The sequence below is a fragment of the Sinohyriopsis cumingii genome, chromosome 14 (assembly GCF_028554795.1).
Source record: "Sinohyriopsis cumingii isolate HCF-2022 chromosome 14, ASM2855479v2, whole genome shotgun sequence".
NCBI classification, from domain to species: Eukaryota; Metazoa; Mollusca; class Bivalvia; order Unionida; family Unionidae; genus Sinohyriopsis; species Sinohyriopsis cumingii.
In genome coordinates, this window is record NC_142974.1 from 36,822,535 (window position 1) to 36,894,623 (window position 72,089).

At 35.3% G+C, this 72,089-nt stretch overlaps 1 protein-coding gene across 1 annotated transcript; it reads left to right on the forward strand.

Annotated features, from left to right (window-relative positions):
- Positions 1–8,827: 8,827 nt before the first annotated feature.
- LOC149783590 (protein disulfide-isomerase A6 homolog) lies at positions 8,828–34,092 on the forward strand. The gene is made up of 12 exons (XM_089932869.1): positions 8,828–9,310; positions 15,107–15,273; positions 18,375–18,432; positions 19,184–19,310; positions 21,282–21,409; positions 21,866–22,084; positions 22,423–22,572; positions 23,730–23,887; positions 26,873–26,945; positions 30,673–30,758; positions 31,860–31,956; positions 34,027–34,092. The coding sequence occupies exons 1-12, from the start codon at positions 8,828–8,830 to the stop codon at positions 34,090–34,092; spliced, it is 1,812 nt and encodes a 603-aa protein (XP_089788995.1).
- Positions 34,093–72,089: the final 37,997 nt, after the last annotated feature.

A 72,089-nucleotide genomic window follows, 5' to 3' on the forward strand; every position in this document is an offset into this window, starting at 1 on the left:
TATCTGCGGCGCCTATCTTATTCAAGAATTTATTAGATGAGCTTAGATCACAATTCATTTTCCTATATAGTGTCTACATTTGTTTATCAGTACCGAACTTTCCACTGTGTGCAAATCAATATAAATCATATGTTAATCTAAACTACCGTAAAAGATGATTTCACGGTGAAGGTCTTGTCATAGGTTCACCGGCATTTCTTTGAGAGGCTGGACGGTAAACAAAGCAATGAGCAATGGAACACATATTTCACTTCCGGATCATGAACCAAGGCCTTATTACTCACTGTGCACTGTAGCCGAAGCACACAAAAACAACCATGCGCTAAGCTCATATTCTAAAGAATAAACAATTATCTTTAAATCAATACCAAGAATGCTTAAATCTAACTCTTGTATAACCACAAAGTTGTGGACAGGAAACAATGCTCTAAAAATAGACTGGGACTACATTCGTGGGGTACTAAACCGGAACTCATAATTGTGATTCGACAGAAATACGCGATCTGTCGCTCTCGGTTCCAAATTAAGAACAGTTGAACAAAGACGCTGCACGTGACAGCTAGGACTGTTTTGATTGGTTGGCAAGTGATGTATTAATATATATCATGCATATTAATGCCGACTATTTGCAGGAATGGTAGTGAGTGGGTCACCTATTGTTGTGTATGAACTATGCTTAAGTAAGCAGACAAATAAATATGGACCGAATAAGAGGGGTCGTCTTTATTTCATAATCTCAAGGATCCATTGTCTAAAAATGTGAACCCAATTTTAATTTATATCAACTATAACAAGCGTCGTAATAATTGCTGGTATTTACCAAGATGTATCATCTCTCAGAACAGTTTATAAAGGCCAGTCTTGGTTCTACAATGACTGTGTAGCCGCTAAAGACAGTTCAGAATAGAAGGCACAAATCACTTGAAGATTAGAAATCCTATAAAAATATGTATACATCTTATAAGAAGCAAGCAATATAAATTCGAACACAAACATAGTCCGTAAGCTGCAATATACTCTAGGATGACACGAATATTTTAGAGCCTTGTAAAGAATCTGAGTACTGTATTTGTTTACCATACAGTGTCACATATGCCACTTGTATGAATATTTTTCAAAATGATTGAATTTTTCCATTTATGTCGATTTGTTACAGGAAAATAAAAACATTAAAATACTTGATGATACTTTAGATCAGTTGTTCCCAAAGTTTTTGGGCCGCGACCCTAAAAAATATTTTTTTTTTGTTGCAGCCACCCAGAACGTCCTTGCGACCTTGATTTGTACCGCTACCGGAGGGGGGGAGGGGGCTGGAACCACTGTCCATTATAATATAATTACTGAAGAGGAGGTAAACCGAGCTCTGAGGAAACTGAAGCATGAAAAAACTGGGGAGTAGATGCCTTATCCAGATATTTCTTTAAATTTACGAGCAACATAATATCTCCAGTGTTTTCATTTTTATTTCATAAACTATTAAATATTGGAGATTATCCAGAATATTGATCAGTGGCTATCATTATACATACTCTGATGAAAGGTGACGCAAATAATCCTCCAATTACAGAAGCATTAGTTTACTACCTGTATTAAACAAGGCATTTACATCGATTTTAAATACATATCATACGATAAAATAATGGGTGAATGAAAATGAATTACTTGGCGATAAATGAGTGGGCTATGCAACAGTAGATAATATGTTTATATTACTGTTATGATTTGATTTGCATCATAACCTTCTTCTCATCTCTTGCTATGAGAAGGGATTACTCATAAGTTAAGAAATGTCATTGCCCATGGTGTGTGTGTGTGTGTGTGTGTGTGTGTGTGTGTGTGAGAGAGAGAGAAAGAGAGAGAGAGAGAGAGAGAGAGAGAGAGAGAGAGAATTCAGGCTCTCAAACGAGGGTGTCACCAATAACCGTGAAGATACGAATACATCTTGGGGAATGAGGTACGGAATAAATGTAAGGAAAAGACAGAGCTGTTTTGACTGGAGCAACGAATTATATATATATATATATATATATATATATATATATATATATATATATATATATATATATATATATATAATGCTAAATTATAAAGATACATTTATAAAGTCTTTATATTTAAAATACAAGAAATGCATATAAACTTGCACTTTCCCATCGTTTTTACCAACTTCATTGTATATATTGATTGGTAACTTTTAGAATGCAATATAGATAGTTAAATCTCAATTAACGTCATGATATCCAACGAGTATAAAATTCAATAGTTGCGAATAATGCAACGATGATTTTGAAGAAATCTATCGTGCTAAAATAGGATAGTAATTTGGAATAGGTTACTAAACATTACTAAATATTAATTAAGGAATCTTTTATTTGCAAATTAAATCTAAACATGAAGTTGGTAACGAATTCATCTTTTCCAATAATGCATACCACAAATACAATTAAACATTCCATTATATTATAATATTAAATATAAGAACTCACAAAAATGTTGGAAATTATGAACTTTACCGTTAAAGTCTCAAATATAAAAAAGTACACATCCTTTAAAGAACTTTGCGAACGCAGACGATTCTTACCTGTAAGGAAAAGACAGAGCTGTCCTGACTGGTGCAACAAATTAATTCTTCGTAAGCCTTATTCGCTATTTATACAGTTTTTTCGTTGGCTCAGTCTTAGTGAGAATATGCCCCATTGAACTTTTCCATGGCGATCGTGTGAACCATCTGCGCAACGCATCCAATATTGATATAATAATTTGGATGTTCTGCAGCTCCCCCCAATCTAAATTGATGACATTTAGATAGCAGCGAAATGTATTTTGTGCTGACAATTGTAGATTTTTAGTTACGAGCAAAATGTATTTTGTGCTGACAATTTGTTGATATTTAGTTACGAGTGAAATATATTGTATTATTGCATGGGTTTCTGCACCTGCTTGTAAAGTGCGATCTTTATAAAATAGCATAGTTATATTACACAGATATATAAATTTTATATCCATATATTTTAGTGGAATATTATTTTTAATATAAATTAATGAAAAATTACTTTTAATACAATTTAGAATAAATTTCAATCGTAATACTTTTACTTGAAAGTTCTGTCCTAATATTACCTACATTGGTCTGTAAATATTGAAGAAACGATATGGGTAGATTTTATACAGTATTTATTGACATTGAAATGCTTTTGATAGGGTAGAGATAAGCATACCATACAAAAGCTTGTTAGTGACAATATTAGTGGAAAAAGCTTTTACGAATTATCGAGACAAATTATAATGATGCAGTAGCGTATGTTAAGTCAAACATGTCATTACTGATGTATTTAATTGTCATGTGGGAGTACGTCAAAGTTATATATTATCGTCTTTAGCCTGTTCTTTATTTTCTGTAAGATCTAAAATCCTTCTTATCTGACGGAAACATGTGAATTGCGGTAAAACCTTAGACCGTTTTTTTCTGTTGTATGTAGACCATTTACTTGTCTTTACTGTCCATCAGTCACAAAATAATCTCAGTAGATCGGATAAATATTGCTTCTAGTGGGAATGAAAGTGAATATGAAGAAAACAAACAAACAACAGCGATTGTATTTCACAGAGGTGGCGATCTCAGAAATTATTATAGTGTTACTTTGATCATACAGAGATAAATATTGAATCATATTACAAGTAGCTGGGACGCATATTATTGAAAAAATACCTCCTAATATATGTGCCATAAAACAATATATTGACAAGCATCGAAGGCTATACATATACATCTTTCAAACTTTGGCAAAATGATTGCAATGGAATTGTTTCATCTATTTGACCAAAAATAACTCCCATTATTAATTATTAGGCTGAAATTTGAATATTTTATGATGCCAGTGACATTGAAAAGGTTCAGTAGTCATTTTGTAAATATTCTCTTGGCATATTTAAGTGTACTCAAAATGCATTCGTATATAATGTGTTAGGAGCATTACTGCATGCAGAAAATAAAACACAAACCTATTTTGGAATGTAAGTGTTAGAATTCTAAACATGCAAGATGACAGATATTCTAATTAATGTAATAATTTAAAATTAAGATGGGGAAAAAATTGTGATTGCTGGGCTTACAATGTTAAAAGCTTCTGTGCATGTATAAATTTGGCAATGTTTGATTTAGTCAGGGGGTAAATGATGGACATGCATTACTTAGAACGTTTAATCAGAGATGTGAAGAGATAGAGATTTCTGTTACACAATCATCGTGCAAAGTAACTTGTAAATCATATGTAATACGGGAATATATGAACATCTTTGTTATGAAGAAAGATCGTGTCAAATTTGTTAACATGGAGTACGAATTTCATGTTATTATTGGTTGTCCTCTAGAGAATTAAGAAGACAGTATTTACCACCTTTGTATATACCAGTCCAACTGTAGAATAAATTATGACTTTTACGGAAAATGATACCATGAATATTCTGACGATTAATACATGGATATTTACTATAAAAGTCATATAGATTAGAAAAGTCGTTTTATCATCAACTCCCGCTACATAGACTCCAGATCCATATCAGAAAGTTATGTCTGCTCCAAGTAGATACGACGCACTTTTTACTACACGCTAAAATACCTTTTGTGTACCGCATGATGTATGGATATATTACCGTTTTATGACACACAATATTTCTTTAATTAAATCAAACTTTTTCTGTTTATATTTTACAAATAATCCATACTTTATTTTCATTCATTTCTTCATTTAATATTTCTTATATCGTTCAAATACCTCATAATTTGAAAGTAAACATAGTTTTGTTAGGCAGTTTGCCGTTTGCTGTCAAGATGAAAGGGTTGTTCGTCCCTTCTCTCTTATTGTACCAAAAAAGTGCAACATTTACCAATTTCGACTGGTCATTAAAATCATATACTCTACAACTTGTTTTCGTCTCTTTTCAACCCAAGTTGTTATGGACTATTTTAAAGAGTATCGCATAACAAACGAAAACAATATTTCCTTATTATACATGACTTATCACCGTTATGAAATAATATAAAAGAATATAGAATTGGTCTGAAACATTCCGTAATTAAATAACGAAAGTCGTTAAGTAAATGTATGTCATTTGTAATCGGAATTTGAAGTTATAAATCAAGTTAGGATTAAAACTGAGAAAAAGATATATTGAGCAGCATTTTTTATCGAAATTATTGGTTCAAGAAATACACTGATTTCATCACATATCTGAGGCTAAAGAACATGTAAGAATTAAAAAAAATATGTTTGTCTTAGGAAAGAAATAAAGAAGGAGAAAGAATATAGGCATGTGTACTAACAAAATAAAATATTTTAAATCTAAAATGGATATTTCATTTGTAAGAAGTTCTTTGAAAGACAAAAACAGAATAATAGATAGTGTATAGAATAAGAACATAGATTTAGCAAATCAATTATGACAGTTTTGAAGTATGAGAAGTAAGAGAATTGCGTATCTACAACAAGGAAAAACAATAAGGTAATATAATAAAACTATAATGACTCGTACATATTCATTCTGCATGAATATTGAAACATACAGCTTGTATAATGATTGGAAACAATATGTTCAGTTATATGACTTAATTGATTATAAAAAGACTTCATGAAATAAGTGTTCGTGAAATAATTTCTTTTTTAATCATGATATTTCATAGATGAATTAAACAGTATTTCAACACAAGACGTTTACACACAATGAAGTAAGCAATGTGCTTTTAGGATCCACATATGAACAAAAGCGTATATTGGGGCAATATAAATATGCAGTCTAAAGTAATATAAAATTTAAAATATATCAACATTGTTTATTTAATGAAATCCTTAATATACTAATTTAATTATATCCTTCCATCTAGATAGTTTTTAATATGATTGCTCTTTCACCATATAATGAAAACCATTTCTGATGGATAATGCGAATGCAATTAAATACATAGACATTATTTCTTGATAAAATAGTACTGTAGACATATGTGCTGAACACAATATAGCCATTATTCCTCGATAAAATAGTATTATAAAAATATATACTATGCAATGCTGCATATCTTGAGCTGAGACGCATCAGCTCAATTCGCTAATATCTTTCAGTTGATGCCACTAAAACACTTGTGTGTTCATTAGTACTTTCAAGACTGGACTATTGTAACTCAATTCCGTCTGGTTCATCTCAATATCTGCTCCAGAAACTTCCAAAAGTTCAAAACACAGCTGTTCGGATCATACTTAAAGTATCACGATCAGAGCACACCTCTCCGCTGCTCTGTACCCTACACTGGCTATCCATTCGATCCAGAATCAAACACAAAATTTGTTCTCTGTGCTACGTTTCACTGTCAGACTCTAGTCCAACATACCTATCCGACCTCACCCAAGTGTACACACCAGCAAGATACTTACGCTCCTCTTCTGACAATCATATACTCATTATTCCAAGTATGAAAACAAAGTCATATGGACAGCGTTCTTTTGCATAACAGGGCCCAGCAGCGTGGAATGAATTGCCCACTGAACTTAGACACAAAGACATAGTGATCACATTCAAGAGGGGTCTCAAAACTCACTTATTTCAACTGCAAGAACAAACTCATCAGTGCCAAAACATACAGTTCATTCACTACTGAGTGTAAGTAGTTTAACTATCGCTAATATATGTTGACATAGGAAGGACCAGTTATGCGAAACCTTTATATACTAATTAGAGGTTTATCAAACGTAACCGATACACCCTGGAGAAAACAGTGGAATGAAAGAAAGAACACTGTCACAGAATTAGGCACAAAAAACAGCCTGGTTTTGCCTTATAACTATTTGACCATTTTTCGTTGTATATGCAAAAACGTTATCTAGGGTGAATACGTGTATTTTCAGGTAAGCGACTAACATGTACCTCGCCGGAATTTACTTGTGACAAGGGACATTAATAACATGATATGCACGGGTATTTTACACTGACTATTGCTCACTCCCCCTTGGATTTAAGTCAGATCAATTTCTAAACCGACACTGGTCTTTTTGGATCACGTCAAGGAGTGTACGCTCTCCATTATTCTCCAGCCATAGGGCTGATTGTGATTGTGACTGTGACTATGACTAGAGTTGACCCGAGATGTCTAGAGCTATCTGAAGTTGTTTAAAGCTGTCTGGAGCTTCCAGAGTATTTAAGGCTGCGTGCTGTCGATACGTATGTATGTATGTACGTATGTCTGAGCCAGGGACGTAGACGTAGCTAATTCAAAAGGGGTATGTATGCTGTCTGTACGTGTATACGTATGACTGTACATGTGGTTGATCCATGAAGGGTGGGAGCGGTCGATAAAAATGTTGGCCAACCCAAGGAATCGTGCGACTGTACGAGGGGTCTAGAAGCATACGCTTGGTCCAATTGTTGTTCCAATTGGGTGCATTTGTATGTTCATAAGATTATTGTGAATCTTAGTTGTGTTCAGAAGATTATTTTGAATCTTAGTTGTGTTCATAACATTAATTTGAATCTTAGTTGTGTTCATAAGATTATTTTGAATCTTAGTTGTGTTCCAAGAGATTATGTGAATCTCATAGTTTATGACATTATTTTGAAACACATTTGAATATCATAAGATTATTTTGAATCTTAATCGGAGTCCATACTTGAGATTATGTGAATCTCTCTTGTAGTGTATAATACTGTGTGAAACCTATATGCAGTCCATGAGGTTTCTTGGATCTGTATTTCATATTGAATTCATATCCTTGGTTTATTTTCAATGTGTGAATGTTTGTGTAGAGTGAGTGGGTCAATCGTATGTTGAGAGTTTGAGAGAATCGTTGTATTTTTACACCATATATTTTTCTTTATTAATTCATTTCATAAATTTCACACATTGTGTTTGTCTTATTCATTTAGTCCAAAAACCCACCCTGTTTTCTATCTGCGACAATGGTGTCAAACGTGGAATCTTTGGATTAAGTGAAATATCATCATCTTGTTTGTGAAAGTCTACACTTATTGTTTATATTCGAGTGTGACCTTCTTGATAATATAATCTTCAAGTAGGTTTTTATTTCGTTTAGTTGTTCTAGGTATGTGGGTCTAGTATAAATACATATTCATTTTGTTTGGTTGCCTTCATCAGGAATATTAGGTTAGTTTCTTTTGTAAAATTAAATTTGTTATATTACTATTAATCATGTCATCCCTTAAGGACTTGGTCGCCTTAGGCAAAAAACTTGGGTATGAGGGAGAAAGTTTAAGGGAATTTAATAAGGAAGAACAAGCCCGGAAGAGGGATGAAAGGGCAAAGGCGAGAGAATTTGAAAGGGAATTAGAAAGGGTAGAAAGGGAAGCTGAGAAGGAAAAGATCGAACTAGAAAAACAGGCCGAAAAGGAAAGGATAGAATGGGAAAGGGGAGCTGAGAAGGAGAAGATAGAGTTAGAAAAACAAGCAAGGTTAGAAGCTTTGGAGATAGAAGAAAAATTAAGGCAACGAGATGATGAACGTAAGGTAGAGTTAGCAACAGCTAGAAAAGAGAACACGATTCTGCCTCTAGTAAATTAAAGGGTCCCAAATGACCCCCCTTTGACGATGAAAAAGATAATATGGATAGTTATCTTCATCGGTTTGAGCGGTATGCCGAGAACCAGAAGTGGAGTCGAAATGAATGGGCACTGCATCTCATTGCTGTATTAAAAGGTAATGCGCCGGATGTGTGCTCGCGATTTCCTAGAGACGATGTGTTCAAATACGACATCCTGAAGGAAGTACTTTTCAAAAGGTACGAGCTCACTGAACAGGGTTTCCGTAAAAAGTTCAGGTATAGAAATGTCCGAGAAAGGAGAAACCTTTGATCAGTTCATCGTTAGAATAGCGAACTATTTTCAGCGGTGGATTGAATGCTGCAAAGCGGTGAAAACGTTTGAAGGGTTGACTGATTTCTTGCTCAGAGATCAATTGTTGAACACAGTTGGGCAGGAACTAAGTCAGTTTCTGAAAGAGAAAGTCTTCTCAAACGTACATGATATGGCTAAGCAAGCCGATTTCTTTGCAGAGGCCCATAGGGGAAACCAGAACGTGGTTTCAAAAGATTTTAAGTCTGGAAACCAGTCTACTAGACCGATGCCTACAGAGCTTGTGAAATCAGCTGATGCAAGTAGGTCAGTTAGGGATACAGGTCGTCAGGGTATACAATGTTACTTGTATAAGGAATGGGGTCATGTTCAAGCAAAATGTCCTAAAAGAAAGGGACTTGTACATAAGGTAGCCGTGGCTATACAGAGTAAAGGTATATCTGATAATCTGGTGCATGTAGAACCAGGTATCATACACATGGCACGTGTCATTTCCCCGAAGCGCGAGTACCAACCGCGAGAGGTTTCCTGAACGGTCGAGAAGTCGTAGCATTACGTGACACTAGTTGCACGGGTGTAGTGATCAAACGTAGTCTCGTGCAGGATAACCAAATGCTCGGGTGGGAGTCCTCATGTATGCTACTCGATCAGACGATCGGTCGCATTCCCGTAGCAAGGAGAATGGTTGAAACACCTTTCCTAACCGGAACTGTCGATGCCCTTTGTATGGAAAACCCTATTTACGATCTGACGACCGGTAATGTTGAAGGTTTCCGTCTTCCAACCATAGCAGATTTCAGGTTACCTTTGGCATAGGCAGTCGAAACGCATGCGCAAACCCGCAAACCCGCGTTTCAGAAATTAATAGTCCCTGAATCGATCTCCGGAACTTCGCGTGACGAATTCAAACGAGAACAAAAACGTGACGAATCCATCAAAACTGTTATTGAGAAAATCGCGACCAGCGCAAATAAACACTGCAACGGTGTGGGCAGCTCGAGTTTTTTTCCTTCTAAGGAACGAGCTAATTCATAAGGAGTTTAGCACTCCGGAAGGTAAGCGGTATTGTCAAGTGGTCGTACCCCAGAGATACAGATCGCAAGTACTTAGGGTGGCACATGAGTCTAGCATGGCAGGACACCTAGGTAAGGCGAAGACCACCAGCAGAGTAGTCGCTGATTTCTACTGGCCTGTGATTAATGGCGATGTCACACGGTTCTTTAGGTCTTGTGACGTATGCCAGAAAACCGTATGTAAGGGAAGGGTCACACAGGTGCCCTTAGGACAGATGACATTAATGGATACACAATTTAAAAGAGTGGAGGTGGATATTGTAGGACCAATACAACTAGTTACCGAAAGGAAGAACCGGTATATTCTTACTCTTGTGGATTACGCAACCAGATTTCCCGAAGCCGTAGCGTTACCAACTATTGACACGGAACGGGTGGCTCAAGCATTGGTTGACATCTTCAGTAGGGTAGGCGTGCAAGAAGAAATCCTTACGGATTGTGGTGCCCAAATCACCTCCGACCTCATGGGTGAAATAAGTAGGCTGTTATTCATCAAACAGCTTAACACTACCCCATACCATCCGAAGTGCAATGGATTGGTCGAGAAATGTAATGGTACCCTAAAGCATATGCTACGAAAAATGTGAACGGAACGTCCGCAAGACTGGAACCGCTATTTGAACCCGGTTATGTTCGCGTACCGTGAAGTACCGCAAGAAAGTCTAGAGTTCTCACCCTTCGAATTGCTGTATGGAAGATTAGTTCGATGCCCGATGCGGATACTACGCCAACTATGGTCAGGTGACGTCGCCAACGAGGAAATAAAACTACCTACCAGTAAGTGTTAGATCTGCGAGAGAAACTAGAAAGTATATGCAGATGGCACGTGACGAATTAATGAAATCGGGACGCAGATATGCAAAGTATTATAATCGCAGAGCGCGAAATAGGAAATATTTTGTAGGAGATCAGGTTCTATTGCTTCTTTCTACTAGCACAAATAAGTTACTAGTCCAGTGGAAAGGTCTCTACGAAATTAAAGAGGTCAAGAATGACGTGGACTATAAAAATGACATAGATGATAATTTAAAGACATTCCATGCTAACATGCTTAAGTTGTACATCAAGAGACAGAGCGACAACGAAGAAAAAGGGGTCTTAAATGTCGTTTGTACGGCAGTCATCCACGACGACAAAGTAAAGTGGGGACCACCACAAGATAGAGCTTTTTTGCGCGCTGAAAGAGAAACTAATCAGTGCACCTATATTAAAATTGCCACATGTTAGCAAACCCTTTATTTTAAGAGTAAATGCCTCTGAAACTGGGTTGGGAGTAGTTTTACTGCAAGAGCAAGATAACAATAAGTTACCCGTAGCTTGCTCGAGTAGGAAATTGCTACCCAGGGAGAAAAACTATTCCGTTATAGAGAAAGAGTGTTTGGTCGTAGTGTAAGGAATTGGGAAGTATCATGCGTATCTTTTTGGGAGAGATTTCGTTCTGGAGACTGATCACCAACCCTTATTGTATTTAAACAAGGCCAAGGTCGCTAACGCTCGATTGATGCGTTGTGCGTTGACACTACAACCTTATCGCTCCCGTGTAGACGCTATAAGGGGAGTTGAAAATATAGGGGCAGGCTACTTGAGTAGGGCATGATTGGAAATTTGGATAAACTTTTACCCAGTAGAGAAATTCCAGATTGCAGTATAACCAGTGTAAATATTGTAACATATCATTAGTAGTTATTTTTCTTTTATTGTGTGAATTTTTAACAAATATAAAATAAAGTAAATGTAGCTCATACACAATCTTAAAATAAAGCAAACGTAACTCTGTGCGAGGCTCGCTCTTACCGATCAAAATATGAAAATACTATGTGTGTTGTACAGAAACGTTCTCACTAGTGAAACTAACTGGTTGGTATCTGGTCACCTTTGCAGACCCGTCTGCTGAGTGTTTGTCGCAGGATAGAAACCGAGTGGGGTTTTGGACTAAATGAATAAGACAAACACAATGTGTGAAAGATGGAAATTTATAAAATGAATTAATTAAAAAATATATAGTGTAAAAATACATTGATTCTTTAACGCTCTCAACATACAATTGACCAACTCACTTTACACAAACATTCACACATTGAAAATAAACCAAGAATATGAATTCAATATGAAATACAGATCCAAGAAACCTCATGGACTGCATATAGGTTTCACACAGTATTGTACACTACAAAAGAGATTCACATAATCTCAAAATAATCTTATGATATTCAAATGTGTTTCAAATTAATGTCATAAACTATGAGAGAGATTCACATAATCTCTTGGAACACAACTAAGATTCAAAATAATCTTATGAACACAACTAAGATTCAAGATAATCGTATGAACAAAACTAAGATTCAAAATAATCTTATGAACACAACTAAGACTTAAAATAATCTTATGAACATACAAATGCACCCAATTGGAACAACAATTGGACCAAGCGTATGCTTCTAGACCCCTTGTACAGTCGCACGATTCCTTGGGTTTGCCCACATTCTTATCGACCGCTCCCACCCTTCATGGATCCACCTTATGTAGAGTCATACGTATACACATGTACAGACAGCATACATACCCCTTTTGAATTAGCTACGTCTACGTCCCTGGCTCAGACATACGCACATACATACATACGTATCGACAGCACGCAGCCTTAAATACTCTGGAAACTCCAGACAGCTTTAAACAACTTCAGATAGCTCTATGCATCTCTAATCAACTCTAGTCATAGTCACAGTCACAATCACAATCAGCCCTATGGCTGGAGAACAATGGAGAGCGTACACTCCTTGACGTGATCCAAAGCGACCAGTGTCGGTTTAGAAATTGATCTGACTTAAATCCATAGGAGAGTGAGCAATAGTCAGTGTAAAATACCCGTGCATATCATGTTATTAATGTCCCTTGTCGCAAGTAATTTCAGGCAAGATACATGTTAGTCGCTTACCTGAAAATACACTTATTCACCCTAGATAACGTTGTACGCATGTACAACGAAAAATAGTCAAATAGTTATAAGGCAAAACCAAATCAGTCGCGTATTATACTTGAAAAAAGAGAAAAAACAAACAGCAAAGCGATAGTGTTACCAGTATGTATGTATGTATGTATGTATGTATGTATATATATATATATATATATATATATATATATATATATATATATATATATATATATATATATATATATATATATATATATATATATATATATATATATATATATGTGTGTGTGTGTGTGTGTGTGTGTGTGTGTGTGAAATACTAATAATAATACTCAAATACTAATACTACTTCAATCTTTCATTACAACAATGTGCGACTACAAATATGTTCACGTTCTATCTCTTACTCGTACAACTGCCTGCCCAGTTAAATAAATGAAGATTGGTTGTTTAGAATAATGAGAGTTTACTGCGTAGGAGACACGTACTTCGATTTTGTGACCAATCATAGTCTGCCACGCTCAATCTGTAATTCTCAAGTTCATGTTTAGGGTGTCACTATAAATTGAATAGAATTTAATTTACAAAATTAACCGTTGAAAAGAAGATAAGGAGGAAACATGAGGGAAATTACAGGTTGGTATTGATGTAACCTTTTAATCCAAATACACTTATATGAGTTGTCTCGCTGAAAGAGCACACTGGGCTAACATATTATTTGAGTACCTTATTAATATTTTGAGATCAGTGCATAAAACATGAATTCAGTATTTACTTAAGGTGATTTAAACATGGTTATTGTACGCAAGTTATCGGCAAAACTGATTGAATTTAATATTTATGTTGGAAACTGAATACATTTTACATGCCAATCCATTTGAATGAAATCCGACCGCAGCAATGGGTTGTTCTACTGTCTGGCACTCTTTTATTTATCTGAAATTAATCTTAATCCCAATTGATTCATTTATACAGTTTGTATTCAAACAATAATAGGTTTGGAAACCATTCCTGGAATTAGAAATTTAATATTAAGAAACGATTACTATGGGGAATTGTAACATATATGCTTCTCTTGTTTCTATCTTTCCATCACTCATGTCAGTTTTGTTTCAATATTTTTCAAGATTAAAAAAATTAATGCTACAAGAGTAGATGTATGGTGTAAACCCAAAATTATTGACGTAATTTTATTTTTCTTTTGTAGAAAAGGTGCATTTCAAGTAGTTGTAGCAGTTATCGTTGTTGCTGTGTTCTTAACTATACAAACAGCTATTGTCAGAACAAGTCCATACCACTTAAGTTGTTACACCATGGATTATTTTTCTGTTACCATTTTGGCTTCACTGAATGGAACGTAAACTACACATCTTAATGATTTCTAACAACTAGAACAAAATATCGCTAATTTGTTTGTTTCTAAACATGAACAGAAATTTACAGAAGTCCAAATATATTTCAGGTACGTTTTTGAATTTACCTCTAAAACACGTTCAACTGAGGTCACTTACCAGTATCATCACCTATTTTGTATGGTTTAAATAGTGTACAGATTGTCTCATGTGTCTCACTGTATACTTTTGTATATATTTTGTGATGTAAATACCTCATAATTAACTCTTTGTATATTTATTGAAGGATTCTCCTAATCCTCCTGTCTTACTATGAATTGTAACAGTAACACTAAGTTGAGGCTGGTTATCTGTGACTTGAGCTCTATACGCGTTCTGTCAATAATGGTATGTTGCCCAGGCTATGGCTAATTTTAGTTGACTGCCTAGTGACATCTTAAGCCGGTATTATGTGGGGTTGATCGCTTGCTTCAGGGTGTGATTACAATACGGCTGAATCATCTTAGGTAACTTTGTTTGAGTAAGGAATAGTCAGAAACTCGATAGTCACATTAAGAGAGACAACAATGTAAGATCTGACCCATTCTTGAACTTGAGACCTCCCCAATTGCTCTACAAATAGCTGCCTGCCTAATGACCAGAACATGTAGTTTTTGTGGATTGGCAACTTTCCTAAAAGCGGAATATGTAATAATGGTGGCAATGCATTACTTAGGGAAAGCTTTCCTGTCCATTTCAATATGTAAAATCATTACACACTACTCCTAATAGGTTGATAGGGAAGAATTTTCTTTGTTAAAGATACTAATTAAAAGGATGGATAAGTATTCTATCAACTCATTTAATGCATTTAACTTAATGATGATGTTTTAAGGCATTTCTTTTTTTCTTATAAGTTTATTTTATTTTTTCATTCTGTTTCAGTATTATTGGTGTCACTGTTAGCAACAGCTAAAGCATTTTATTCTAGTTCAGATGACGTTATTGAATTGACCGACTTAAACTTTGATGAACAAGTTATCCAGTCTGATGACCTGTGGCTAGTGGAGTTTTATGCACCGTGGTAAAGTACCAGACATGCCATATATATCTATATATATATATATATATATATATATATATATATATATATATATATATATATATATAAAATGTAGACTCAACTGTATTGATCGAAATATTGAATGTTTCTGAATTTGTTTTTTACTTCAGCCAAGTAAAAACGTTTTTAAAACGAAGCGTAAAATACAAATAAATCGACAAGTTGTAAAAGAATTTCGTAAATGAGTGTTAATTGTGTTTTATTGGAACACTCCTAATTAACATGTTTCATATAGTTAGCATCTCTCTGTGAATAACTTTGAAGTATTGTATATTTTCAGTTTTCATTATGTTTATCGTGTTAAACAATCACCCTGCCCCACTAATGTTTCATTGCTTTAAGAGCCCATTCTATTTATGCATGATCCACACACAGTTTGAAAGAGGTCTTTGGTATAAACCTTTTCTGCCTTCTCATCTGTCTGTCTGTCCGTCTGTGCATGATAACATGTTTAGTTTATTTAAAGTAAATCAGGTGATCTCACTTATGTCGTTTTTTGATGTAGGTTGTTGATCCACCGTGGAGAGAACTGTCCCGCAGTGCATTCATTTTTTTCTTCTTATAGGCATATAGAGAATATCAGTTCTGTTTGCCCATTCATGTGTCTTATTCTATGAATCAAGTATACTGAGGATAAGTTCGTCACATGACAAGTAGGTCACTTTGAGTTCCATGCCTGCGGATTGCTTTTATGTTTGTTTTGTTAAGCGATCTTGTAGGAATACGTACATTAGGATGGGTACATTGATGTATGAATGTAACTATCGTCAATACAATACAAGCCACTGTGACATATTTTATGCTTCTAGTACGTTCTTAAAGTTCTTTGTTTGGGGTCAGTGCTTTTATGCTCTATTAATCATATAGATACACGCATCTGTATTTTCATAGCTCATGACGAGTAGAAGTCTGGTAAATCATCAATTAAAGAGCTTGTTGTTTTTATTTCCTTCTGCTATTTAATAAAATTCTTGTTCAAAAGGTATATTTAACTTTGCTCCAAAATGCATGCTATAGGTTATTAGCTGTGTTTTATGATATTAAGGCTATATTGTGAAACCAGTTAAAAAGTAATATTTTAGCATTCTAGAATTTCATAAGAAATTAGAACGACTTGGTCATCATCATGATACCGGTTGATATTGTGGGCAAACTATATTGTCTTTGGATAGCTCTTGCTGGATAATCCGTTTGAACGTTATTTACAGGAGACAGGATAATTTTTATTTCATGCGTTGTACACAAAGTGAAGAATAAACCTTCATTTCTTATCAATATAGAGAAAGAGCTCAGTGTTCTTTTCATAAATTCTAATTCCGCGGATCGCCAATAACTCACCCTCAGCACTAAAATGTGCTTCTCCTCCCCTAAAATGAACAAGCATACAAAAATCACGCATAGTCGTTTGCCACCAGTATGCCTAAACCTGTAACAATTTAAAGACATTGATCAAGCAGGTAAGTTCACGCAAATGAAATATATTTTTGATCTCGTTAATCTAAAGTTCCAGTCTTCCATGACATACGCTGTCGTTCCGACTGTCGACAAGCCAGCCAGCCTGGTGGGCTATACCATTTGAATAGAGGCACATCGCATCCGTGATCAGTACCAGCCGTTGTTTGCAGAATCTCGGTCAGTCTGTTTTGCTACTCGTTCCATCGAAGCCTCTACCGAGTCGACCGTCCAGTCGCTCGTCTAGCATAAGTTACGAACGTCCCTTCAACAGTATGTGCCGACAAGACAAGCCGTATTGAGTAATCGTCCGTCAGAACAACTAGCGTATCTAATAAGGGAATTTTGAAGAAGGAGACATGGTCATTACTCAGGAAGCGGTAGGTGGATACAGTTCGCAATCTGACACACACCCGGTTTTACTTCAGTCTCTTTTCAGTTTACAAAAGTAACGAGAATCCCAGTAAGTTATAGACCTCAACCGGTTCAACAAGTACATCGCGGCTGAGAGGGTGAAGATGGAAACCACAAGTTCCTTCAGACTTTAAGTACAGCGACAAGGATTTGCAGTCCCTTTAGACCTACCCAATGCATAGCTTCACCTCCTTGTTTAAATGGCTTCACTCAAGATTCTTAAGTTTAGCATCCTAGGAACGACATATCACTTTAAGTTTTTACATTTAGTACTCAACACCAGTTCATGGGCATTAACGAAGGTCATCAGCTGCTTTGTCTCCCTCCTCCAGTAAAGCTTGTCCAAGCAGTTGCAACAGCTAGAAGTCATCAAAAGACAGATGTTGACTTTATCATTCACTTTATAATTCACCTCTGGACTCATTGAACCAATCACAAAATTCTTGACCGAAATAGCATCTTCTCGACTTCAGTGGCACAACAAATACCAGCTCACGCTAGGAATTCCTCAGGGAATTCTCAACCAGAAGCTACGATCTGTACATCAGTGGTTGTAGAGCCCACATGTTGCCATGGCAATTGATGGTCACACGAGTTATCGTTTCGTATCAATCGTCTAGAAACAAAGCCTTGCTAAAAGCAATTAATATCTGGCGGGACCATTTCTACCAAACCATCAGTCCTAATTATTTCATGAAGTTCGGTGATAATGGTCTACATTCCTGAATCGTATTGAGCGGAGTGGGTGGATACGGGTATGAAAATAACTCAGTTATTGCGTTGTGGTTTAGGTCTGTCTGCTTTGTTGCTCCCAGCTGAAGACATGGTACAGGTTAGGCAAAGCCAAGTATCCTTAGTGTCATGTCCGACTCATCATAAAGAAGAAATCAGATCCTTCACACCACGTGATCACTTCATCCATCGGTCTTTCAACGGATTTGTGCGCTTTTGGGCCTTCTATTGCCTGACCTTTTTGCTACAAGATGTAAGGAAAACGTTTCCCACCTCCATCATGCCAGTTAAAGATGCACAATAAATCAAGAGGGATGTCGTTTTGGGGCCAACCCCTTGAGTTTATTGTGCTAATATTAATCTGATGAGACAAATATCCTCGGAGAAACAATATCTGACAAACTTATTGTTAAGTAATTGTTGATTCTTATAAATTTGGTACAACTGAATTACTTCATTTGCAGGTGTGGTCATTGTCAGAGTTTAGCTCCAGAATGGAAGAAAGCTGCCACATCTTTGAAGGTAAAACTGCTTATTAGATATATTTCAATGCCTTGTTATAACAAAAAGTATACCATAGACATCCCTTTTATCCGTCTTTAGACTGGAATGAAATTGTACTAATTTGCGAAGCTGGATAATATTGCGAAGGGATTTTTAAAGTCGATACGAATGGTCTTTACAAGTATGCAGTTGAATGATAATTATGCAGTGTTAATATAATCTGGCATATAAATCATCCGGCACGATAATTTCCCGAGTAAAGACCATACTAAAGTTAAGCTAAAAATACATTTTCATGTGATACGGCACTGCTTATTATAACGCGATCACTGGCAGCCACATTGCATACAACATTATGGTGAAACCTATTTATAACGTAGTATATGATACATATATTCTTTTGTGTGTATAACAAACAAGTAGCCATGAATATACCAGCTTTAGCATAAAACCCTTGTTATAATAAAATAAATGATAAATATAATTTTATTGCTGCATAACAAAATAAGACACATGACTGTACCCGCCTTTTAAAGGGAATCGTGCAATGAAGAAAGGCTGTATAGTGAGTGAGTTCGATTATGAGAATTTGGATCCCTAAAATATGTATTAAATTAAATTTTACAGAATACTTTATCTGTGAAAAAGTTTAATGCTCTGGACATTTATTATTTAACCATATATTGTACTTATTTAAAGACTTTCACGTATATATTATTTCAAGAACATTTTAGAAAATTTTGTGTTCTTTTTTTTTTTAAATATACAGGGTGTGGTAAAAGTTGGAGCTGTAGATGTCACTGTATACGAAAGTTTGGCCACTCGGTATGATATCGGAGGGTATCCTACCGTCAAAATATTTGGTATTAACAGAAGCGGTCCTCACGATTACCAGGGTAAAGGTCTCTTTTTGTCCTCGGTGCCTCCTTAATAACAAACACTATCTATTCAATACTGTCCATATAGTTAGCATGTTTGCAAAGGTCAATACAAATCTGATGGCACATACACGTGCTTCATAAATATACAAATTCATTTAAGAAAGGATGGACTGACGTATAGAGTCTATTCATCCTAATATATATGCTTGCACTGCACAAATTGTAACAGTTCCGATACGCAAGTGTACACACATATCTTTCCCATCTTCCTGAGATGGCCGTGGCTGAAAAATATTTTGTGGCAATACCTTGTTCGCTATTCTAGTTCAATATTAATAAATATTTTGATTAACATAAATTACCAAAGAAAGTACCGCACGATCTGTGTATACATGGACATGGTTGAATATAACAAAATGTGATTTAAACTTTTATCCAATAGCTAGCTTCGGTGACTTCTCCATGATACTCAGACAATGTGGCATTGCTGTTAGAAGGACGTTTTTGAATATTTCTGGTTGGGACAGGTCTACCAAAGACAAACTGTTTATTCTTTTACCAACTATGTTTGATAAATAACTGATTTAGCCTAGAGAGCCAAATAATTGATTTCCAGCACTCACATCCTCTTTGTTGTACTTGGAAGAAAGCGTTAAAATAATCAAGACATGGTTGTGAATTCTGCAACAAAAAGTGTTTCTTACGAGATATTAATGTAAGGTTTACTAATCACACAGCATAACATGTATTTGCAGTTTTAAAAGATATGCTTACTTGGTCGGGGTTTGAGTGTATTTATTTTTGGATAAAAGTGCTCAAGCACATATCCTGGAGAAATAGATTCATCTTTCATCCCTTATCATAGTTGCTTAATAGTGCATAACAATATCCTGCATCTTTTCAAAACTGACGTTTTTATGTTCTATATTAAACATGTATCATTGTATGTATGTGCTTATCTCGCTTATTGCTGCTCTAATACCTTTTATTTGCTAATTTCATATAACAATACATATTATGTCAACTGCACATTGCAATGGGATACAATTGCTAATACCAACCATGATGGAACGCTAAGGGCCTTTCCCAAGACATGTTGTAAACTAGTATCCCGAATATTGCAACAGTGTTAAGATACTTTCTACGGAAGTCTTGCTGAAAGAAATGAGTTTTGCGAGCAAAAACAATTGTTACATTTCCTGTTTATGTCGGCTACTTTGTTGATTGAACTGCCATTGGAGAGAGAAAATTCAGGTTTCATTTTATGCATTAGATAATATATTCATCCTGAAAGGAAACAACTCTTATTTGTACAATTATCAGCAGCTGTTGGCCACTGTTAGAGAATGCCAGTTACGTCACAAAATTCGTTTGTATTTATAATTCATACAGGTACTACTAGTTCAAACTGTGATTGCAGTATTTCCATGCTGAACATTCAATCTATTTATTTGCTAGTCAGACATTTCTGATGCTTAAGCTAAGTAAGGAACTGATGCCTTATAGTCTGGGCCCAGATAAAGCATGATGGTCCCTCTATCACATACATTGTCGTCCTTTTTCTTTAACTCGGGTCGACAGTCAGCACAAACTTTTGTCCTCTTTGGCAAAAACAGATGAATTAAAATCGAGGAAAGCTCTAGGTTTAGAGTGTTCAAACGTTTGATTTTATGACAATACATACCGCAAACAACATTCTCTCTGTAGTGTATTTATCACTACACTGTTCACAAACCAAAACCATTGCGTAACAAATTCACTTTTGTCATAGTATTTTATTACCTATTCACTGGTACATTATGCCCGTATCGAATTCACATTATATACATTTACAAAGTTTGGACCAAATTATTTGTCCATACGCATGAGTTCGTCAAAACTTTGCACTTGATGTAATTAAGAAGCTAAGAATAAAACAATTACAGTAAAGTTTTGCGCCACGTTACCTTTAATGTGATGCTTTCATTTGTTTACATGTTCTTGTAGGTTCTCGTGAAGCATCTGGTATTGTAGATGCTGCTTTGGCATATTTGGAAAGCATGATCAGGCAGAGACAGTCAGGCGAAAAGAGAGGAGGAGACAAAAGTAGTGATGGTGATGGTAGTGGACAGGAGGTATTACTATTGCTTATTTTTTATACTCTTAAGGAGCTAAAGTATTTTAGAATTTTCTTTGACTATTGTACAAATGTAAAAAGACTGGTACATCTCGATAGTTAACATGAGAAGCACTTTCATCCTTTGACCAAGAGGTGTTTATGGACACTTCTAATGCTATTATATCAAAGACGTTCACCTCTGAAGACTACGTTAAGACTCACATGTAGTTTTAACTAATAAAGTTTCAAGAATGCCGAGCATTTTAACAATTTGAACATTGCTACACTTTGTGATGCACCTCTGGATTATAGACTTTTGATTTGTCCAACTTAAGCTTCTCTTAAATTTTAATACTATTTGAATAAAAGCTTAGCATTTCCTTTAAGTCCACCTGCAAGGGTACGAGCTCATTTGTTTCGCGTTCACCAGTTGGGGGTTGCTTCCTTTATTGATTTTGTTTTCTCTAAACAGGGAAATCCTGAAGATGTAATAGAGCTGACAGATTACAACTTCCAGGAACTAGTTTTGGACAGCGAGGACATGTGGATGGTAGAGTTCTTTGCCCCTTGGTGTGATCATTGTAAGCAGCTAGCTTCACATTGGGCGACTGCAGCGGCAGAAATGAAAGGAAAAACAAAATTTGGTATCTACGATATCACCCTTTACCAACAGGTTGCTACGCAATATAATGTAAGTGCGACTATGAAGTAAACATGATTACATATTTCCTATTAAATGAAAAGTAAAACTATTTGAAGAAATATAAACCTGGATAATATTACTTGCCTTAATTGTAGACGAGCTAAGTCTAGATGCATTAAACACAATTGAAATATGATTATTATCAGTTTCAGAATATTGTATGATAATGTTTTTTTTTATATATTGCGTTGATTTGTTACAATCCGCATTATTCCATTTGTAATAAAAAAGCGAAAATTGCAATAGTGTGCTAGTTAAAATTGTACAATTGAAACACCCGAGGCTAGTATTTACACATTATATCACCATTTGGACATCTTTATCAGGTTATAAGGGTCCCGACAATGAAGTTGTTTCCATCTGGTAATAAAAGTGGCGATGCTGTAGAGTATGAAGGTGGACGTACATCGGTAGAAATAATAATGTGGATAAAGGAAAAACTTGCTGAAAATGTTCCACCTCCAGATATTTATCAGGTGAGCAAGATAAAGTGCTCCTTCAAGAGAAATGCGTACGGTATTTTGTTTACACAGACTAATATATTTAACTTGCGTACCTTGTCCAGGTAGTGAGGTTATTTTTATAAGTATATATTAGACCGCTGTATACTTTAAATTTCATTGTCCTGCATGTGAGACATATAAGGGGATCACTGTACAGGCATTACTCTACTTAGGACAAAATATGTTGAAATTATATGACTAATTTAATATTTCTTTCAATATTATTTTATCTTCGTCATACGTTTTGAAGAGGCATATTTTATGCCCATGGCTATTAATTACATCGTACTTATTCGATCATGAATATTTTCCATGATTAAATTCTAAATGGCACTGTAGTTTAAAACGATATTTTGCAACAATGTTTTACATTAGGAATTTTAAAATCATTATTAACAGATGACTAGATAACAAATGAAAACTTTGCATGCTGGTTAAACATATTTAACGTGGTTCTTTTTAAACCAGACATTATGCAAACGATTTGCATTGGTTTTCCTAAAACTCTGAAATGCTGGCAGTGAAATTTATACTTTGCAAAAAATATTGTCTAATAATATAAGAAATAGTGAACACAATTTCCGTACGTTATGTGTAAATCCTCTGTTGAAATTGTCCGTATTAGCCATTGTTATAATACCTTGCATACTGATAATGGAAGATTCCGTTGATTACATGAGCCAGAAGATCAAAATTCAATCGCAATATATAATGTAAATCTAAGTTTTCTCTCCTGAAAATTAACACCATTGGAATTGAGATTTGTGGGGTGGGTGTTAGAGAAGGCTAGTGCATCAAGACAGTCATTAATGCGATTTGCCCCATTAAAATAACAATCATATTCAAGAAAATCTGAACATCGTTCTGCGTTTTAAATTGCAAAACACTTTAGTAAATTGTGTCAAGGCATGTCATATGGAGTGTCATAATATCAATCATACCAGAGTTTCTCTTTGTATTCGATCAAAGTTTGTCACTCTATCAGATCATTGATCGTTTCTGGATAGCGTCTTTTTGATTTTCTACTAATCAGGAAAAGCGTCACGCATGCAGATGGGTTATTATTTTGATATTCAACCTATCAGGAAGAGTGTTACATTTACATACACATTAGACTTGTGTTTTGACAGATCGTGGATCCATATAGCCTGAATACAAATTGTGAGGACAAACAGCTGTGTATAATTGCCGTGCTGCCTCATATTCTGGACTGCCAGTCTGAATGTCGTAACAAGTACATCCAGCTTTTGAAAGATATGGGAGAAAAATACAAACGAAATATCTGGGGGTTAGTACTTGGTCATTAATAGATATACTTAGACAAAAATAGATGAATAAACGTTTATACAAAACTGAATGTTTATGTATATTTACTGAAATTAGAATTGTCATTAAAAATTCGGGAGTTTTCAAAATGTATTAGAAACTATTTTATTTGAAAATATTGGAAAAATTCACAATGTGATTTCAGAAAACATCATTGCAAAAAAGTTTTTAAATTTTCTGCTGCTACATTCGGTGCTAACACTTTAAATTTCTTCGTACTCTAAAAAGATAACCTAGATGGATTTCGGATTTATAGCAGAACACTTTTGATGGTGATACAAATACAATGTTTAATGATGAATGACTTGAATTAGAACATAATTATGATTAATACGTGCGTGTATAAGATCCAAATATTGGACAAATTAACAAAATCCGTACAAACATCATAATGCAAAAAATGAAAATACAAATAAATGATATTACACAGTACAAAGACAAAGTTGAATGATTCACAGCAATTTCACATGACGAAAAGAATGATGTGTATTACTCATATAGCAAAAATGAATTCACCTAAATAAACTGAGGACTTTTACTAAAATAGTAAAATAATGAAAACAAAGGGACATATACAAAATATCTTTACAATTCCAAAACTATTGGTATTAAAACTCTCAATTAGCCCACGTTAAAAAATTACATGTATGGAGCTACACACTCCATCACCAGCATAGTCGGCTACCAGTTACATTGGTTAATCAAGTATTCAGTATTCCAGTTAGTCACCAATACCATTCAATTACTTGGTCAACCAAGCAATGAGCGCCCACCAATCGGTCAGCAACGCCTAATCACCTGCTACTCGACCAGCAACACTGTTCACTCTGCTCTTCGGCTGTTATGGTTCAGTTTTACACCTGTTAAAATCAACTTATATGGTTAGCTCTACAGCTGGCACCACCTCGACTCTGATAGCTTCAAATACATCTAACACCTTGTACTATTCATGACACGGGTATATATGATAACACGTAATTACGTAATATACTATACGCTTTACAGATTACATTACCGGCACAATAATTATAAAGCAATAAACAGGTTCAGAAGAGAACCAACCTGTATCTGATAAGAATCATATGGTACAAGATATTTCTTAATTTAATTTTATATTCCTAATATAAATCTCTTGCTAAGTCACAAACAATAGAAACTATTTTGAATTATACTACGTAAGCCGAAGCTACATAGAAAATATACATAAATAAGTGTGGTAGTACAATAGTTATAACTTATAGACAAGAAACTGAGAAATAACTCACATAACTCTAGAGTTGAAGATGTTCAAGTCCTTAAGTAGACTGCTCACTGACAAGGCAGTCCGCAATGTGAATATTTAGTCTTACGGTGAAGTATTTATTCACAGACCATGCAGCCATACATATTCTGTGCCCTGGAAGTATTCGGCTATCCCATCGAAAGCATTTCGCACGTGCGGCAATTGATAAACCAAACTCACCGTTTCGAAATATTGTACAATATACATAAATCACCCTCAAATATCGTTGTACACATAAAAAAGAAACTCGAGTACATGTATTTGATAACTAAAGGGATTTATACAATTCCATTAACACCTACATCCTTGTTATATATTTTTGCATGCTGGGTTTAACACGGGAATCAACACTATAAAGGCTTTGTGGTGCTGATGAAAAGAAGAGTTATAAAAATGTAAATATAAAAAATGCAGACCACTTGAGTGGATAGACCCTTCCAAATAACTGACATCATGTTGAGTGCTACAGGAACACATATAAAGCATTGTTTTCAAAGCATTACCAAATTTCAAATTGTTGTATTCCTTAAAGTTTAATAACTGTGCGTTTGCCTTTTTTCTTGATAGGCTAATATTTCTGGGAGAGAAGTGGTTACTTCAGTTAGTAATCCAAGTGTCGAGAGTTCGATTACCGCTCATGCCATCTGGATTCGGTTACCTCGGCATGTCTTTGAGAAAGAAACTTAGCCCACATTTCCTCTGCATGATATAAACAGCATTATATAGAAAAGACCTTAAAATATCCAAAGTATTTAAATCAGTAGATTTGGTTTTCATAATTGATTTTCGCCGCCGATTTTTATACTCAACAATAGCATTATATGCGTGTAAAGACTAAAATAGCAAAGACACAACAAATAATTCAAATGCCATGACGAGACCGTCCTTTATTTAAAAAAGACACCCTCCCCCAAAAAAATAAAACCAATAATACAAACCATGCAGATGGATTCCCACTCAAAACAGTGAACCCATATTTCAGATCACATTTTCTTACGGCCAAAGGGGAGCCAGGAATAGAAACTATGGTCAGCAGTGTCCAGTTTTCATATCACTCTAAATATGTATTTAAATATTTTTTTTTAAAGTTGAATTGTTATGATGACAAATAATATAGAGAGGATTGTGACAGAAGTGACCAGAAAGTGGTAGGAGGCTTTCGAGAGACAAAAATCCAATAAGTCATTACAGATTAATTAGATTACTAATATATACATTTATATTGGGGTCACTTATTCTTTTGGGCAATTACAAATTCGAGCTTTTGGTATCCCTAGCTTAAATATACATTTTAAGAATATATTCTTAATAAATATAAGATAAGTAAGTATAAGCAACAATGATGAATACATTATTACAGGACAGGAAACACGATCAGACAGAACTAACATCTAACAATTTAATTGGTTGGTAGGATTTGCTCATTGCTTGCGAAACAAATCAAATATTATCTTTGGAAGAAAATTTAATTACATAATTTTGAGCCATTTCATTTCATGCTGATAATTATTTGTGCTGTGCTTGTTTACAGATGGTTGATGTGTTAATGATGTGATATTTCTCATGCTGATAATTATTTGTGCTGTGCTTGTTTACAGATGGTTGATGTGTTAATGATGTGATATTTATCATGTTGATAATTCTCTGTGCTGTCCTTGTTTACAGATGGTTGTGGGCAGAAGCAGGAGCACAGCCAGCCTTAGAAGATAGTGTTGGAGTTGGAGGATTTGGTTATCCTGTAGGTTACCATGCGATGTTAGATCTTATGTCCAGTTTTCATTATGACGTTTTAGAATAGTTAGAGTCTCACTCAGTTATTGCTGTGTCTATGAAAGCATGGTGAGTCATAGGTATAACTTTTCTGGCGGTTACAGATACAACTGAGTTATTGTTAAGAAAATATCGTCAAGGTTTGTGTTAAGGTTTCAAGCCATACATTATATCAAGTTATGTAGATGACATGTGTACTTCTTATACACATGGGTTGATTGGTTGATGGGTGTAACCATGTCACCATGATCTGCATAACTCTTATATGCATGCATTGATTGTTTGATGCGTGTAACCTTGATCTATAGTTGTTGTTATTGCTGTTGTTGCAGGGTTTAACGCCATTTTTCAGCACAAGATAGACTATGTATGGCGGCCAATATTAATGGTGGAGGAAGAACCCGGGAAACAAACCCTGGAAAAAACACCAACCCATGCAAAGCTTCTGGCATGCTTTCTTACGTACCCATACTGGCCGAGCCCGAGACTCGAACCCACGCAGACAGAGGTGAGATGGGGTTGATTCATAACGGCGAGCGCCTAAGACCACTTAGGTCCCCTACCATGATCTGTAGAACTCTTATGTGCATGGACCGATCTGTTGATGGGTGTAACCATTACACCATGAACTGCATAACTCTTATATTATCTGCATGGATTAATTGGTTGATGGGTTGTAGCAATGTCAGCTTGGTCTACAGAACTGTCAAGTTGGTTGATGGGTGTTCAGTTGCCTATTGTAACATGAAAGTCTATTTAGTACCGAGATGATTCCCATAATATGCCTTGTCAAGAGACACACCGTGACAACGGAACACTGTTGGTCTGGGCACCTTTCATTGCCAGAGCCCACTGACTATGAATCTGGTATGCAAACCACAAAGCCATTTCACATTCTACTCTTGTTTGTAATCCATAAAGTTTGGCAAATGACATATGTTGTACATAGATATTTCACTATTGTCAGTGTCAACATCGGCACAAACAAAAAAAATTACATATGTACTGCCACAATGCATCGTTACCGTTTTAGTGTCAGCATCAGAGCAAGTAAACATATATAAATATATGTACTGCCTCACTACATTTTTACCGTTCGTATTTCCTTGGTCCTATAAAACACGTTAGATTGAATGTTAAAGCTAGTATTCGTTAGGAAGGGTGTGCAAAGTCTAAGAATATTAATTTTGCACCTACATGTACATTACTGTTCCTGATTAAATTCTGTGCTTATTTCATGACCACATAGTTCTTTTGCACTATATATAAATAATTTTATATTGGGTATAATATAACTTGGTGAAGGGGTATTCCTTGATCAACATAACATCTTCATCACAACATTTGTCGCTGAGACTAGTATTTTATGCTTTACAGTTTTTGCTTAAGTGTTAAAAATTTATTTCTGAGTTACTGTTCAAGCTAGAATCACCGAACAAGATTATTGTATTCCGTCCAAGAAGGTCACTGTAGCTTACATTTTTTCATGACAAATATAGGTTGAGTATTTGTTCAGCCCATGACCAAATAGACTTTGCCATCCATGTCTACACAGCAGTCCATGTTCTGAACAGTGCTGTTGGAAGTAAGAATAAATGTGTTAATATAATGGTAAACATTTCATATTAATGACAGGACATTACATGTCACGATATGCTATGGTAAATATTTCATATTAATGACAGGACATTACATGTCACGATATGCTATGGTAAACATTTCATATTAATGACAGGACATTACATGTCACGATATGCTATGGTAAACATTTCATATTAATGACAGGACATTACATGTCACGATATGCTAATCACATGTTAGTGTTTGCATAGTACATTAAAATTAGTAGGTAAGAAAAGATCGAACTGAATGCATTCCATGTCAGTCTTCATTTGTAATGGCTAATCAATATAATTTCTCATGCATGAACTATGTTTGTAAAAGAGGTCTTACTGGCCGTCAAACAAACATTACTCAAAGCCTGAGACATTTAATTTGTAAAATATTCCTTCAAAATGCTTAATGATACTAGCGTCTGAGGTAGATTATGTGAATCATATATAAATTATAATCAACCCGTTATATTAATATGCTTATAATTAGAAAATCTAATGTTCTTTTTTTTGTTTACGACTTGCATGACCCCCACCAGGGGTTAAGATTTAGTTCACGATAACTATATAAAGTTTGAGTATATTTAATAAATGCTTATCATAAATGCTATCGATTACTAAAAAACTTTGTAGTGCTGAGTCTCGTAATCATTGATTACATTCTTGTTTGCTACAAAGTCTATAATCGTATTGATTACATTCTTGTTTTATGGTCTATAATCGTATTGATTACATTCTTGTTTGCTACAAAGTCTATAATCGTACTGATTACATTCTTGTTTCCTATAAAGTGTATAATCGCATTGATTACATTCTTGTTTCCTACAAAGTCTATAATCGTATTGATTACATTCTTGTTTCCTACAAAGTCTAATCGTATTGATTACATTCTTGTTTCCTACAAAGTCTATAATCGCATTGATTACATTCTTGTTTCCTACAAAGTTTATAATCGTATTGATTATATTCTTGTTTTTTACAAAGTCTATAATCGTATTGATTACATTCTTGTTTTTTACAAAGTATATAATCGTATTGATTACATTCTTGTTCCCTACAAAGTCTATAATCGCATTGATTACATTCTTGTTTTTTACAAAGTTTATAATCGTATTGATTACATTCTTGTTTTTTACAAAGTCTATAATCGCATTGATTACATTCTTGTTTTTTACAAAGTCTATAATCGTATTGATTACATTCTTGTTTCCTACAAAGTCAATAATCGTTTTGATTGCAATATGTTTCCTACAACATTCATACTCATTTTGATTACAGTCTTTTTTCTACATAGTCTATAATCGTATTGATTGCATTCTTGTTTCCTACAAAGTCTATAATCATTTTGATTACATTCTTGTTTCCTAAGTTCGTAATTGTATTGATTACATTCTTGTTTCCGACAAGGTCTATAATCGTATTGATTACATTTTTGTTTCCTACATAGTCTATAATCATTTTGATTACATTCTTGTTTCCTAAGTTCGTAATCGTATTGATTACATTCTTGTTTCGTACAAAGTCTATAATCATTTTGATTACATTCTTGTTTCCTAAGTTCGTAATCGTATTGATTACATTCTTGTTTCCGACAAGGTCTATAATCGTATTGATTACATTCTTGTTTCATACAAAGTCTATAATCGTATTGATTACATTATTGTTTCCTACAAAATTCATACTCATTTTGATTACAGTCTTTTACCTACAAAGTCCATAATCATTTTGATTACAGTCTTTTTCCTACAAAATTCATACTCGTATTGATTAGATTTTTTTTTACAAAGTTAATAATCATATTGATTACATCTTTGTTCCTAATTAGTCCATAATCAAGTTGATTTCATGCTTGTTTCATAAGAGGTCCACAATCATATTGGTAACAAGATATAACAGCATTTTCACTGGGAATTGGTATATTGTATATATTTATATACAACAAAGAAATTGTTCAATAGCAGTAGCACATTAGTTAAAGGCACTGGACTTGTTACAAGTAACATAAAGTAATCTAGAAAGGGAAATAAACCTGTTACAAATGACAGAATATTAGTCTTAAAGTAATCAATTGTACTTTTTCAGGTAATGGTGGCAATTAGCACAAGAAAAATGATGTATTCCACACTGATGGGGCCATTCAGCGATAAAGGGATAGACGACTTCTTCAGGTATTTAAATCGAAAATAAATTCCATACAGCACAATATATGGTTAAACAAATTAGTTTGCAGTGTATAAAAAAATCGTTTCATTTCTTCTAAATTTATCAAACCGAAACAAACTTCAGAAGACAAATTACATGTTTCAAGTTGCAGTCTGAGCCTTGTTGATATTAATTAAATCTTTTTCCTGGTAATACTTCTTTTTAATCACAACTGTTATAGAAAGGTGATCAATATGACATAAAAAATAAAGGTCATTTTATTAGACACTTATTCTTGGAACCAAATAAATTGGTATTTGGATGTGAACTATGGATTATTACAGCTTCCATTAAAAGTTAGGTTCTTTTTTGGCTTATATTTTGATTCCTAGTTGCAACATGACCAGTACTACAGTCATCATTGAAAACTAGGTTACTATGACTTATAGTTCACATTTTAGTGATTTGTGCTTACTTTTGAATTGACTTAATATAGGTTACCATTTATAAATGTGTCAAATTTAATTTGCTATTGTTAAGTTGGTATTTGGACCTGTCATCTAATGTGCTTCATCATTCACTGAAAATTAGGTTAATGTGACGTATATTTTTCATGGTCCAATGATTATGATAGACAATTGCGTTGAACTAATTTTCCTGGACACCATTTCATTTGGAGTCGCCTAACTTGGTCTTATAGCTTCATGAAAACAACAGACATCACTGAAAACTAGGGCACTGTGAGCCACATTTCATTGTTCAGTGATTTGTGTTTTCCTTTGCATTGGCCCTGGCTGGCTGAGTGGTCTGAAGCACCACTGTCATCTTACCTCTGTCTGTGTGGGTTTGAGTCTCGGACTCGACCAATGTGGGTTTGTTAGAAAGCTCTACAGTAGCTTTATGTGTATAGCCATTTATGAGCTGAAAGATGAGGTTAAACCACGAAAAACAACAGTAACAACACTAACTTACCCTTGCATTGAGTGCTAATTCTCTTGCGTTCATTTTATGTTGGTTCGAGAATCGCACGCACGCACGCACGCACGCACGCACGCACACATTTATGCTCACGAATTCAGCTTGCACACATGATTCAAACTCGTAATCCTGCTTCTTTCTGTATTTAGGGGCCTTTCCACTCGAAGAGTGTCATCAACACCTTTAAAGGGGGCCCAGCTTCCAAAAATAGAATCAACAGGGACATGGGATGGGAGAGATGGAGAGGTAGACTGTTTTCAGCCAGTTGGAAATTCTTCTTCTTGTTCTTGTTTTTGTTGTTGTTGTTCTTCTTCTTCTAATTATTATTAAGTCATCGATTGGGGAGTGCGCTTTAAATAGATGGTGCCATATAGTTATCACTTTTGCGTAATGATGTGAGTCTGTGAAAGTAATGACTGGTAAGAATAGTCCAATTACCAACCATTTGCTTGTGATTTTAAATACTAAATTATGAACGATTAAATAGACCTTTCGAACATGTTGTTCTGCACATTTAGTTGTAACGTTTACCACCGCATCACAACCATTTACCATTTTTAGATACATACGTTTATTGTTTGTCGATTGAAGTACCAGTAAATAAGATTTTTTTGCAAGATAACGTGATAACAGCGATACCTCTTTCATAAGGTGAAAAATATGAATGATCTTATTCCATGAAAAATTTAGGAAACATCTCCAAATAGATTAGTATTTACCGTTAGTCAGTTTTTACACTTTTATACAATAGTACTCCATGCCTAAAGTGTTTATTCCACGATTGCTATTGGGTCGGCATTGGGATAGGAGATATATGGTTTTGTTGATATCTGTCCTGCAAAACTCACCAGCAACATTACATATAAAAGAATTTGAAGACAGACAAATGCAATTTGGTAGGAAGTTTTTTTATATGTATCTTGATAACCTAATTAGGCTTTATCACGCCAATGTAATTTTGTTTTCTTTTTAAATACATTTTTCCACTTTTTGACGTGCATTGTTTGGTAAAGAAAATTAACAGGATAGTAAAAAGAAGATAAACAATATATTCAGAATCTTAGTTAAATGGTATTTAAGTTATTGGTCAGACAAGTTTTATATTGTATTTATGTTATTGGTCAGACAAGTGTTATATTTTATTTATGGTATTAGTCAGACAAGCGTTATATTGTATTTATGTAATTGGTCAGGCAAGTTTTATATTGTATTTATGTTATAGGTCAGACAGGTGTTATATTTTGTTATATTGTGTTTATGTTATTGGTCAGGCGAGGGTTAAGTCGTGTTTATGTTAGTAAACAGACAAATGTTGTATCGTATTTATGCATGTCATGTGTACAAACATTATGGCGATTCCTAAAGTTTACTTTTGAATTGAAAATGTAACAACATCACGTTTTGATTTTGTTGCCTATTAATGAAGTATTTATGGAGGGGTGGTTGCTCATTTGGTACAGTGTCGGACTTGTAACTCATTTAATACTCTTCCAGACTACCCTGGGTCTGCTACCTTGGTGTGTCCTCGGGAAACGCTCATAGCTCTCATTTTCATGGCATGTTGTAGAGAATAATGTGTTAAAATTGCCATTAAAGCCAATAAATCAACCAATCAACATTATTATGTCTAAGTGGCATACAGCTTTATATTTCCCGCTCAATAACTGGTTTAGGAGTTTATATATTTGAATGAAATTTCGTATGGGGGTTGTCATTAAGATGATCTGAATCAAGTTAAAAATTCAAAACATTTTCTTCAAAATGTAAAAAACGTTACTTTGCTTTACTTCAAAGTTTGTCCTAGCATAAATATGTTTCTATTACATATTATTGAATGGTCTATTTCTGGATCAGTAAATAGGCTTCTATTACATTTTATTGAATGTTATATTTCTAGATCTGTAAATAGGCTTCTATTACATTTTATTGAATGTTATATTTCTGGATCAGAAAAAAGGCTTCTATTACATTTCTTGATCAGTATATAGACTGTTATTACATGTCTAAATCAGTAGATATGCTTCTATTACATTTTATTGAATGTTAATTTTCTAGGTAAGTAATTACGCTTCTGTTCCATTTTTATATCAGTAGATAGGCTTTATTACATTTCTAGTTCAATAGACAGGCTACTATTGCATTTCTAGTCAGCAGGTAGGCTTCTATTACATTTCTAGGTAAGCAGGTAGGCCTTTATTACACATCTAGATCAACAAATATCCTTTTGTTACATTTAATTGACTGTTATGTTTGTAGATCAGTATGTAGGTTTCTACTACATGTTATTGAATAATAAAGTCTCATTCTATTTTCTAGGTTCCAGTTGATGAAGATGTAGATCTGAGTGATGTGGTTTTAGATGATTTGAAAGACGAATTTTGATTCCAGTCAATGTAATAATGAATTTATTGACAAGTGGAATGTTCATTATCAGTTTTGTACATGTGTTGATGTGTATATTGCAAATACATACGTAAGAATGGAATATATTAAACATAGGAAACTGAGTTTTTATATAAATAGAAATTCGATATAAAGTATGTTCTGGTCAGTATTGTATACGGTTAAATGGTATATGAATCTGTATGTCATACCCCATTTATTGGACCTATTGAATACGAATCTGTATATCATACATGTGATGTATTGAATATGCATCTGTATGTTATACTGTATCAATGGTATGTATTGAATATGAATATGTATATCATATCCTATAAATGAGATGTATTGAATATGAATCTGTATGTTATACTATATCAATGGTATGTATTGAATATGAATATGTATATCATATCCTATAAATGAGGTGTATTGAATATGAATCTGTATGTTATACTGTATCAATGGTATGTATTGAATATGAATATGTATATCATATCCTATAAATGAGGTGTATTGAATATGAATCTGTATGTTATACTGTATCAATGGTATGTATTGAATATGAATATGTATATCATATCCTATAAATGAGGTGTATTGAATATGAATCTGTATGTTATATTGTATGAATGGGATGTATCGAATATGGATCTGTATATCATATTGTATAAATGAGATGTATTGAATAGGAATCTGCATGTTATATTGTATGAATGGGATGTATCGAATATTATAGGTTACTGCATTTGTATGGGAAAATATCAACGAGTTTTGGGATGGAATACTGCACGACCTTGTGAGTGCAGCATATCCTTCCGACAAAACGAGTTCATATTTTCCCATACAAATGCAGTAACCTTTTTATTATCTGCTCATTTATTTTATTATACCTAAGGTTTAATTATATAAACAAAATACACTACAAGAAACAATGTAAATGAATGAATGCTGTATTCCAAACTAAATACACAAGCGCAGATTCGTCATTACACAATGACATCATTATTAATGCGCACATAACTCCGCCCAGATAAATTTGGACTTAGTCGCGCGCTCGACATAACTTCCTAAAGAAAATGGCGTGTCAAGTTAAAATTGAAATTTGCAGTCATATTGTGAATGAATGCGCATTGCGACAACTTTTTCCATTTGATTTGGAATGAATATATTTTGGTATTTTGTTTCGATTCGACGAAAGCTTTGTGATTTTGAAGTGGCGCGGGAGAAGCGTGTTTACGTCTGCAAATGTGTTTCTGTTTCTGTCATTGAATGTTTGAAATCATAACGTGGGAAAATTATGAAGTCTTTCAATTGCAATTATCAAAAAGACGCAATGGAATTTAATGCTTATTTCATTTTAAGTACAGCAAGGAGGATGCAATTGCACTTATCATCGAAATTACAGCACAATTTCGAAATGTGTAATCCAGATTGAAAACCTATGACATGGCTCATGTAATTCGGATTTGCAGAATTAAGAAAAAGCATTTTGAGGAAATTCAGGATGTAAAAGTGTAAGTATATTTTATTTTGCCATTCTTATCACCAGATAAAGACAGTATATGCCTTGTCACTTGTATGTTATTTGTAAGGACCTAATCTTCCGTCTTTTATATAATGTAGCTTACCTAAATCCGTAACATTGTATCAACGCGGAGTGTGCCGAAACAGCTGTGTTTTTTTGCAGTCCACGAAACATGTTTTAGTTTATTCAGAAACAAATTTAAACAACCACAGCGTAAAGAGCCTCTTACGCGAGTGTATATGATTTGTTTACAAATCAAAAGTGCTGGCGTCTGCGTCATTGTTTGTTTACAATAGAAAGTAGTTCCTTTATTCAGGTGAATGCTATATGTGTATTGTCAGTATCGGGGAATACTGAACGATTCTGACAATGTAAAGTTAACGGGGATAAAATGAGCGTATAATAAGAATATGCATGTTATATGATATGAATGGTATGCATTGAATATGAATCTGTATATCATATTGTATAAACGAGAGGTATTGGATATCAATCTGTATGTTATATTGTATGAATGGGATGTATTGAATATGGATCTGTATGTTATACTGTATGAATGGTATGTATTGAATATGAATCTGTATGTTGTATTGTATGAATTTGATTTATTAACTATGAATATGTATGTTATATGGTATGAATGGTATGCATTGAATATGAATCTGTATATCATATTGTATAAACGAGAGGTATTGGATATCAATCTGTATGTTATATTGTATAAATGAGAGGTATTGAATATCAATCTGTATGTTATATTGTATGAATGGGATGTATTGAATATGGATCTGTATGTTATACTGTATGAATGGGATGTATTGAATATGAATCTGTATGTTGTATTGTATGAATTTGATTTAATAACTATGAATATGTATGTTATATGGTATGAACGGGATGTATTGAATATGATAAGATAAGATAAAAATGGTTCCTTTTTCAGACTACATGGTCCATACATCAAAATTAAAATATAGATATAAAAGTAAAAACATTGTAAACATAAAAGAACATATATATCATACAAGTATTCAGATACATCTACACAATTAACTGCATCCTGCATGTTTAAGAAGTAAATTAAGTGGCACATTTAATAAGTAATTTATTCCATCTGCTAATAATTTGAAAATTTAAATGAATGTCATAGTTCCAAAGAGATTTAAATGTACAGTTCTTGCTACTAGATACTTTGTCATCATTGAGAATACATACTTTCTCATTACTTCATCAAACTGAGTACATTATAATTTACAAACATGTTTGAGGCACTGTTCCATCTAGGAAGACCTAATATAAAACGAAGACTTATTATAACCGATAACTAGTTTTCTTTTCATGCATTCATTAAAGTTTGTCCACAGAGGAGCACAATGCATAGTGCAGCAATATGATTTGAATAATCTAATTTTGATATTTAATGAACAATTCTTAAATTTTCGTAGAAGCGTGTTTGTTCGAGTACATAAAAATAGGTAATGTCTCATCATATCTTCATTATCTGACCGATTGGATTTCAAAATATGACCTAAATAGGTATAACTGTTGACATATGTAAGAGCATTGCCGTAAAGATGTCCAGTGGGAGAAGATGGTAATTTGAAAGAAGTTGGCTGAAAGACCATGCATTCTGATTTGTTTGTATTAGAGATGATATCCTTCTCAGATGTGTATTTTTCACATATCTTTAATAATTGCCTTAACCTCGTGATAGAAGGACTTATCAATGACATATCATCACCAAAACTAAAATTGTTAAGAAACAACACATCTGGTAGCAGATGTATCCCCCCGTAACACTGCCCCAGCTATATATAATAACAAAGGAGAAAGAATACCCCCTACCTCACCCAATTGGTTACATGGAAAGCGCTGTATATTACACTTCCCCATCGTACATAATACAATTATTTGTTATACCAATTAACTAAAATATGAACTTTGTAGACAGGTATTTTAATATCAATCAACTTTTTAAAGAGTGACCAATGATTGACCCTAACAAATGCCTTACTAACATCAAAGAAGCATGCAAACACTGGCTGCCATGTTCAATATAATAGCTGACAGTTTCCTTAATGGCATATAAGCATAAATCAGTTGACTGCTGCTTTTTAAAGCCAAACTGATTATCGGAGATTGTGACTTCACATCTTTACAGTATGATGCATTCAAATATTTTGTAAATAATAGTCGTAAGAGATATATGTCTATAGTTATTTTTGTCCGCCAGGTTACCAATTTTGCTTTTCAGTAGCTGTGTAATTATAAATTTTGTGAAACAGCTTGTACAAAATTATGCACAAACATACAATTAAATAAAATCATCAATAGCACATGAAGTCTAGTATCTGAAAATTTAAAATGTTCCACAAATACAAAATCTGATCTTGGACATTTACCCTCTTTTTGTCTTGTTATTGCCCTTTGGATCTCAGATAATGTAATTACCTCAGTACGAGCAGAAGGGGTATTCAATGCTGAAATCACATGCTTTTTATTCGATTCATTTTTTACACTATTGAGTAAGTCTTCAAAATGATATTTCCACATATTGCATATATCATTCTGACCTTGAATCTGTCTATGATATTGTATTACTGGGACGTATTGAATATGAATCTGTATGTTACACGGTATGAATAGGAGGTATTGAATATGAATCGGTATATGATATTGTATGAATGGGATGTATTGAATAAGAATCTGTATGTCATATTGCATGAATAAGATGTATTGAATATGAATCTGTATGTTATACGGTATGAACGGGATGTATTGAATATGAATATGTATGTTATATGGTATGAATAGGATGCATTGGATATGAATCTGTGTGCAATATTGTATTAATGGGATGTATTGAATATAAACAGATATGTTATACTTTATGAATGGGATGCATTGAATATGAATCTGTATGTTATACTGCATGAATATGAAGCACTAAATATGAATCTGTATGTTATACTGTATGAATTGTATGTATTGAATATGAATATGTATGTCATACTGTATGAATGGTATGTATTGAATATGAATCTGCATGTTATACTGTATGAATGGGATGCATTTAATATGAATCTGCATGTTATACTGTATGAATGGGATGCACTGAATATAAATCTGTATGTTATACTGTTTGAATGGTATGTGTTGAATATGAATCTGTATCAATCCTGGAATCATTTGGATAAAGCTGATAAAGTCGGCAAGGAATGCTAGAGGACATTAAAAATGTTTGCTTGGAATAAATGAAGGGATTAATAAACTTATCCAATAAAACTCCCAGTACCTACAATTTAGAATAAATGAAGGAATTTATAAGCTTATCCGATAAAACTTCCAGTACCTATACTTTAGAAGAAAACGAATATAAAATTATTTCAATGTGCGCTAAATGGCTGACCAGTAAAGCAATCATTCACGTTGGTTTTAAGGAAAGTTTTATGCATCATAAATATCATTTTTGGTGGGTAACTGTTTCCAATCCTAGTGTTACTGAAAGACTCACAACGGGTGGTGTATATTATACCCCAGACAATGGGTTCTAGACTACAGAATAAATGTGGGGCTTTAAGGATAGAATATAAGGAACACAGTCACACAGTTAATAAAAACTTAAATTGGTTGGAATACCAGTCTTATAAAGTAAGCTAAAGCTCCTTAAATTCTTGACTTATTTGCCACACCACGATACTTGGGGGTTGGTTTAGTGTTATGCATGCTCGTTCATCCAACTCACACACACACACACACACACACACACACACACACACACACACATATATATATATGGTAAGAAAGTTTGTATTATGTGATTTTACTATGGTACCCTAAAAAAGTCTATCAGTGTTTATGCTGTATCATTGTAAAACATCAGCTGTATATTCTGAAATAAATATTCATTAGAGGCTGTCATTCACTCTATCTCGGAAAACAAATGTTCAGTAGAGGCTGTCATTCACTCTATCTCGGAAAACAAATCTTCAGTAGAGGCTGTCATTCACTCTGTCTCGGAAAACAAATCTTCAGTAGCGGCTTTCTCACGCCAGCAATTTGCAGATATCGACTAAATCTGGATTGGGATTTAAGTTGCGCACTGAAATTTTTTTTGACGAAGCAAAGCATCACTGGAAACAAAATTAGGCTTTGTGATTCTTCGAATCACGAGGGTCGTGCGTGTTCCAAGGATACAAAAGTGAGGCCGAGGATTATAAAGTCATGACCTTTAATGTACAAAGTAAACGTCTCCCAGAATAGGGATCATTATTTTTGCGCCCGCTCTCACAGGCTGGTCAAGAATTGGTATAATGCCGACTTAGATTTCTGTCTTTCTTTTTACCATGTAAGATGAACGTTATTGGGTTTAGTTAGAGATTAGCATTGGTGTCTGATGCATTGCGAAATAACATACTTATAAATTATTTCACCTACCTCTAACGAACTTGTAACATGTTGTTATTATACAATGTGAATTTTTAAATATAGTGCGTCTCGGACTGTTTAAATTGATTTAGAATTTATGTTAATTTATAATATTAAGTTTGGGTTTTGTAGAAATACTTTGCTACGAAAATCATGCTACATAATAATGTATTTAGAAACAAAGTACCTTTAAAATTACAGGAAACAATATTTTAGTTTGTAGAATAACGATTTGAAAAAAATACATTGATTAAAAATAACTTAGGTACTAGTTTAATTCTTAAGCTTTTGTGCAATATTGGCAATTGATTCTGCTTTTAATTCCAAAATACAGAAATTATAAACTTGTATGAAGTTGGTTAGCTCTAATATAACATTTTTGTTATATCTTGTTAATCATTTGTGTGTAATGTTTCTTCTATATCTAGTGTATTTTTGTTTAATTTTAATAAAGAATTGCTGTCTCACTGACTTAGATTCCTTACTTTTACCTGTTCTATCACAGTACTTCTTCGTTAATACTAGCGATGTAACATGTATATCGCAAGAGTGACAACACTCGCTAAAAGGAGACCTCTCTCTCTCTCTCTCTCTCAGACCGAGAATCGTTCCAGCAATAAATTGGGAAATGATGAAAGAACTCTATGCCAATAACTTACCGTCACAAAATTTAAAATTAAAATTGACCATTAACATATTCTGATTCCCGACAATAGGTGGATATCTGTCTTGAAATATGATTTAAGGCACAAACTTCGTTTCCTTTGGAAATGCATCGGATACCTCCTGTATTTTATATACATTTGTCCAATCAACTATTTTCTCTCTTTGTATTGGTATTACTTGTATGCATATTTTTATCACCTTAGGTAGAAATTTTCATATAAACTTGAAAATTTTATTGTCAATAGTCTTTGGTCAATTTTCGTTTCTTTAGCTATCTTATTTTATGCCAGCTTTTGATCAGTTGCGTTCCTCCTGACTGAAACCTTAACCGTATTTTATGTTTATTCGAGCTTATATCCCTACCGTTCATGCTATCGTGAATCGGATGGTTTTAATTCAATCTCTGGACTGTCATTTAAATGTTAAATTTGTATGGCTCATGTAAATTGACTAGGCATTCAGAAAAATCTATTGGGGAACTTTATTATCAAAAGTACCACTTTTACTAGCTTGTAATCAGAGACCAGCTGCAAACAACAATCTGCCGTCGCTTAATATGCCAGAATATCTGGGTTTGTATTCTTTGTTGGACTTATTACTCCTGACAAAGAAAGTATAGACATAGATCTGCTGTGCATAATGGAACGGCAGATCTGAATTTTGTGTAGCTTGCTGTTGGACTCTAACTATCATGTATCACGGTATCAATTGTTTTTCCATATACCTTAATGCTAATGTTTTGTAAAATTAATATACTTTTGATCCTACCAACTCCGTTGAATTTAAGAGAGATAACTCTGCTGGAACTGGACATGGGTAAGAGTTATCTAGTCACAACAGACACTTTCAGCCATGTGTACCACATTTTTAAAAAATGATAAAAAATACAAAATATGATCTAGATATGATTTAACATAATCTCACATGTTGCCAAGAGGCACATTTTTATTTATTTATTTATAAGCCTAACAGAAAGTACAACTCTTACATAATGCACCAATCACAGCTAGTGTTGTTCTTTATTTCTGAATGCAATGTTCTTACACCTTAAGGTCCGCCCACCTTGACTTGCGCAACTGGTACCGTTATACCATCAGCGAATAAAATGGCGGTACGTTTACATGTTTTACTCATTAGATACTTTAGTTCTTACGAAACACGATGTTACATCAGTGGGAACTTTCCTCTCTTCCTAGGCATCGTACATCGTGATTCAGAAATTAGGGCTTGATTCATAAAACAGTCTGAAGCTGAAGTTATGTGCGTCACATTTGTGTGGTATTACGTCAACTGAATGCTAATGTAGTTGAATTCAATTAATAGTTAGTAATTAAGATATATGATTGGAGGCTTGAAAATGCAATGTGCGTGCGCACATACACGTACGCACACAATTCAGACAGTATTTGTGAGTATGCATCAGAGCCCAAAGTCGATAAATACTTTGCCTTAAGTCATCTTGCAATATAACGAAGGTGAAGTAGATTTTCTTAAATTGCGGCTTAATACAAAGGGAGCTAACCCATAATTAACTGTTAGAACAAAATATGTTGGTGCATCCGTCATAGCAAAGGTTAGCACCAAATTTATTTAAATTTAGTATTTTGTAAGTTTTGCCATGGTTGTGTATCAGATCCTTCCAAATCTAGCTACAAAATTGTCTTATCGTATGTGATCCCTTAGAAGCTGAGGATGCTAATTGATTTATTCTTTTCTTTAATACAAGATCATACTACTTTGATTGCTGCCCTTATCTAAAAAGTGCAAAATAATCCACATCATCATTTGAGGAAACCTTTTCAAAAAGTAGACAAATATTAAATGACGTTTTCTGAGAATTTCATCAACAGAACTTGATCACATTTGGCAGAATGCATCCTGGCATATAGTGCCTTTATATGTTTACAAACAATTTCGTTATGACGCCAAATATGGCGGCCATTAGCAGAAGAAGAAAAACTTCTAAACAACTTCTCAAATTGCATTCAACGGGATTTGACTAAATTTTTACAACAGAATCCACTCATGAAGGCTTTCTTTGTGCAACTGATGACGATTCAAGTTTTCTTTGTACAAGTTATGACGATTCACGCTTTCTTTGTACAAATGATGCCGATTCAAGCTTTCTTTATACAAATGATGACGACCCACACTTTCATTGTACAAATGATGACGATCCACACTTTCTTTGTACAAATGATGACGATCCATGCTCTAATAGAACCGATGTTGCTAAAAAGGAAAAGAGTTTGTCCAGATTTGACAAAAACCACCAGGACATGATGAACTTTAAGAAGTTTTCAAATAATACTGACATGCCATACAATATGGTTGTTATTTAAAAACATCAACAAAAAATTTAATGCTATTTTTTAAAAGCTAAATGAAATAAGGCAGTAGGATGTCCATGTTCAACAGTAATGTATCATGACAGTACAGGCGTATCCAGCTGATTAAGATTTACAATGAATTACGACCACTGGCACTAAAAATAGAACACGGCTTTGTTTGTCTTTTTTAATTATTGCTTTTTCTGACACCTTTTTAAACGAATTGTCATAAATGTTTCATAGATTTGACATATATTTTGCATAAAGTATTCTTCAATTGAACGTTTTCAAATGTATACACATGCTGCACTTCCGCCATGACATATTTTTACCGTCACTAGAACTTGAAACATCTCTAAAAGACTTCTTCTCAAGAAAGAATATGACCAGCCTTGTCAGAAAGCATCCAGCATAAAGGCCCTACATTATCTGACAAATGATGCTGAGGTGAAATATAATTAAAACATCAAAAGTAATTATTTGTTATAATATATACAACCCCCATCATAAGAACAATATTAAGAACAAAACATTGTACTACAGGGCTCACACCAGAATGCATACTGGTATGTTATGTTCATTTGTCAGAATACGGGTTAAAAAAAAAGATTCCAAAAATGTGGGAATGTGGAAAACTACTGAAATGTAACTGTGGCTTGAATTAGATTGATTAAAATTGGCGAAATAGGATGAAAACAGTCTTCGACTTTGCTGATTGTGTAAAATTTGCCGCCACGATCGTTGTAATTGCATTATATATCATCTACAAACATATGATGAATACGTTATTATCGTTTGTACTCAGTTATTAGTGTAGTTTAACTGCATGCGTTTTAGGCCCAGTTCTGCCGTCGCATAATGCGCTGACAGATCTGTGTCTATGTAGCTTATTAGTAGTAATACAAAAAGCAATCAACATAGAACCTGAACTTCATACATGATTTCTACTAAGAACCTCTATAAACAGCATAGACCACCCCCCATTTTTAGAACTTTTTGAGTATAAAAAAAATCAAAAAAAAAAAAAAAATAATAATAAAAAAATTAATCGCAAGAAACACCAGGCAAAAGCAACAAGAAACCAGCGATGCAAAGCAAGCAAGACCGTTCCCGAGCTCTCCTTCCCACTAATGACAGCCAATCATTCAACTGTAAGGGACCTTTATGGGCCCACAGATTGAGGCCAAACTATCAGGGTTCCTTGAATCCATAAAAGCCTGGGGGAGGTGGCACCATTCCCTTCCCTAGGAACAACTAGCAGGCTGCGGTGTAGTCAGAAAAAAGTGGCACATGCACAATTGTGCGCAAGCCACTGTAATTAAACTCAGCAACAACAACCTGATCTTCCGGAGTATTAGGCGACGTCAACACATATTCTATGGTATTTGATGTTGGATTGGACTTATACGATAACCTAACAAATTAAAAGTTATATTAAATATATTTTGCTGATTTATTCAGTATCTGCACAATGCTTATTTACTTCTCTCTGTTCTTCTGCTTTACTTCATTTTATCTTTAAACACAATAATTATACGGATTTAGTACCAATTGCTGAATATTCTGGGCAATATACATTAAATATGTTAAGGTACAATTAAATAGTTGGCACGACACTGTGATGTTGCAGAATTAATCATTTATCAATCAATACAGCCAGAAAACAACCTGGATACCTGTCTACCTACCTACATAACTAGTTTACATTCATGTACATATGGGAACTTATTTCCCGACCTCAACCATGTCTTCATCTAAGCGTAAACTCACCCCTCTTATCTTCTAACCGATAAGTAACGTATCCCTAAAATTCTGAAATGGCTTGAACCTTACTTCAGACTTTGATTTCTTGGCAAACTTCTATTGAATTTGGTGAAGAGGCAAGTGTTAGTAAACTCAGCGATATCAATTCCACTTGGGGCTCATGTTCTGCAACGGTTTCATTTCCGCTGGTAACCTTAAGGCATTGTACTAGATGGCATGTTTAAGAAAAGAGGTAGAAGCCCACACTAATCAAAGACGATTTCCCAGCTGTTGTTTGGGAGTCCAGATGTTATCGCATGCAGTATAGGTCCATCATAAAGATTTGATGCGTGCTGTTAGAATATCATCCAATAACAAAGATGATGTAATTCCTGTATCTACTTATTCATTACGACCATCCGAGGGTGACCGTGGGAAAACGTTTTCTTACAGTCCACGAAAAACAGAAGGGAGTTTCAATTAGGAATGGTGTGTTGATATATTGTCCACTAGAAGAGGACATGCCAGTCAGCTGCTTAACAGGCAGATAAAACCAGACGTTGTTCTCAGAGCAATACAACTTTTATTAGCTCATCATATACATAGTTCACATTCCATCATAGGCTAGTAACAGACATCAGTCATGTGACTACACTGGGAAACTAAATGAATCTACTATGCTCTGTTCCAAATTATGCTACATTAACTTGATTCAACATCCCCTTTTCTTTAAAGAACTAGTTATCTCTATTTTATTAAATGATTATTTCTAATACTTGGGATATGCTCGACATATAGTGTATCTTGAAAGCTAAACTTTAAATATTTGCTGTATGAACCTATTATCACATTATCAGTTCATATTCACTAACCAAAACAATCTAAAATTCACTGACTAGGGTCTTTATGTTAAGAGTTAATAATTCACTTGTAGTCTTTCAGATATGCAGGCTCCTTGATGTTTCTCTTGGGCATTACTCTTGGGGCAGTCGTTGTCGTTCTATCCGAATTTGGCAATACGTTATCTTTAACATTCTCTGAAGGTGACATTTCGTAGCTGTTTGATTCACTTGTCGTTGCAGTTATTTGATCCTTGTGGCTATTCGTCGGTATATCAGTCTTCTCGGGTTCACGTAAAAGTGAAGTCTCCCGGATGAATATCTTAATCTTTGTGGGTCGTTTGTGCACACGATTCCGTCTATACATTCCTTCATCCTTACTTTCAACTATGTACGACTTGAAGGTGAACCTCAGCCTTTTCTATATTTTACAAAGTTTCCATATTTTTCGTTCCTTGTGTTCAAAGTATACGGACTCTGATACTCAGTGGTGGTAAGGTTCGAGATCTCTTATCATACCACTTCTTTATAGAGCGTTTTGGAGCTGATCAGTAGTTAATTATTGGTTCCTTATTCAGATCACTTGTTGATGGGTTCATTGATCGGGTATTTCTTCCGAAAAACATTTGAATCGGACTAAGTCCAGTATCCTGACGCGGAGTGTTTCTAAGTTTTAACAAGACTTCATTTTAATCTTTACCATCTTAATGACTTTAACAACAGATTCAGCCTTTCAGTTTGCATTCTGATGATTTGGGGATGACGTTCTGTGGTTAATGCCACATTTTCGAATGAACTGTGCAAACTCGTTTCCTGTAAACTGAGGTCCATTATCTGATATAATTTTGGTGAGAATTCCAAATATTGAGAATTGTTTCTTCAGTACGGTTACAACTTTACATCTTGCCATACTAAAGTAGTCCACTTCTATAAAATTTGAAAAATAGTCGATCACAACAAGATACTGTATATCCTTGATTTCAAACAGATCCATGCGTACCTTATTCCAAGGTCTGTCTCCATCACTGTGCTGTATAAACGACTCTTTTTGGTTTCTGGGTTTGCATTCCTCACATGCTTCACATGATTCAACCATTTGTTTAATTTCTCCTGCCATTCCAAGCCAACCTATCTTTCCTCTAGCTCACCTCATCATGCTATTGTAGCCTAAATGAGCACCGTGAAGACAATTCTTCATATCCTTTCTGAATGATTTGGGAATTAAAATTGCCTCTCCTTTGACGATTATTCCATCTTGAACGCTTATCCCGCATATCAAAATATGGTAACGCTGAGTATGGCACTTTGTCTCTAGCTTCATGCCAGCCTTCAGTAATGAGTTCCATAAGTAACTGCATATCAGCGTCATCCAAAGTTGCTTTCTTGACTTCTTGCAGTCTCGCATCTGGGAATATGTCGAATATAACCTTCAAGAGCCTTCGTCGTTCAGTTTCTATGTCGAGAGTTTCTAGATAAGCTCGGCTTAAAGCATCAGCAGTTCCTTTCTCAAAATCTAAATTCGATGTAATATCGAAACAGTTTCATCATTATATCTTGTAATCGTTTTGTGGCTTTGCTCAAAGGCTTCTTTAGTACTGCAGGTAACGGTTTGTGATCATTTCGTATCATGCCTTTTCTTCCATATGTGTATTGGTCAAAACGTTCTAAACCATAAAGCATCGAAAGAGCTTCCTTTTCAACTTGTGCCAACTTTGTTTTGGATGGTTTTAGTGCCCTCGACACAAATTCAACTGGTCTACCATCATAAATTAAGACAGCACCCAGTCCATTCTTGCTACTATCTACTTGTAGTAGGACATCTTTGTTTACTTCAAAATATGCCAGCACTGGTCAACCTTTTCTAAATTCTCTGGAAAGCAGCTTCGCATTCGTCAGACCAATTCCAGACAGAATCTTTACGTGTGAGTTGACGAAACAGTTCCAGTTCATTTGCAAAGTCTGGAAGACATTTCGCTATATACTGCATCGAGCCTCTTCACGGCAGAAATATATGTTGGTGTGGGCATTTCATGTATGGCCTTGACCTTTCTATTATCTGCTTTGACTCCCTCACTAGTTCTTTTGTGACCATGAAAAATGGTTTCAATCAATCCTACTTCTTTCTTGTCATCATTTAACATGATATTCCGTTACAAGTTTTGCAATTTTCTCTCGTTGTGTAGTTTCGCTTACTGTTTAGTACTCTCACATCCAGCAACAATTATATCATCCGATATTGTGAAAATAACATACAAATCTCTGAGTGCATCAGTGAGTTTTGTTTGAAATATGTCGGTCGAGACATTTAGTCCAAATGGCAACCTCGCCCATCTGTAACGACCGAAAGGTGTAATCACTGTAGTTAGTTCACTTGATTTATGATTAAGTCTCACATACCAGTATGCCTCACGAACATCAAGCTTGCTGAAGACTTTTGCATTTGTAAGTTTCGGTAACATGTCCTCAAGTGTCGGAAGCTTCGCGTGTTTTCTCATGAGCGCAGTATTTAGTGGCTGTGGTTCTGTGCAAATACGCAAATATCCATTGTGCTTTCGTACAACAACCATCTAACTAACCCATTTAGTCTGTTCGGTAACAGGTATTAGAATGTCTCTTTCGACAAGTTTATATATTTCTCTCTTCACTTCTTCTTGAAGTGAGAGTGGCAACTCTCTGCACGGCAATGCTTTCCTGAGCTCAGTTAGGTGGCTGTTGAAAGGTTCTTGGTACGGGACATTCCAAAACCTATGTGACTCCAGGACCTCATTTTTTCTGGGGTTACGATATGCTTCAAGTTTTTCAAGTACCTTGCCGAGTTTGTTTTTGTCGCCATCTGCATCCCATAACAATGGATCGTAAATATCCAAAATATGCAGTCCTGCACAATGCACAATTAGGTCCATTTGTACCTCATCCTCTGTAAAGTTGCTCCACTTGCAGTTAGGTAAATCTACACTTGTATTTTCCAATGCTTAACGTTTTCCGAGACGTTCCCATCGGTTACATTTAATATTGGCGGTAGGCGGAATGTGCTAAGGAGACCGTCTGCCATGTTATCGTTAGTTTTCCTGCCACTGGACCTGTATGTCCTACGTGACACTGTGATAAAGGATACAGAATGCTTAACTACTAAAAACAGTTTACCTCTAAAACTGCATAATCATCGACGCATCCTTAATTGGCCACCGCTGCCACCATGTTGACATATTGTCCACTAGAAGGGGACATACCAGTCAGCTGCTTAACAGGCAGATAAAACCAGACTTTGTTCTCAGAGCAATACAGCTTGTATTATGTCATCATATACATAATACACATTCTATCATAGGCTAGTAACATACATCAGTCTAGCTGCGATGTCGTAGCCTCAACTTGATTTGTTGTGTATGAGGCTACGAACTGATCCCATGTCATGTAATGGAGCACAAAAAAAAAAATCATCGCTAAAGTCAGAAAAACAAACAGTGTAGAAATCAACTAAATAAGTAAAAACATGTTGTGAATGAAGTTTGGCTTATTTTGAATGTATTAACCCTTTACACGATAAAATAAATTGGCATGGTTGCTCTAACCTTATTCTGTCCGCCATGACAGATAACGCGAGACTCTCGCCGTGACCCCTTTTCTACGTAAGGCTTGCCAGACCATATTTTGGATATTCTACGCTATGTTATTACCAATCAAGTGCGAATAATCGCTTCTTAGTGATAATTTCAAAGTTGCCGATAAACCGTATTTACTTTTAATGCGCAAAATTTCTGACCCAAACGGCGCCAGATTTTTACAACGATTTTCTTACATTTCCAAATAAGGCGTCAATGTCCTTATATGGCACACAAACAAACGAGGCTGAGAACGGAAGCAATCATTATTTGAATTAATTTGGCGGACGATCTAAACGAAAATATCGGCTAAGAAAGGTAAACGAGATTTTACAACTATTTCTACAATGATTTTCGATACGTCCGGTATTAAATAAGATGACTACTCAATTTATTGTATTATATGCAAGGAATATGTTTAAAGTGTTATTATTAGGCTAAAAGAACGCCGGGTGTGAATCACACCCGTATTGCTCCATTAACACGTATATGCTCACGTTAGTACCCTGTCCACGAGGTACAGGTAAGGGTACTAATGTTAGTACTAACATCAGTCATGTGACTACACTTGGAAACTGAATGGATCTACTGTGCTCTGTCTCAACTTATGCTACATTAATTTTATTCAAAACGTTGATGTATAGTCTTATTTTTGCTGCAACTACAGGCTACCTAATTACAGTACCCGGATGGAGCGTCACAATAGCAACAAGACTTTACTTCTTATCTTCTATTATTTTGACTTTAATGATACTTGCTATTTCAAAAGTTACTTATTCTGGATGGATTGAGTATATCATCCATGACTGATACAGTCTGGATTTCTTTACGGTTCCATCTCATTTACATAAAATCTTCACTTTCCTACGTTAAGATCTGAGAGCAACCGATTTGGAGTCATATTCTAGTGACCAATATTATTACCATAATCGCTAAAAAAAATCAGCGAGTCAGATGAAGTCTTATATCTTCGAGTTTGGGAGACTGAGCAGTATGACTGAAGAACATCATGGAGTACTTAACTATCTGATTCACTTTCATATTTTTAAAGCTTTATTGCTATTGTCTAATTCAAAGTTCACCAGAACATGGTCCCTAAGCGGTCGCTGTCAGACCGATAGCGTGGAAATTTGATTTTAATGATATTGTTTGATAGTTATCCATGTTCAAAGCCACGTTTCGGTCATTTAAGACACATTTCCCTATTGAAACGTTATAGGAAGGGCTCAGCAAGATACATAATTCGTTGTTCCAATCAGTCAGCCTGATCTTAACACCAGGGTTGGTCCGTTTCAATCAGGGATTTTACGATCTATTAACATTCTCAAACAGACAGTCTTTTGTAACTATATAGGCACACGTTTTAGTTTAAAAATAGATATGACAAAGGAATAGAGGATATGATAAAATTGCGAACAAAACTCCGTGACATATATTTAGAATTAAGAGCACTTTTCATGAGAGACAACTCTGCATAGACTTGGTTCTTTTTCAGGATTTTGATGACATCACAAAGTATGAGTGGTCATTTGAACGATACATTCAAGACTCTTTATATAGGTATGTTGATCACTTTTATTTTGTTGATCGGTGATAGGAATTCACGTTTGTTTTGAAATTCCAATTGTTAAATTCATGGTTTGAGTTTTTTCTCGTTAATTGTTGTTGATAGTTCCATGTTAGGAACTTTATAATTTTCCTTATCTTATTGTTTATAATGGTGTCAGATTTGTTAATATTTAAATTGCGTTTATAAAAAAAACATCTTGTAAACGCAGTTGCATTTGGTGTCTTCCCTAATCCAATCCAACCCGGCTTCATCCTGTGACATACATCAACATCTTTGATAGCATATTTTAGTTGCAGGACTAGCATTCCCATTACTGTCAACTTTACGTTGATACCGTTTAGTGATCTTACTTTTAAATGTTTCGTTTTGTTAATAAGATTTTTAAAAAAATGCCTCAAATATATTATAGGGACCAGTCGGCTGACTGAAATCAGGAACAAGAATATATGTGTTCGAATTGAAAATGTCATTATAATTCTTTTAGCGACTGTTACAATTGGTGGGTCGTTGTATTTGTTAGGTCCATTCAATTTGTTTTAACATATGATGATGTTATTTTGTTGTTGCCCATGTCCAACGCGCCAGACATAGTATCTCTCGGGAACTTAACAAAATAGTTTTTGACGAATCTTGCCAGTCGTCGCTGGCCAACGTTGCATTGTCAAGGTGCGTGTTGTATATCAACTTGCCGCCCATGTCTATGCTACTGGTCATAGAGCAAAAGATAATTCTATTTGAAGACATTCATGTGAACAGCAGCGAGATGAATAAGACCCGATCTTACTTCCCGTTGTCATGAAACTGAAAACGTATCGCCGTTTACTTAGCTCAAGGCATTTATAATGTTGATCGATTTATCACAAGAAACACATGATGTTTTATCTTATTTCCCGGACTTGATAACGTTGACGTATGTAACATTGTAAACCAACAATGTGGAAATGTGTCATAAGAAATTTTTCGTACTTTATTAACAGGCCACCGCAGACAAAATTGTTTTTCTTATTCGACCAGCATATGCGAAGAAAACGTTTCGTTGTTGTAAAGACCGGTACATATAAATTGTACCAATTTTATCGAACGAATTAAAATAACCTGGATAAATCAAAAATTGATTTGCAAAGAATTTAAACAGAAAGTCGAGCAAGAGCATGAAGGACAATTTTGAGCGGCAGGAGAAACCGCCAAAATCTTTAGATCAGTTACGGAAGCTGTTTAGGGCAAACAGTTTGATACATCTGCGCTAACACCAGACTAACTAAATAAACATAACATTAAAAGAAAATGGGTTGCTCGGTTTGATTTAGGAACAACAAGAAACTGGCTCACAACAAATTGCAGATTATTGGTAATCCAATACCACGACAAGAAGCAATAATACAAGAATTTCAACGATAACAAAAATAACTACTGATCAAGCTCGCGAACACAAACAAGTAGTAAATAAGCAAACACTATTATGAAAAATATCTTTTTAATGCAATATCTAAAGATGAATACGACTTGTTTGATAGAAAATATGTAGTAAGCTTAAACGAAATGGAAATCAAAGAATTGTCCAACGTTGATAAAGCCAAAATGTATTACCTTTATAGAAGGACTATAAAAAAGCCAAAAAGAAATAGCAAATATAAACTCGGCAAAATGAAACAAGGAAGCTGAATTTTTTTAAACATTTATCCTGAGAGGGTATCATCGCTGACACATATGCTTAAGTTTTCCTTAAAATTATTATTATTGAAGAAGATACAAAAATATAATCTGACAATTTTTGTCTTGAAATAATGGAAAATTATATTCCACAAGATCTTGATAAAATAAGTTGTTTTACACATGAATCTCAAAGAATTTCAGCTGCTATAAATAAGTACAGAAGAAAAGTAAAAACTCTTACATAAACAGTTGATGGTCTACGGATATTTTCGTCAGCGGAAGAAATGGTTATTCGACTAATGATTTTGATATCGTCAAAAGAAACCGGTAACGTTAGTACTGAAAACGTGAACGAGATCGTAGATATACTTGATCATATTCGATTAAACAGATCACTGACAACTGCTGAATACCAGACCCTTCCTTAAGATCTGATTCACCACCCTTCCTTAAGATCTGATTCACCAATGACATTTGTTCATTGCTAATTTTACCGTGCGGTGAAAAGATAAAATGATATTAACAATGCTTTGACTTGATTCTACCCAGTCAATCGCTGACAGCACAAACTATTCAGTCAAGTATAATCCGCCGATCGTACCTTATCAAACACCTCAATACGACATTGGCGTTGCATTCAATGGTCAACTTGATCTCAGCAATGAAATTTTTTACCTATTACCTGCACCTACGGTCAGTCAAATTACACGTTTTATCCCCGACATATATTGTCTGGCGGTAATAATAATATGAACAAGCAAATGCAAAATTACAGACGAAGGATCGTAAGATGTTTCTTCGAAAATATATTTTCTAAGACTGTTGAGCATTTTCCAGATATTGCAAATAACGTTGCACCAACTGCAATTGATGCGTCCAAAGCCTTTGCGACCGGTGCTGAATGGGCGGCTTGACTGTGGCGTTCTAGACGTTTATCCACCGACTACATATATAACATGTTAGTTAAAATTATATTGACTTTCCTGAAGAATCTGACGCTGATGACACAGCAGCCAATTCGATTACATTGAGTACCTTGATGAAAACTCGAATGAACCAAATAAAACTGAAGTTCGCGCGTTCGCTCGTTTAACACACGAGATGAAGATGTGTTTCTGTTACCACACAATTCCGTACTTAAAGTATGTGACCAAATCTGAAATGCAGCTGGTGGTGCTATAGCAGCTGACGCTGAAGTGGCGTTGGTAAAAAATGTCTGGAACTTGTTCAGAAGCGCACGATATCAATTTGTGAATCAAACCGTAGAAGATATCTTAATGTACTTGCCTGTTACAAGTACAATTCTTTACATTATCTCGTTCAGCGAAGATTATTCAGGACCCATAACCACGAGGTTTAAAGATACTGGAACTGGAACTGCTTTGCAAATGAAAGTAAACTTGGCGATGATGCTGCATAATCTGTTCGAAACGGACTTATTTTGACACCAGGTGGAGTTAATGCGGCAGCACAAAATATTGTATCAGCCTGTACACCAGAAGTAGTGTCATTGTATAATTGTGTAGCAGAACTCTAAACAAAAAGATCTTTAACACCTGATAACCAAGATCACTAACATATAGGTTTAATATTTTCCGCAGTTTGTATCGGAACACAATAACACAAAACACGGATCTATCAAAATGTAACCAGCTGATACAACTGACAATCAGTTGTTGGCTAAGGATAACATGTAACGCAGACATAAGTTTAAGATCGATGATCGAGTTCTAATTTTCCTAACAAAAATGACATTCAAAAAGAGTTTACTAAAAATGGACGAAGAAGTATTTATTGTTGATAAGACTCTAACATTGTCTGTCACATAATAAAAAAAAGATTTAGCAAATGAACCAGTAGTCGGTAGTTTTTACGAAAAAGAGATACAAAAGACTGAACAAGATGTTTTCGTTACCGAATGAATCATCAGTAAACAAGATAAGCGAAGTCATGAAAATAGGCGCGCAACATGCGACAATTTCAACAATTGCATACCGGCATCAAGTATTGAATTATAAAGAATTGTGGTGAGTAAACTCATTATACTGTACATTTATTCGTATTCCTGAAAAAACATATTTGCATTTGATTGGTTCGCAAAGAGGTATCATATAAAAATTTTGATCTGTTGTTAGATTAATTAGCTTTAGAATCTTAGCAAAGATAAAATCGAATTTGATGTTTGTTTCGTCCTGGGTTGATGTTTATCAAAGGTTTAATCATTTACCAAAGTACATGATGCTCAGCAACATACAAATCAAACTCCTTTATATTTTTGGCAAGGTGATACTTAACGTCGTATCTACCAGTTGACGATCTTCCATAAAACATTTCTGATTCTAATTCATCTTCAGAGTCAATTTCTTGTGGTTTGGATAAAAGTAAATAAGAATCAAGATCAAATTCTTCCGAAATTTATGTATGATCGATTGTTTGATCAACATTATAATCAGTATCTTGTCATGTACTGGTGATGCGATTTATCAAATCCATATTCTAATAACCGTTTGTCTAAAATGTAAAATTAGTGATTCCATCTCATGAACGAGCCACGATAATAAACTCGAAGAAGCTGTTAGGTAATGTTTTGCAACAGGAGCCGATGATACGGTATCTGTTTACCTGGTTCTCGCAAAAGGCGGCAATGATAAGGTGCTCTTTCGGCTGCAGAAAAAGGAGGTACAAAAAAATATAGTTGCTTATGTAACATACGACAAAGAAGCTGTCATGCTCAATGCTCAGGCGTGTATCAGTGTATGTGAATTAAGAAGACTCATACCATACATCTAGTTATATCGAAAAGTTACTCAGACACATACGCGTCTGGAAAAAGTTGTTTTTGTTGCTTCATCAGCAGTAAATGTGACTAGATTTGAGTCAATACCGAAATATTTCGCAGCGGCAGAAATCGATTGGAATATTATTACTTCACTAGTGACGATGTTCGTTGTAATCACATGACTAGAAGGATTTTTTACCTTATCCATCACCACGTATTGTATTTTTTTTCTTCTGATGTTACAAGATCTAGATTTTTTAGTAGGGTAGGGGGTGGTTTATATGGGTTTGTCGGTGAATTTTTTTACCTATCCTGGGAAAATTAGGGTCTTTGCGTCAGAAACCCCAGAATCATCTACTTCTGAAAGAACCGTATTTTACCAAAGGCATATTTGTCATGACAACCATATTTAACTAAAGTCATACTGAGGTAAGAATCATTTCTAATCAAAGGCATGTTTGTCAAGAGTGCCATACCTAAACAAAGGCATTCTTACCAAGAAAAACGTATTCAGCCAAAGGGATGCTTTTCGAGACGCATAATTAACCAAAGGCATGCTTCTCAAGGGAATCAATTTTATCCAAAGGCATATTTTATGACGCAAATGAATATTTAATCAATGGCATGCCGATGCAAAGAAGCATATCTGACCAAATTTATGTTAATAGAGAACACGATATTTAACGAGCTTTATGATTATCAAGAGAGCCATATTTAAACAACTGCTGGTTTATCAAGAGATTTACCTTTACCCAAAAGGCATGTTTATGGCTAGAACCATATTTAATTAACCTAAGGCATATTTATGGCTAGAACCATATTTAATTAACCTAAGGCATATTTATGGCTAGAACCATATTTATTTAACCGAAGACATGTTTATGGCTAGAACCATATTTAATTAACCAAAGACATGTTTATGACTTGAACCAAATTTAATTAACCCAAACATGTTTATGACTAGAACCATATGTAATTCACCAAAAGAATGTTTATGGCTAGAACCATATTTCATTAACCAAAGACATGTTTATGGCTAGAACCATATTTAATTAACCAAAGACATGTTTATGGCTAGAACCGTATTTAATTAACCAAAGACATGTTTATGACTAGAACCATATTTAATTAACCAAAGACATGTTTATGACTAGAAACAAAGACATGTTTATGGCTATAACCATATTTAATTAACCACAGACATGTTTATGGTTAGAACCATATTTAATTAACCAAAGACATGTTTATGGCTAGAGCCATATTTAATTAACCAAAGACATGTTTATGGCTAGAGCCATATTTGATTAACCAAATACATGTTTATGGCTAGAACCATACGTAAATAAAGGCATGCTATTCAAGAGAACCATATTTAACCAAAGACACAGGTTGATACAGAGAAATACATTTAACCAAGGGGCCCCGAGTGGCCGAGAGGTCTAAAGCGCTCACCGTTCCGGATCACTGCCATCTCACCTCTGTCTGCGTGGGTTCGAGTCCAAGTATCGGCTAGCGTGGGTACGTGGGAAAGCCTGTTAGTAGCTTCTCGTGGGTCGGTGGTTCTTCCCTGGGTTTTCCAGGGTTCTTCCTTCACCAGTTATACTGGTCGCCATGTATAGCCTATCTTGTGCTGAATATGGCGTTAAACCCTAGAACAACAACAATAACAACAACATTTAACCAAAAGGCACGCTTATGAAGAGAACCAAATTTATTCAAAGGGCTGTTACTGACGAAAGCCATGTACAAATGTCACACTTAAGAAAAGAAGCATATTCACGCTGGCATGTTTATGAAGAGAATCATAATTAAGCTAAGGCATATTAACAAAAATAAAATTATACTTAACCAAATACTTTCTCTTCAATTATAGTGTATGTTCATATATTTAATGTGTATATACACGGTACATAGTTTCAGGTATTTAGCAGCAATGAAAACAGTCGTAACATCATCTCTTTCTCACCCGATATAAATCTATGAGTTGATACAATGCATTTTCTTTTTGACGTTTGGATGAGAGAGACGTTGATATTTAATTACATTCTAATTATCTCGCTGTTAAGACGGCAAAGACTGTCCTACTGCTAAATCTACCAACATCACAACTTCTGTCCATGATGCAACCTGGACATGTCACACTCGACAACGGTAGAACAATAGCGATTCACTTTGCACGGTTGTTTTTGTGGCGTCATTCGTACTAAAGTCATGGAAACCGCCAAATTGTGAATGGCAAAGGGCAAATATTTTGACATGTACATTTAAATTTAAATATCTAGCTAACAGCTCATGGCATCCAGTAGACTGTCTGAATTATCACAGTCTATTATGTAGATGTAAGTGATACTGGTGTCTGGGGTCTACCTTTAATTTATGACTTGTATTTTATTATGCAGCTTGACATCACCTGAAACTAAAACTACACTAGGTGTAGGGTTACAGCAGGTGTATATATATATTTTCTGCTTCAACAAATACCAGAGGTTTTCGGGTCACTTGACACAATACCAACCACACCTGATTTTGTATACATCATAGTACGTTATATTTCATTTATTTTCAAAGGTTATACACTTACCAAAACAGTTATACAATTTCTAAATTGTAATAATGCCGTTTATATTTGACAACGTCTGCCAGTTATAATGGAAAAACACACTTACAATAAACCCTTTGAGTTAATTGAAAATTATGTTAATCCGTTAAAGACGTATACTTGTTGTTGCAGATGACTTTCTTCATAGAGAAATAGAATGTAAATTGGTTCATACCATTGCATAAAAATGAAGTGATGACAATTTATTTCACATCTTATAAATTATATAATAACTTCGATTTGGGGATATTTGTGATACCATTTGTGATTTCATATTCATTAATTTTTGTCGAATATAAATTGTTAAAGGAAACATACCAAACTGTACAAAAGTGATATGACTTTTTAATTATTAATGCCAAACTGTACAGAAATGGTGTGACGTTCCTTTAATTTATGTACAACTGTATAGAAAATATGTGTAGGTCTATTAATGTAATTTGGGTGGGAGTTTAAAGCGATTGGTAAGCATATACTAAATTGTACAGTATATATGGGGGAATTTCAAGGAGGGAAGAACCATTAACCTTCAGGAAGCTAATAGCGGCCAGAGGTGAGCTGTGTGTGTGATCTTTAAAGGCATACTCTCAGACTACACATCACATTGTCCCCACCCCACCTCACCTCACGAACTTAAACCAAACAAAAGCATTTACCCGAAACAAAATTAGTCACAACCCCACCCCCCCGGAAAAATAAAGAAAAATAAGCAAAATGACACCCCCGAAAGACAACAAAGAAGAATAAGTAAGAAAACAAATATTCCCATTCGGTCTATCACAAATATTTCCCATTCAGTCCATCACAAAACCAAATTTCACATTTGAAAAACCCTTCCAATGGTAACTAAAATACAAGTAAGCAATCGCGGAGAATAAATACCATGCTGTAGATTTGATGAGTGTTGGATACCAAGTGCAAACTCGGCGTATGGTCGTCTCGTTTATCCTTAAATGAGGAGTTAGACATAGGTTCCGAAAGTTTTAGACACTGGGTAAATCTAGTCCCCGATTATACTAATGTGTTGGTGCATCCGATTGGGCTTTTAACCACTCCTAAGGCCATATTTCTGACCAGATTTTAAGAACAGGTTTATATGATGAGATCTCGTATTCAATCGACGACGAACAGACTGATGCCCCCCCCCCCCCAAGCCAAAGAAAGTAAAGTGTTTATGTCTTTATATATCCCCCCGAAGGTGTGTTTTATGTGTTATTTTTATACAAAGAATTTTGAATTTTGAAGAAAAAAAATTATTTCTAGAAATATTTGGTTGGGGTAGTTCTAACATGTCCCTAGTGTTTATATAGGGTTGTTCATCCGAGAAGGTTTCTATCACCTGCTCGGAATTCCTTCCCTAGTTTTCATACTTGACATTTGCTAGGGGTCACCTATGTCCCGTGTGTGCTATGTGTGTGTGCTATATGGTATGAATGCTATATATGTTTCCATGTTGGGACAGCAAATTGTTGTCAAATTATAACCCAGTTGTCTTATCTTTTCCTACTGAGTATTGTTATCAATGAAAGGTTTATAAAATATTATTCAATTTTCTATATAAATCTGTTAATTTATGAGATTTTTTTTTTCCATCTCAGGTTTAAATCTAAGATCATTTGTTGTTAAAGAGCCTCTCCTATCTGTTACGTCACACACCCAATTAAACTAATTCCCTAGTATAAGATTTTCCATGCTATATTTCACTATATTTTTTGATAATTTCTGTAAAAATGTTTGCTTTTGATATTTATTTGCCGGAAAGTACACGGTAACTAGATAAATATCTCCAACTACTAAAGTCTCCCTTTGAAGAAATTTCTCTCCTCTTTCATTTCCCATTTACATCCTATTTTTTTATAATTATTACTGCTACCCCCCCCCCGTCTTGCATCTTTCCCTATGTAATTATTTAGAATTAATATTCCGTCTATTTTGTCTTCACAGGGTTTTGCTAGTTCATTAGAGAATCCATTATGTGATTCCTGTATAAACAGTATGTTATAATTTGTTAATTTCCTTAAGTTTAATATGTTTTCCTTATTATTCCCATTATTATTTATAGACAAAACACTGAAGTGTTTTCCCTCCATTTTTGGCTATTATCCAGGTTGCCTCTTTTGGTTGCATTACTTGTGATTAGAGAAATAGTGTTAGATTGTGATAATTAGTGAGTTATTTTTGATCATTTTTAAATATTTGGGAGTGGGGAAACTGGGTCTCCCTCCCCCATGAGATATTGTCCGTCTTTGTCTTGGAGTTTTCAGTCTTAGTTGTTGGGTCCGTCATATTACCAGTGTCCATTTTGGTCTCAGTGTCTGTTTCCAGATGTGTCCCCGTGGTATGTCTCGTCTCGTCTGTCATACTGTCAAATTCAGTGTCGGGTTCGAAACTCTCCTTGTCATTTCCGTCTTCATTGTGATCTTCCTTGTTTCCCTCATCGCTTTCGGTCTCCGTTACTTCTTGTTCTTTCAGCTTTTTTTTTACATTGTTTTTCCCATCATTCTTTCTTTGTGGTGAGTCATCATGTACCTCCTCAAAACTTTCTTCCTGTGATGTAGGTGATGGAAACTTCGCTTTCCTTTTCTTTATCCTTTTGTATGGTACGGGTGTAGAACGCGCTAAGGGGGGGGGGGGGAGCGGCAATCCTAACATGTTAGTCCTTCCCCTTGTTCCTCTTCTCTCTCCTTTTCTTGTAGCGATTAACCTTCCTCCTGTAATGGGAAGAATCTGTCTGCCATACGTATCCCCTCCTTAAGTGGTGTTTTCATTATTCTCGTTTTATTAGGGCTAAGAAACTTATTCCGCTGGGCTTCTTTTGTCGCCTCTTCATTTATCTCTTCTTCTCTTCTATCGTCTGCGGTATTTCTATTTCTATTTTCGGAATGTCGTTCGTCCCTTCTGTTCTAACTTGTAGTGTCAGATTTATATCTCTCTCATCGTTGGTGGTTCCTGGTTGTTTGGCGCTGCTTTGTTCGCATATGTCGCCACGGCTGGTCCTGTTTGTTTGGCTACCTGTATAATTGTGCAGTCTTTCGGAGCGTGCCCTGTCTGAGTGCAGATAGGACACTTTTCTATCGTTTTCACTAACCCGATACCAGGTCTTTAGGCGAAAGCCCATTACATAAAAGAAAACAGGTAGTTTTCTTGCCTCCTATCTTGGCATTAGCAAAATCCTGACTCCAGATTTGATGGGCCCAAAACACCACACTGGCCATTTTATGTGTTTTGACTTGGGCCTGGAATTTGTTTTCAACTTTCTTTACTATCTCTCTTGTTTCTATTTCTAAAGGCAGACCTACTACATGTACTTCAATTAATTTGGGTTCAATTTGCCTCGTGAAGGCAGGGTGGTGGTGGCTCCCTCACTTGGGCTATCACTCCTTTGACCTCTATGGCCTTTACTTCTGTCAGTTCGGTTTCGTGCTGACGGGGGTATAGGCAATACTTGTTATACCCCGTGTTCTGCAGGCCTTCAATCCTCCTGATATCTATTATGGGGTTAAGGACTGCAAAGATTTCTCCCTGTCGGGGTACTGTAGGTGACGATCCAAAATCCAATATCTGGCATCCCTGGGGGTGGTGTGCTGTAAGTTGTCCATCTTGTACTTGTATCTTGAAGTATGAACTTAATCTTGCACCATTGGGCTGGTTTGGTATATTCTTTTGTGCGGTTTCCATGTTAATCCTATAATCTTAACTAATTTCACTTGGTTGGTCGCACACCACGATATGTAGTGTATCTGTATTTTCGGTCGTCTGTCTCTTTTGGAAAGCGGTCAAGTACACTATACATGTATAAATTGTGATAGCTAATTGCAATAAATTTGTTATTCAATCCACTTTATCACTTTATCAAAGGGTCTGAGACCAAAATGAACAAAAATGCAAATGAACTAAACCACTGATGTAGAAAAAAGGAAAAATAGAAAAATGAAGAAAAAAATTAAATAAATAAAGACAAAAGGCAAATGTAACAGTGAAAAGGCTCTTATACTTGAGTGCGATACTTTTCCACAATTTTCTAGGTCCAACTTTGCTTTGTACGCGCCATTGCCGACGATACAACAACAGACTGTACTTCTCAAGAAGGAGTTTCAGATTATCATTTTACGAAAATGCGAACAAAGTTATATCGCATGTGGTTGGATGAAAATGTTACCACTTTGGAACTAAATATTTATCCGATTCTGAGATAGTTGGAATAAGCGATTTAAATAATCCGGATGTAAAACAGATTTTGTAATAAGTAGGACCTGAACATAATAATGAAATTGAGCACAATTCTCAAACTGTATCCACTTTTTTCATTTTAATTTAATTATATGTCTTCTGTAATTAAAAGGAAGCAACGGAAGTGTGTTGAAAATTGCTTGTTTGTGGTTTACACAGTTCTATGCTTAGCAAGAGGTATGCATTTCAGATTTGATAAAAGTTTAAGAATGTTATATGCTTACATGTTTTTAAAGTAATTTGTAAAGCGTTGCACAAAAATATAACTTTGGGACTAAAAGGAATAATTTGAAATTTACAGAAAATTATCAAATAGAAATCTTGTAAGAGAAAATGAGCAAATGCAATTTAGCCTTAACTGGGCAGTGTTGTAAATAGGAATAAATGTAAATTTCAGTAACTAGATAAGTTTTAACAGGTGAAGACATTTTAAACAAATCATAAAATACTTTCTGAAGATGATATGAAGGAGCAAGAAATGATGAATCATTATATACATCTTAAGTCTTCACTGAGCAAAGTTTGAATTTGTAGTCTTCTGTTATTTATAGACTTCCTTTCCTGTCATTGTAAGAGTTTCAAATAAAGGAACAATTGCGTAATGAATGAATATCCAGTTCATATTGCATTATAAAAACAATATCACTGATGTTATTAAATGCGAGGTAATACCAAATGCAACTATAAATCAGACGAAGTGTATAGTGCCATCTGAATTAATCTAGTACTCGATGACTTGATTTTATTGTCGATCCGAGTTCTATAGCGGAAAACATCTGCCAGTGGCCTTACAGAGTAAATCAAAAGATCTATCATTTACTTTTATGTTAGCAGGTATGGAAGAGATGCACAGACGACGCATTTAGAACATTTAGCGACGTTTTTGATCGTGACTGTTTTAGAAACGATTCAAATGTAGATCGATTGTTTTGTGACCATGGCCATCTATTGTCGTTAGCTAGGAAACATAGTGTACATTAATGGCCAAATGACCTCCATCAATGGAAGTCTAACTTAACTTCACAACGTTGTCAACCTTGTCAAAAATGTGTTATTTAAAACAAATGTATTATTTGATATTGTATGAATTGTGATATTATGTGTTGATTAATTGCGAGGTGAATAAAAATGTTATCTTTTGAAACGTGTTGTTGGTTTTTTTTAATATTTTATATCACTATCTATGCTTTTTGATTTCTCTCTATCCCGCACCATAAAATGAATCGTAGCGTAAATATCCTAAACATTGTAGGGATGTTTTCTATCGCGTACGCTCATGAGCAACATAAACCAAGGCGGTCTCCAGTCTGACCATCCATAGTTGCCTCGTGAAGATATGAAGATGTGTTCAAGACTAACAAAGCTGAACGAAGACCACGTGGATTTACTTCGTGTCAGGCAAAACCCGATACCCAGGCGTGAAGAAATAGAGAATGTCAGGATGTTAAAAGTGGCCCAAAGCAAAAGAGAAGAGGTCTATAAAGACGAAATCATGAATGAACAAGAAGAATTGACCGAGAAGTACAAACTTCTGAAACAGCAGAGAGAGAGAGAGAGAGAGAGAGAGAGAGAGAGAGGGAGAGAGAGAGAGAGAGAGAGAGAGAGAGAGAGAGAGAGAGAGAGAGAGGGGGAGAGAGAGAGATCAACATAAGGAGAAGCAACAACAGTCGCATGAACCAGAAAAATGTTTTATGGACTGTCGAGTGGACATGAAAGAGTTATCTTTCTCCTTCAAAAGAAGCAGTCCCTGTCCTGTTGGAAATCCTGCAGTCAGAAGTGTGTGCAATCTTAGATCATAAAAGATTGCCATCACCCCTTAGACAAAATAGTCATTTTAATGGCTAACACAACAGACTAGAAAAGAAATTGCCAAAATATTTGTCTGTCTTTGTGTTTGTCTGTAGGTGATAAAATAGAAGTGTGCATACAAACACTTCGTTTCCCTAGCTTGTAAGATAGTATAACCGTGTGTTTGTAAATAATGGTATAGAAATCTGCCGATAAATATTTTGTTTCAATAACTTGTACTATAGTGTGCTTTTTGGAAGTATGAACTGTAATAAAGTGTGTTTGCAGGTAAAATGTGAACGTGAGATAATTTTTTAGGTCCGCGCGTTTACTGTTATTGATATTGATGTGGTGAGTTCTAATTTTAGTGTATCGGGATGTTTTGTGTAACGAGATGTTTTCGTTCACGTCCGAGCTTCAGGGATATAAAGAGGTGCGTTCGTCTCTATTTCACTCGTTAACTACAAAATATATGAGCAGAAAAAGCAAATTACTGGAACTTCAGATGCACCTGGTATATGCCAAGACGAGCTAACCATGAAGCTATACAAGAAAGTGTCAATATTAAAGAGGAATAGAAGAGAAAAGAACAAAGAGAAGAAAGAAAGGATCTTCCATCAGTGTGAGGTCAAATCTGCGGTGAACACCAGCGCCGCATCAGCGATAGGTACCACAGCCACTACCTATGTCTGTCTGTCTGTCTTTCTCTCTGTCTCTCTCTCTCTCAAACCTCTGTAGACCGTCTTTTATATATAGGTCTTATGATCTTAAGCAGCAGAGAGGGTGAACAGACCATAGAATTCCGACAAAACAAATAAAACAAACAAATAAATCATCTCGTAGAAAGGTCCAGATTTTACAAATGAACTTTCCTTGAGATGTTTATTTTTGCAATGACCGATTGTACTAATAAAACCTCAGTTCGAAATAGTAGCTGAAAAAATAAAGTACTCTACGTGTTTATTTATTTCTTGTTTATTTTTTTGACGACCAACGTTGGTAGGTACCCTCTCTGCTGCTCCTCTTTTGCTGATATTAATTAAATTATTATGTTATAATAAAATGATACATCCAGAATCTCATACTGCAAGAACAGCACGAGAACGATTAGAAACAATTAAAAAATTTCTTCCTGTCAGAGACTCATTTAGAAAAAATCTGCAAGCGCAGCAAGAAGCAAAAGTTGAGTTTGAAGAAGACACAAAAAAACTGTTTAAGCCCGTCACTGCGGCTACTGAACAAGTTACAACTGTCATCAAAGAAGATCTTCTTCCGGTATCAAAAAAAATAGCAAGAAGAACTAAACAGGCAAGGGAGATTTTACGAGACCTTCCAACTGGCATAGCCGCAGCTCAACCTCCATCTGTTGATGAGGAAATACTTGAAGGCATTGAAGAACTTCGTACTGGAGTCGCCGATGTGAGAAAAAAACTTGCATCTAAATCCAAACCAGCAGGAGAAAACGTAGAATTAATTGCAAAATTTAACGAAGGAGTTGTTGAGGAAATTAGAAAAACTGAAAGAGAGAGATTACCTGAAGCAATATTAAATAGTATATCTAATAAATCTAGTATTTTAAAACCCCGTTATGAAAAAACAAATGATGATAATTTCATTAAATGGATATATCGCGTATATTACAACAAAAAACAAGCTAGAGGTCCAGAATTTGAAAGACTTAAAGAAGAAGTAAAAAGACTTTATAGAGAGAGATGGGAACAACTAGAACAAGGAGAGTCCTCCCAGTATCAGCTTCCTCCACCTCTGCAACAAATAGAACAACAACAACAATCTTCTTCGCCACAGCAAAGGTTGATGTCGGAAATTAAAAAGGCTAAAGAGTCACTTAAATCACCCCCCTCGAAGAAAATTTCTGCACCGAAAATGACATTTACACCGACAGGTTCACCACATGGATTTCGAGAAGGTGACTCACCCCCGGCCACCACTGAAGTACTTACTCCGGTAATGCAACCACCAGTATTTAAAACACCTCAAGATGAACCTAAAACAGGACGTGGTTTATGTCCTGATAATATTATCAATGACGTGTCACGGTTAGAAGTCCTCATAGGAGGAAAACGAGCTGGAAATAATTCACCAGAAATAACCAATGAAGCAGCTGATATTTGTCGGCGACTGTTTCAAGGTGGTATCATGGATATCGGCGTTTACCGAGAACTTATTGATGAGCTCGTTGATGACTAGTTGTTAGATAAATGGTAAATAAAATAAGATGATTGTGCATGATAATCATCGTAAACCCACACAGGTTAGAGCGGTAAACTCACGATTACCAATCTATAGTGTTATTTACGGAAATGGACTTGGTGATGTCATTCGGGGATTATTCACGAGGATAGCTCCAAAGGTAGCACCTGTTGCAAAACAATTATCGATGAAGGCTATTGATATTGTTCGTGATAAAGCTCCTGGTGCAATTGTCAATGTTGCTGGTAAGGCGTTCTCGGCGATCAAGGAAAGACTAGCACGATTATTGCGACGAAAACAACAACCACCGGTGAAACTGGCAAGTACTGAGGTGATGCCTGCAGATGTCAGTAAAATAATAAATCAGGCTGCAAATCAAAAACTAGCGGCGATATCTGAAGAAGCAGAAAAAAATATAACATCAAATTTAATAGCAGGAAGTGGTCTTCGTCGACGATGATCATCATTTGGAAAAATGGTAACTATAATAAAAATGTTCAGGCGCGAATCAGACCCAGCATTTGATATGGAGGCACCTGTCCTTAAGTACGAGTCAGTACGTGATTATCAGTTTTATTCTTATGACGCAAGACAACCAAATCATCAGGGGAGAATCGAATTACAGGTTCATGATACAAGTAGATATTTCTTGCCCGCTGAGGCGTTTATTGAAGTAGAAGGTAGACTTGTAACGAATGTTGTAGCTAATACGCCATATGCTGCTAATTTGCGTGTTGGTTTTGTCAACAACGGGATCATGGCGTTGTTTGATAGCGCCACATGCATGATTGATGGAAAAAATATTGAATCAGTTCAGAAGGATGTCGACGTTGCTACAACAATAATTGGTCTGGCGAGATATTCTGACGACTTTACAAGATCAGCTGGTCCAACAATGATGTTTGCTAAGGATATCACCGACAACGCTGATCATATCAGGTATTCTAAAATACGGACACCTCGAGATACTGCATCTGATCCACAACCGGTTGCTGATGGTCCTGAATACGCAGCCAGACCAGCTGCTGCTTTTGATATTGTAAAAGGTGATAGCACGACTTTCAACTTAGGATTTGCAACACGCCAAGCAGCGCTGTCAGGAGATAATAGAAATTTTTCGTGTGCAATTCCATTATCTCACATCTTTGGATTCTGCAGAAATGTTAGAAAAGTCATCTTTGGAGCTAAACACACAATTGTGCTCGTAAGAAAAGGTGATGATAATGATGCAATCTGGCGAGGTGCTGGTGTTGCTGATGCTGGTAAAGTAAATATATCAAAACTTTCATTGTGGATGCCAGTAATGACTCCATCTATTACTGAGGAACAAAAATTACTATCTTTTATGGATCAAGGCGGTAAATCATTGCTATCATGGTTAACAGTAACCACAGATGCTGCTCAAAGCAATATTAATGGTTTATTTACATGGCATATAGCATCACAACAGGGTGTTTCTGCACCACGACATATTTTTATTGCACTACAAGATAATGCTCGGACGAATAATCAACAACGTTCACATATGATATTTGACAACCTTGGAGTTAATGAAGTTTCCTTACGGATAAATGGACATCAAGAACCAGCCGAGGATATACAACTAAATTTTGTTCAAAATCATGTAGCGCGCGCGTATCATCGTTTAATGTCATTCATGGGACGTGATCAAAATATAGATACAGGTTTGCAAATATCACAACTAGATTTTACAGGTTTATATCCGATTTATTATTTTTCACTAGAACATCTTGATTTATCCAAACAATCTGTTGTTGATATACACTTTCGAGCTCATGTTACTAACCCTCCTCCTGATATACCCGGTCCACCAGTTGTTCCCGGCTTCTACAGAGCGATCGCGGTCATACTTAGCGACAAGGCCATGTTACTTGAAGGTGGCAGTGGTCGAATGAGGATCGTTGATGCACCGGTGGAAAATCTTTAATCGTGTTATTTAGAAAAATATATTTTATATAAAAATGTCGTATAGTCATGTTAATGTTACTCTGACCCCGGGTCAGGTAAAAAAGCTTCAATCAAAAACCGCCAACAAATGCGGAACTAAAATATCACTAAAACGAGATCATATTAGTGGTGGTCCAAACAAATTATCGCTGACAAATAATCAGATTAAACATTTCAATAAAGCCCTAGAATCAAAAACTGGAGTTCAGTTCCATCTCTCCCCGAGCGCCATCAAAGACATGGTTAAAACGGGTGGTATATTTCCACTACTTGCGGCCATTCCGGCATTAATAGCTGCAGCTGCTCCAGCCGTAGCAAAAGCGGCCGCGTTAGGTGCTGTTGGAACAGCCGCTGGAATGGCACTAAAGAAAGCAGCAGGAAAGGGATACAAAAAAAGGGACGCGGTCTAAGATTACCGGGATCTCGTTGGGGGAGAGGCCTAAGGCTTCCAGGGTCATTTCGTTAGACGTTCCATCATCAAATTTTGATTTACTTGATGCTGCTAAAAAATTAAAAATATTCGCCTTTAGAGGTGTTTTTATGCGAGATCAATTACCGAAACAACCAAACAAACTTGAAACAGGTATTATTAATCTTGACAAACGTTCCGGACCCGGTACTCATTGGGTATCATACGCGGTTGACCCGCGCGGAATTGTTTATTTTGATTCGTACGGGTTAGCTCCACCTGTTGAATTTATCAAGTATGTCGCACCACTCCACGCAACAACTAGAGGTTCCAAAGTTTGGTATTCAACGCTACCCACACAAACAATGACAGATCCGCCAATATGCGGCCGTGAAGTAATTAATGTACTCGACGCTATATCAAAATCATCCAGGCCGCCACATAAAGTCGTGCACGATTATACAAGCAACCGATTTGTTGCGCGTAAAGCATTTTAAACAACGGATCTTATTATAATGGTTGATATTTACGGAAGATCTTCTACTAGTAAGAAAATAAAATCCGACGTTGATCTGTCAAAGTATGCGACTAAAGATGACCTCGCTGATATTATGAACCTTGCTGGAGTTGACCCAGATGAAGTTATTATTTTTCAAGATCGATATGGTAAACTAAAACCAGCAATATCAAATGGAATGATATAGTCCGGCGAGTACTTGGTGCAGTTACGGATAATATTCCCGTGTTTACTGATAGCGGCAAAATCAGAGATTCAAGTATGTCACTTAAAACCATCAGAGATGAAATTGCAAAAAGTGTTGCTAATCGCGTGAGAAACACCGGTGACACAATGATGGGTGAACTTAGCATGAACGGGAACAAAATAGTAGTTTTAAAAGATCCAACATCTGACGAAGACGCAGCAACAAAAAAATACGTCGATGTCAACTATGGCACCGTAGACGGTAAATTATCCACGTTACGGGCTGAGTATGACGTTCACGCAGGAGCTTTTGGAAGATTTCGAAGAAATTTTCAAAAAATCGATGATACCATAGATAAATTCTTCGGTACTCCACGCGCCATTGACATGAAACTCGTTGATATCAAAAGTAACCTAGACACGATCAAACAAACACAGCAAGACGTCGTAGCGGGAATTCCTGAGATTGTCAGTAAAACCAATTTGATTAAAATTCCAGCTGCAATAACTCCCGGGCATATTACAAACATCGTATGCACGGTATCATCGGGATTTGCAACATGGTCGCAGCAAAATAATACTATCAAATATACCGCAACAGTCACTGGCGTGTACAGGTTGTCTGTGTTTAGTGCTGCAAAATTTGAAATATTTACAACGTTTCCATGGCGTCACTCCACCGACAGGTTTTCCGGGGTTGTATCTGTTGTATTAAATAGCGGAACCGAAGAAATATTTATTCTGGAAGCAGATGATAAGAAATTAACCGCAACATCCTTCTGGTGGTGTTTGGAATTTGTAGCTGAAACACCTCAATTGGTTACGGCATAAAAATATATATGGACGGTGCACAATACAGATACAATCAAGCACGTGAATGGCAGGCTGCGCTAAAAGATCAAGTTGATGAATATACAGTAAAAGTAAAAAAATATCGACGACGATTGGTTATCGTTGATGTGATTGTTTATTCAGTATCCGCTGTTGTTGCTGGAACCGGTGTAATATTATCAGCGTTGACAACGATGGCACCAGTAGCTGTAACTATTTGTATTTCAGCAGCAACAACTATTGCAGGTGTGCTTGGTATCATCACAAAAAAAATATGTACTTGTACGAACGAAAAATTATCCGATTACAAAATAAAATTACATACAGCGACGGTAGCATACTCGAAATTATCCTCGTTGTTATCAGCGAGTCTCAGTGATGGAATTATATCTGATTTCGAATTTTCAATGATAACCAAAATATACGATGAAGGTATTAAAGATACAAGTATCAATAATGACAGAATTACTCCAGCAGATCGTGACCAACACAACTCCGCCAAAGATAACGATGATCTCGGTAAGTTCAACTAATCCTGAATTTAGTGTTAATTTTCCTACTGCAATTCCAGTAAAATAAATAGCACTAGCACAATTACGAGTATATTACAGCTGGCCAAATATCAGATCAAAATCATTTAATGGTACACCAGCAAATAATTCGCTCGTATTTACTAACAAGAACAAACCCGATGGAACACCTGACTGGGTTGTTGTTGGTATACCAACCGGCAGTTACCAGATTGAAGAGATCAGTGAGGAATTTGCGCGTAGAATAAAATCAATAACGGGAAAAGAATCAAAAATATCAATAAACGTTCATGAGCCGACGTTGTCCTCGACGGTTGAAATAAACTCGCCTGATTATGCCGTTGATATTTATCAATCCACGATAAGATCCGTACTAGGTTGGCCTGAAATAACCGATAACACCGATACCACCAGAACCGAAAAAGTCTGATTATGTCACGGATAGACAATCATATCATGAAATTAATCCATCATACGGGGAACAACTACGTATTATAAAAAATAAATCAATGTTTCACGATTTTGCCTTCTTCGGTGAAATTGAGGCATGGTTTTTTAAAAATCCGGGAGAAACAGGACATTTTAGGGGTTTTTATCGAGAAACGATTATTGAATATTTTCAGGAAATCAATCAAGAGTGTAAAAAACAACTAGATCAACTAAATCAATATTTTAACGAACATATTTTTGACAGATCAGCGTCATCGCGTGAAAAAATCATCACGCGTGTGGAAATATTAAATCAGCTTATATCAGATATGGAATATATTAATAACCGAATAGTTCAGGCGACGGTTAGTCTTTTAAAATCACCTGAAAATCCTGATGTATATAAATGGTTAGAAAAATATAAATTAACAGAAGCCGATGTACCGAATTATAAATTTCCCGGGTATAGTGTAACCGAGTTAAGAAAATCTATCAATGATGTCATTGATGAGTTTTTTCCTAAAATACTCGATGCATGGAGAAAATTAATTCCACCTCCAACTGTTCTTAGACATGATAATGATCCACATGGCGGCGGAAGACACGTATCCCCGCGGATCGTTAATATAACATCGACGGTCGCGGTCAATCTGGTTTGTGACGTAATCGATGGCAGCTATCAAATAGATCTCGGAAGATCAAATCAAGCTCAACAAGGATACATCCTGTACACGTTCACACCACAAGTTCCCCCTGGAAATTTAATCGTGCAAGAACCAACTAATCCCGTGTATTTACGGTGTCACAATAATATGTTAACGCGAATCAATTTTAAACTCACAGACCACCTTAATCGCTTAATTGACATACGTGAAGAAGAGGTTGTAATAAATCTGTATGTAAAGTCGTAAAGACTTCCGTCGTAAGGACTTCCGTCGTAAGGATTTCTGTCTAAGGACTTCCGTCGTAAGGATTTCTGTCTAAGGACTTTTGTCGTAGATCTTCAGAATCAAATTCGATCAACTTAAAAAAATATTTTATTATTACTGGCTCAAATTTGTGTTTGGTACAAATTAATCGGCCCAGGCAACTAAGAAAGCTAGTCGATGAAAGTAAAATTAAAATTTCTATCACAAAAAAAAATAATATTTATTAATTTTC

Coding starts and splice junctions, on each gene's coding strand:
- LOC149783590 (XM_089932869.1), top strand. CDS start 8,828: ATGTCCGAGAAAGGAGAAACCTTTGATCAGTTCATCGTTAGAATAGCG. Junction 15,274..18,374: donor GTGGAGTTTTATGCACCGTG/GTAAAGTACCAG, acceptor CTTCATTTGCAG/GTGTGGTCATTGTCAGAGTT. Junction 26,946..30,672: donor TTGGAGGATTTGGTTATCCT/GTAGGTTACCAT, acceptor GTACTTTTTCAG/GTAATGGTGGCAATTAGCAC.